This window comes from Nansenia antarctica (genome assembly GCF_963989245.1).
Source record: "Nansenia antarctica genome assembly, chromosome: 18".
In the NCBI taxonomy this organism is placed as follows: Eukaryota; Metazoa; Chordata; class Actinopteri; order Argentiniformes; family Microstomatidae; genus Nansenia; species Nansenia antarctica.
Window position 1 is genome coordinate 20590713 of NC_137691.1, and position 72089 is coordinate 20662801.

The 72089-nt window shown below is 44.5% G+C and overlaps 5 protein-coding genes across 5 annotated transcripts in view; 4 read left to right on the plus strand and 1 right to left on the minus strand.

The window, feature by feature from the left end:
* Positions 1-1308: 1308 nt before the first annotated feature.
* tkta (transketolase a) lies at positions 1309-10953 on the plus strand (the record flags this gene model as incomplete). The annotated part of the gene is made up of 14 exons (XM_080548126.1): positions 1309-1415; positions 2940-3057; positions 3252-3365; positions 3512-3609; positions 4515-4706; positions 5011-5129; positions 5307-5503; positions 5889-6053; positions 7479-7635; positions 8184-8314; positions 8420-8503; positions 8846-8939; positions 9841-9963; positions 10766-10953. 14 exons carry the CDS (start codon positions 1309-1311, stop codon positions 10951-10953), a joined length of 1887 nt encoding a protein of 628 aa, XP_080404252.1.
* An 8229-nt stretch (positions 10954-19182) lies between these two features.
* On the plus strand, positions 19183-35901 carry LOC308173147 (bicaudal D homolog 2). Its single transcript, XM_080548125.1, has 8 exons — positions 19183-19656; positions 26480-26692; positions 27254-27406; positions 27511-27978; positions 30563-31561; positions 31724-31875; positions 33471-33717; positions 35457-35901. Exons 1-8 carry the CDS (start codon positions 19417-19419, stop codon positions 35457-35459), a joined length of 2475 nt encoding a protein of 824 aa, XP_080404251.1. The 5' UTR covers positions 19183-19416; the 3' UTR covers positions 35460-35901.
* Positions 35902-38801: 2900 nt separating this feature from the next.
* card19 (caspase recruitment domain family, member 19) lies at positions 38802-43399 on the plus strand. Its single transcript, XM_080548135.1, has 6 exons — positions 38802-38832; positions 40183-40322; positions 40563-40719; positions 40933-40998; positions 41110-41175; positions 42008-43399. The coding sequence occupies exons 1-6, from the start codon at positions 38826-38828 to the stop codon at positions 42115-42117; spliced, it is 546 nt and encodes a 181-aa protein (XP_080404261.1). The 5' UTR covers positions 38802-38825; the 3' UTR covers positions 42118-43399.
* A 2970-nt stretch (positions 43400-46369) lies between these two features.
* On the minus strand, positions 46370-48169 carry LOC308173154 (ninjurin-1-like). Its single transcript, XM_080548136.1, has 3 exons — positions 48001-48169; positions 46753-46914; positions 46370-46535 (listed from the first exon to the last, which is right to left on the minus strand). Exons 1-2 carry the CDS (start codon positions 48152-48154, stop codon positions 46772-46774), a joined length of 297 nt encoding a protein of 98 aa, XP_080404262.1. The 5' UTR covers positions 48155-48169; the 3' UTR covers positions 46370-46535; positions 46753-46771.
* Positions 48170-63382: 15213 nt separating this feature from the next.
* wnk2 (WNK lysine deficient protein kinase 2) overlaps positions 63383-72089 on the plus strand; it is a gene marked incomplete at both ends in the record, with an annotated part of 31222 nt that continues 22515 nt past the window's right edge. Inside the window, 2 exons of the mRNA XM_080548047.1 lie at positions 63383-63814; positions 65241-65624. Of these exons, the coding sequence (XP_080404173.1) occupies positions 63383-63814; positions 65241-65624 (816 nt within the window). The remainder of the gene's footprint in view (positions 63815-65240; positions 65625-72089) is intronic.

Genomic DNA, 72089 nt, shown 5'->3' on the forward strand with positions numbered 1-72089 from the left:
ACCACTATCCTGTCCCTATCTGTCCCTCACCTGCCCTCCCAGAGGAGAGGAGTCTACAGTATATGTCCTTTAAACAGAGAAACGCTTTCTCTCTCCTCTTTCTCTCTCCTCTTTCTCTCTCCTCTTTCTCTCTCCTCTTTCTCTCTCCTCTTTCTCTCTCCTTCTTTCTCTCTCCTTCTTTCTCTCTCCTCTTTCTCTCTCCTCTTTCTCTCTCCTTCTCTCTCTCTCTCCTTCTTTCTCTCTCCTTCTTTCTCTCTCCTTCTCTCTCTCTCCTTCTTTCTCTCTCCTCTTTCTCTCTTCTTCTCTCTCTCTCCTTCTTTCTCTCTCCTCTTTCTCTCTCCTTCTCTCTCTCTCCTTCTTTCTCTCTCCTTCTTTCTCTCTCCTCTTTCTCTCTCCTCTTTCTCTCTCCTTCTCTCTCTCTCCTTCTTTCTCTCTCCTCTTTCTCTCTCCTTCTCTCTCTCTCCTTCTTTCTCTCTCCTTCTTTCTCTCTCCTTCTCTCCAGCACATGCTTGCCCTCCATCCCTCTCAGAAAGCCTTTGTAGGGCTCACATCAAATAAATGAAACCTTTAAACCTTTAAACCTTTGCGCACCACTTACATTCGGTCATTTACTCTCAAACACACACACACACACACACACAACCACACAACTTTCTCTCTTCCACAAACTCTAATTGATAAACGTATTAACTAACCCCCCCTCCTAAATGTCGTTGTTTGGTACCTGTACTGTATTAATGACAATAAAGACCATCCATTCATTCATTCATTCATTCATTCAAACAAATGACTATAAGCACACAAAACAAAGCCACGCTCACACACAAATCCAACCGCTGTTGACGAGAGGAACAAAGGACAAGAGTCACACATCCACAGTGGGGTAATGTGTTAGAGCCCCCCGCCCCCAACACCCCCCACCCCCCGGCCTGCTTTCCGTTTGTCTCTCTCTCCATCTATCCCCCCCCCCGACCCCCTCCTCTCACACGCACGCACACAGACGTGCACGCTCTCCCTGTCCTAACCAGCATAGAGTGCCACTCGACCTGGCCGTCAGACCCAGCCCACGTCGCTTGGCTCATCCTCCTTCTGTGTGTGAGTGCGTGCGACAGGATAAATTCTGCCTCTCCTCCTTTCTCCTCCTCTCTCTCTGCCACTCACACACACAAGCAGAGCACTCTCTGCTAGATCTCACTCTCTCTCTCTCTCTCTCTCTCTCACACACACACACACACACACACTACTCTGTGCAGAACCATTCAGTCAGTCCTGTTTTCTGAGACTGTGGTGCTTTGACATATCGCCTTCATGGAGGACTACCACAAACCCGACCAGCAGACAGTGCAGGCTCTCAGGAACATCGCCAACCGTCTCCGAATCAACTCCATCAAGGCAACTACTGCAGCAGGCAGCGGGTAAGTCCCTTCTACTCACTCATAGAAACACACACACACACACACACACACAAACACACAAACACACGCACACACAAACACAAACACACACTTATATGCACTTATAGAGTGTATAAAGACTGTCAATCACACATGTGGATGCACAATATGCAAACACACACAAATACAGACACACACACACACACACCAAATCTCTTACGCACACGCACACGCACACGCACACACACACACACACACACACACACACACACCCACACACACACACACACGCACACGCAGACACATGAAAAGAAAAAGGAACACCATGTTCTCCCTTTGTTCTCATATGCATCAGTGGGAATGAATGAATGAACCTAATCCTCCTTCTGTGTGTGAGTGCAGAGAGATGTGATGGAGATGTGATGGAGATCAAAATGACCAAGTGACCATGATACCGTGACTGTAAAAGTACTTATTTTTATATTGTAGACTACCGTGCAAATGTACAGTGCGGCCTACAATTTGATACATTTTTGGCTTTTGTAAAAAAAAAAAAAATGTTTAGATACTATTTTTACTTTAAACATAGGCCTAATGGAAACACTCAGTGATTCATCACAATAATGGTAAAGACGTCCAAACACCTTTTAGGCTCATAAATGATATGATCAAACACGGTCTTAATTACGTACTGTATCAGAAATTCTAGGACATAAGCACAGAAATGTAAATAAATGGAATGCTGTTTAGAATGTATTGAGGTAAGTATATATGTAGCTATTTGAGTTGCTATCAGTGGATACTGTGAGTCAGGTCTCAATTCGACTGCATTACTGCCGCTCCATCTTTGCCCAGACATGAACTATGAATAAGTTGCTGAAGTATAACGGCCATGCATACTGAGCCAAGGAATGTTTAATCGTTTTCATTTCGTTACAAAAGAAAGTAATTGCTTGGAAAATTCCCAGCATTTTCTGAGTTGTGTGTTTCAGAGAGCATCTGTTCGGTCAACGGATGATTTTAACGGGTTAGGTTACGTAAGTCTCCAGATGGAGATGGGAGGAATAGAGGTAATCCTGACTCTGTCCTGACTCCACGTCGGAGCCAAAATGGTCCTTCTCCACTGCCGTTAGTCTGGTCAGGGCAGGGATTGGTCTGTGTTGTGACCTCTCCGATTACGTCACTGTAATTGGGATGAATTAAGAGCCAATGGAGCTCGGTTGGAACATGGCCCGCATAACAATTTTGAGGCGCTATTTCAGACTTTCATAGTATTAGTCTATCCATCTTTCCTTTTTGGGCTGCATCGGCACGATCAGACAGTGGTTCGTTATACAGTTAGTCTCTGAGTAGACGCTGTGAGTGACTTAATGTGAGATGGTTCGTCTTGAACTTTCTCTGTCTCTTTTCCCCTCTCTCTGTGTCTCTCTCTTGCGTGTCTGTGTGCACACAACTCTGTGTCTCTCTGTCTGTCTGTCTGTCTGACTGTATGTATTTGCTGTTATCCGTGTGTGATGTGAACACCTCCCTCTCTTTATCTCTCAGATACCCTACATCATGTTGCAGTGTGGCAGAGATCATGTCTGTGCTCTTCTTCAATACCATGAAGTATCGCCCAGAGGACCCCAAGAACTCCAACAACGACCGCTTCATCCTGTCTAAGGTGAGGCACTCACCCGGGTTTATGGTTTATGGTTTATGGTTTATGGTTTATGGTTGGACTGTGGCTTGCAGCTGTCAAAAGGTTGGGAAACAATTGCTAAATGGTTAAATGGCAGGTGGCTGCACCACAGTGTGTTAGTGATGTCACAGTGTTCTAGTGTGATGTTGTTGCTACATGCCTGTGTCTGTCCTCAGGGCCACGCTGCTCCAGCCCTGTACTCCATGTGGACAGAGACGGGCTTCCTAAAGGAGAGCGAGCTGCTCAGTCTGTGCCAGGTGGACTCCACCCTGGAGGGACACCCTACACCTGTGAGTGCCCCCCCCCCCTGCTCACGTAGAATCCGCTAACTGTTGACGTCAGCCGTCAATCAGGGACTCCTCACTCTTGATAGAAGTGCTCTCTGTGAGGGGTCGCTAACGCGGAGGCTGCTGGGTGTGTTTGTGTTTGTGTGCAGAAGCAGCAGTTTGTGGACGTGGCCACTGGCTCTCTGGGACAGGGCCTGGGCGTGGCGTGTGGGATGGCCTACACTGGGAAGTACTTTGACAAGTCCAGGTAAGAGTTGAAACACACACACACACACACACATTTTGGGGGGTTGTGTAATGTATAGGTTTTTAGGGGCTCTGTAATGCCATAGTGAAGTAATGCCATTTGAAGGCTTGTAGTGGATATTTCTTTTTTTTGTTGAATGGTTCTGTGGGTGCTGTATGGCTGCACACTCTGCTCTTCTGATTCTTCTGCTCTAATAACCACAGCCCCGGCAGCCTTCACTTGGTTATTTTTAACATCCAGACAGATTCCTCTCTCAGAATCAGATTCACTGTGCTAAACCATGTTTACATTTGAACTCAATTTGAACTCAATCTATTGTTCAGAATCATTTTCACCATTTTCTCCAAATTCCCCAGATAATTTCAAATTGAGGTTAGATTGTGTCAGAAAGAGGACACTCATACTGTGCTCAGTTTACATATTTTTTCTCTCTCACAAATGTGCTCTAAAAAATGGTAGAGGAGGGATGATTGTAAAGAGGATGGATTTTTTTGTAGAGAAGGGATTTGAAGCGGGTGGTGGTTGAAACTGATGACAGGAGCAGATTAACAGTCCATTTGATCAAAAGATTAGTGTTTGCTCTGTTCAAAGGAGGGTGTGAGGCTAAAAGCCACAATGTAGATGTTTGGGGACACAATAAAGTAGCTGTGAGAGAGGAAGGTGTGAAGGTCACTATCTACTCCCCTAGAAATAGGCAGCGGTCAAGCTTTCTAGATTCCCAGTTGGCTACTCGCCCATCCATTCCCTCACGTTAAAGGAAATGGACCCGTTCAACTGGAAAGGTGTCAGGGAGCATTATCTGTGGGTTAGAATGATCATTTCATTGTGCCACCTCTTGCCTACACACACACACACACACACACACACACACACATTGTCTGACCCCACCCACTTCTCTTCCTCAGTTACCGTGTGTACTGCTTGCTGGGGGATGGGGAGTTGTCTGAGGGGGCAGTATGGGAGGCTATGTCCTTTGCCTCCCACTACCAGCTGGACAACCTGGTGGCCATCTTGGATATCAACCGCCTGGGCCAGAGCGACCCAGCACCCCTGCAGCACCACGTGGAGAAGTACCAGAAGCGCTGCGAGGCCTTCGGGTAAGAGTGTGTGTGGCAGAGTGTGTGTGTGTGTGTGTGTGAGAGCGGGAGAAGGAGAGAGAGTGAGATAGAGAGAGAGAGAGTCTCTGAATGTGTGAAAGCATATGTAAATATTAGTAGGCATACAGTACCAGTCAAAGGTTTGGACACATTTCCTCATTCAATTGAATGGGGAAGTGTGTCCAAACCTTTGACTGGTACTGTATGTCGAATCTATCGTGTTTTGTGTGTATGTGTTTCCATGTACCCTTTGTTCATATGAAATGTATGATCAATGCCCTGATGTGTGTGTTGCTGTCTGTAGTTGGCACGCCATCATTGTGGATGGGCACAGTGTGGAGGAGCTGTGTAAGGCTCTGAGCCAGCCCCGTCACCAGCCCACCGCCATCATCGCCAAAACCACCAAGGGCAAGGGCATCCCAGGTACTGTCATGCACTCATGGCTACATCCTATTTCTCATACTCATAGACGCTGTCGAGGACAATGCTCTCCATCATCAGCATGTGTGTGTGTGTGTGTGTGTGTGAAGAATACGTGTAAATTAGTATCATGTTGTGTGTATGCGTCTATTTATTGGATGTTATGGTTGTCTGTGCCAGCTATGGAGGATAAGCTGGGCTGGCATGCCAAACCTCTGCCCAAGGACCTGGCAGAGGGGGTTCTGAAGGAGCTGCAAGGCCGTATCATGAACAGCAGCAAGCGCCTGTTCCCGGCTGCGCCCACGGAGGACTCACCGCCAGTCAGCCTGCGCAACGTCAGGATGCCCAGCGCGCCCACCTACAAACTGGGAGAGAAGGTACAGTACCATACACACTCTCAACTACACATACACATGGGTCCTCTATCACCCTAGGAACCACACACACACACACACACACACACACACACACACACACACACACACACATCGACATTAGAAGGTATGCTCTCACTCCAGTCACAAGGATCTGACACTTGGGCCACCCTCAGTCCAGAGTCACAAGCCCCAATATATGTCTTATAAGAGGTTGTACGCTCTCAATGTACATAAACCAGTCACACTGTCACAGAAATTGTGATATAATGACAAATACATGAATGGAAAGACAGACACATTTATTTACTGATTGGTTCATGACTGATTGGGCCATTGATTGATTGATTGATTGATTCAATGACTGACTGGGTGACTTTCTCTTCAGATTGCCACACGGAAGGCTTATGGGATGGCTCTGGCCAAACTGGGTCGCTACAATGAGCGTGTTGTGGCCCTGGACGCCGACACCAACAACTTCACCTACTCAGAGATCTTCAAGAACGAGCACCCCGACCGCTTCGTGGAGTGCTACATCGCTCAGCAGAACATGGTATGCTGATGGAACCTCTACCCAGGCAAACATTGTGTACCCCGACCGAGCTTAAATAAGATGACCTGGGTTTACAAAACTGTAGCCATTCTAGAATACTAATCCAGAAACGCAGAGTACTCAGATTAAAAGAGAAAAAAAAAGAAGAAAAAAAAGAAACGTGGCAGCATTTGGTCGCTTAGCCGTCCTGTCTCCCTCTGTTGCTGACTCACACGCCCTCTTCCAAAGTCCTCGGATGCTGATTCGCTGTATTAAATGCCTCACTCACTCTGTGTCCAATGCTGACTGAATTCCCTCTCTCTCTGGTTTGATTGGCCGAATAAACCCTTGTCTGTGTTTCTGAGGCTGGTCTACTGAATAATACATGGGGCGGTCCATCCATAATGTAGCGCTGGGGTAAGACATGACCCACTTACGCCTCACCATGCTCTGCTCTGCGCTGCTGCTGCTGCCTACTGCCACCCCCCACCCCCTCCCCCCCATCTCTCTGCCTCTGCTTTTATTCCTACAATATCTGCCCTTAGATTAACATTTTGGGAGAGCCAATCCAGTTTTTATTCCTGCCGTTTGGCTGGTTCCAGCAGCAGCCAGTTCAAATGTAGGTCATGCGTGTGTCTGATGAGTAGCGTGTATGACAGGCATGCTGAGAGGTGAAATATTAATCAGGGCTGAGGGCGGGGCCGTCTGGCTGACTGCTTGACAATAGTCATCAAGTCGATTGTGCAGATCAGCGTGAAAGTGGCAAACTCAAATTAAAGACACAGATTTTTCGGGCGTCGTTAATATTGAACGCTTGAGAAAAGAGGCAGCTGTGAAATGTTGAATGCGTATTTGGGTTAATTTGGTAGGAATTATTCCACTTCCAACGTTATATTAAAATGTTGTTATACTGTTTAGTGCATTAGTAATGTACAGTGTTACCTTAGATAGAAGAGGAAGATTTTAAATTGATAACAGACGAACAACAGCCCTTGCCATACTGTACCATCTGGTGCCAATATGACATTGAAATGAGTGCATCTTTTCTTTCTTGTCCTTTTGGCACCCCTGAGGTTTCAACTCAGTGAGGTTTCTGTAGACAGGAAACAGGAAATAGAAATGTGCGAGTGAGGCATGCTGCTTATTCTTCTCATATGGACCTTAAGCTCATGCACTTAGGGAGAGAACGGCTGCTCGCTTACTTTTACGTAACATGGGCTACTGGGCTTGGGCCTGGGGAGGAGTGACCACTCCCTCTGGTTATGATTGGTTCAGCAGCCATTCCTTTGGGGAAGATCTAACCCCTGTTGTTCCTCTCACTTTCAGAAGAAGGTGATTTAAGCTGCATGACTGTTACAGTACAGGTACACACTGTTCAACAGGGACTAGCCCTGCTCGACATGTTATGTTCTTTATAACGACCCCTTCCCATTCCTCCCTCCCCAGGTCAGTGTTGCTATGGGCTGTGCTGCACGTGAGAGGAACATAGTATTCGCCAGCACCCTGGCCTCCTTCTTCACCCGCGCCTATGACCAGCTTCGCATGGCGGCCATCTCAGAGAGTAACATCAACTTGTGTGGCTCCCACTGTGGCCTGTCCATCGGTGAGTCCACCTGTGCCCTATCCAAAGCTGGGGCACCCCCCACCCCCCCCCCCCACCCCTACCCACACACACCCACCCACCCACACACCATAACCTCCGTGCACTACAGCCTGCCACCTCACAACCCCACCCACTCTCTGCTGACCCCCACCCTCTCACACAATGCTCCCTGTCTATTGACCCCCCAGAACACACTCAAATGGTACGAAAATAAAAAAATAACAAAGTGACTCCCCCGTGTTTGGTTGACCCAGTTCCTTTCTCTCTTTCTCTAATGCTGTGTTTTCCTCACCCTTCACCCTCTGAAGTCCTGCTCTTAGCCCTCAGCCCCTCCCTCTCTCACCCTCCCTGTCTGTCCTGGAGGCTGCCACCGGGGGGCCAGGTATCCCTCTTTTAGTGCAGGTACACTGCATGCCACTCTCTCAGTCAATGTGATGTGTCTGTACACCTGCATGTCTGTCAGTCCTCACCTAGCCTTTCCTGAATGTCACCCCGGCTTGTAGCTTGATCTGATTGTGTCAGTATGCCTTCCTGTCTGCGTCTTCCAGGAGAAGACGGCCCCTCTCAGATGGGTCTTGAGGATATGGCCATGTTTAGGTCCATCCCCACTGCAACCATCTTCTATCCCAGTGACGGTGTGTCCACTGAGAAGGCAGTGGAGCTGGCTGCCAGCACAAAGGTACTAGCCGTAACATGATTACCTGACCCTCCATTTTACTGTGGTTTTTTATGTTATGTTAATGGGTTATTTGTGTTGATGTACTATATGTTTTTTTCTTCCTAGGGTGTTTCCTACATCAGAACCAGCCGCCCAGAGAATACCATCATCTACAACAGCAACGAGGATTTCCATGTCGGCCAGGCTAAGGTGAGCATCATCACTCTCTGGGCTGTGTAACAGCAGTTATTGCATGTAATAGTGTGGAGGTGTACACCGCTGCCGACCGAAAGGGTCTCCTCAATCTAACCATGGCTTTGACTAAACCACGTTGGTGTCCACCTTCCTCTTCACCTTCTTCACCTTCTTCACCTTTCAAGATGATGACTTCAATCGATGGTTTAATGCCTGCTTTCACTGTGGTATTCTAGGACCATCGACTGGTGTGATGATAGACAGGACCTCTCTCATCTAGTCTTGGGTACTATGAGATGTGTGTGACATATGCTGGAGCCTATTGGCCCGTTGTTGACCTTTCTCTGTCCATGCCAGGTGGTGTGCCAGAGCAAGGAGGACCAGGTGACTGTGGTCGCAGCTGGAGTGACTCTGCATGAAGCCCTGGCTGCAGCTGAACAGCTCAAGAAAGGTACAGTATAGATATTCAGTATAGTACAGTGAAATATCTACTGTAACTATATGGTGGATAGGAGGATTGGGAAGCTGTGACAGAACGGTTTGTGCCTGGGTTCGTTTCCTGGCAGGGGAAGCACATGCCATTCTTGGCTGCCCTCCGATTGGCTAGATTGAGTCAGCTCATTAGTGCTGGTCACAGATCATCTCATGTTCTTATCAGCAGTTCCAGTTTATTCAGATGATATGTTCTTATCACTCTTTAGCTGTCTGTTTATCCCAACAGTCGCATTAACGTTAGCTCTGATCTCTAAAACATTACCTTTGGTAACATTTGAACTTTGTGCCAGGACGACATGTAGCTACTCGCACACTACTGGATGACTTGTACACTACTTGACTACTTAACTACTTGTACTGTATTATATTGCATTTAATCTCATTTGTACTTTGCACAGCATTTTGCACTATTGAGGCCACTGTAGTACCATCACTTTATGACTTTAGTATTACTTATTTTACTACAATGCCAACATTGTGGAACCAAAGCAAAATAACTTTTACTAACATTCGAATCATCTTATATTAGTCTATTTTGTGTAGAGGCCTTGCATGCAAGGCAAACAATATGAGATCAGTTAAACAGAAATATTAGCACTGATCAATACATTAATCTGATATACTTTATTTGGACATTTGTTCTTTATGATAATTCATTGACTAAAGCCGTCAGTACCTAAATTGACCTAAGTGAGTCACTCAAAACGAGGTCAGCACCAAATTATGATTTAACAATGCAATGATTCAACACTGTATTTCAAATATAGCTCATAGAGTTCAATGTATTAATTTGATTCAGTATTCTTCTCTGTGGAGCTGCACCCTGTACCTCCACTGAAACACTGTTGATTTGACAGAGAGGATCTACATCAGGGTGATTGATCCCTTCACCATCAAACCTTTGGATGCCAAAACCATCATCGACCACACCCGGACCACCAGGGGCCGCATCATCACTGTGGAAGATCACTACTACGAAGGTATGTTAAAATGGCATATTGTAGAGTTTATACACATTCTATATTCCTTACAACCTGGCATAATGGCATTTTAGCATTATATATTTATTGAGATTGAGATTGAGATTGAGATAACGTTTATTGCCACTATGCGTTACACATATAGGAATTTGCTTCGTCACCACAGCAAGTGAGGCTGGTGTCCTCTCATTGGTCCAGACAGTGGAGTGTGTTGTAGTGGCATGTTCCTATTGGATCAGTGGGAGAGACGTGATGTGGTGGCATTTTCTCATTGGTCAGGGTTCCGCAGTGTGTTGGCCGCTGTCATTGTAGCCAAGGTATTCTGCGGAATTCTGTTTGCTGGGGAGGGAGAGTGTGTTAGGGCCAGAGAGGCAGAGTGCTGTCAGATTTCCTTAGTTGAGCATGTGCCCATGGGGCTTTCTGTGACCTAGATAACACAGACTGTCATGCCCAGCCCAGCCTGCATTTGTGTGTGTTAGGAGGAGGGTGGGGGTGGGTAGAGAGGACAGACTGGACCAAAGATGTGTGGCATCCAAAATCAGTCTGATTTCGAGCATCCCCCCTCTGACTAATCCCTGAGGCCAGGAGAGACCAGGGCTAGCAGAACAGAGGAGGGGGTGAGAGGAATAGGAAGAGGAGGGGACAGAGATAGGGCAACAATATAGAAGGGGGAGATACAATGAGGGTCTTTGAGGAGGAAGGTGATCGTGGATTGGTAAGGGGTCATTCCTCTCCACCGCCACGCCCCCCAACCCTCTCCCAATCCTTCCCCCCTCTCATGTGCTGTGTTGCTGTTCTGCAGGTGGCCTGGGGGAGGCGGTGTGCTCCGCGGTGGTGAACGAGTCTGGGTTCAATCTGCAGCGTCTGGCGGTGGCCCACGTTCCCCGCAGCGGCAAGCCCAGTGAGCTGCTGAAGATCTACGGCATCGACCGTGACGCCATCGCCCAGGCCGTCAGGAAGATGCTCAGCAACTCCGCCAACGCAAAGTAGCTCTGTCCTGCCACCCCGCCCTGCCCCGCCCCGCCCCAACCACATACCCACCCCTCAGATCAACAGAGACTATGTGTTCCATGTCACATTACACCCGCTCAGTAAAGCCCCCTCACTGTGAAAGCCCTTATGTGTACTGAAGTAATGTGAGTCTGTGCTGTACATTTTAAAGTAACTGTCACTTATTTCACCTTTTTCTTTTCCACACACAAACACACACACACACACACACACACACACACACACACACACGCACAAACATACGCACACACACACAAACATTCCTTCTTCCAATTTCTGGTTACCATGGGTCATAACATAATCATATTCAGAATTTAAAGTGAGAGGTTTTTTACTAACCCTCAAACCTGGGTGGTAGTTTTACTCACAATACAATACAATACAATACAATACAATACAATACAATACAATACAATACAATACAATACAATACAATACAATACAATACAATACAATACAATACAATACAATACAATACATGTTGTGACTCAACGTGAGTACTATGTGATGCTCATTGTGTTTTTAAACTGTTCATTGATATTTTCAATCCAAAACAATTTGCAGCAGTCTATTTTACTACTTTTATATTGTTCTGATGTAGCTCTAAAGCCCGGGTGGGAATTGTGTGGTTGTGAATTGTAGCTGTCGTCGTCAAGACAACCGTCTTCGAAAGAATCTCATTGATGTTTGTAGAAGTTAGTCCAGAAATAAGAAAAAAATGATCAAATAGAAATGTAAGTGGGCCAGAAAGATCTGTGAAGCAGAGGTCCATACAGTTTGATGTATGTCTCTCAATACCACAATTCAGATCACCAGCCAACTTGTACTGGACAGTTTGTGTTAGCACACATTTAGGTTAACCTTCTCCCTCTACAGATGTATTAGACTTTTCTTTTAACAGTGCATACACCTCTCACTTGAAAAAGCAAACCCATAGTTTTGTGTTAACCCTGCTGTCCGAACATTCCAGTAGTATTGCTATAGCCTAAATGTGTAGACTATAGTATAGAGTTTGACCTGGAGGTACGCAGAGGGATACAGGGCCAGCTGAGACTGAGGGCGAGTCTATAATGTACTTGTAGCCATGATGATGTTGGGAGCATGCTGTTACATCTGAACTGTGAACCTGAGAACAAACACCTCCTTTGTTATTTGATCTTTTGTATGTACCTTACTTTCAACTATTAAAGCCCTCTGCATTTGAGAGTTCAAAAGTGCACAGTCTGCTGCTTCCCCAGTGTGGCTGAGTGTCTGTGTCTGTGAGTGTGCGTGTGCGTGTGCGTGTGCATGTGCGTCTGCGTGTGCGTGTGCGTGTGTGTGTGTGTGTGTGTGTGTGTGTGTGCACACGCATGCTTGTGTGCGCATGTGTGAAATGAGTGTGCATGCGCGCATGTGTGGTGGGTGACCATGCATGTGTTTTGTATTTGTATTTTCTCACTGAAAAGACAAATAAAAATGAGGATGACCTATTAGATAAGTTAGTATAATTTACTACAGATGGATGAATGCTTGGCATAATGCGAATTCAAAGCACATTATAAAAGCATAACCCTGAGAATAACATATGTAGTGTCAAGATAGAGGTTCAAAAGATAAAATAATACAGTACATTGTAAATGTAATGTCTTCATTGTGCAAAACATTTGAACAGACAATGTTCTATTTTATAAAAATAATACTCGACAAAGATGTCTGAATTTGATCATGATAGATTCTGACAGATCCATCTGTCTCCATGGTTACACTATGATCCTATCAGAAGATATCAGCTTGAATATTTCAGGTCCAGAGTTCATTCCACTAATTGCCACTCCCCTATGTGACCTTGTCCATATCACATGAAATGTCACTGCCCATTTCACTTCCTCCTCTTCAGCTGAAAACTCCCTCTTCCACCTGGGTCATAGCCTCTCTCTTATTTCCCTGGTCAAAAATAGAGAAAAGCATATTAAGTTCAGCTAGTTCATCTTAAATAGCTGCATTTAAACCACATCCAGTACACAAAGAAACACTTTTAACCGCTTTCTATCACACCACAACATCTGGGTTTGTGTCAGCTCTGAGAGCTATGATTCTGCACCACAGAAATATGATGTTATGTGTCTGTGTTTATATGTTTCTGTCATGAGTCACCTACCATAAAGAGCTGTATTTGCGTTTCATTCCTCTAAGTGCAAACACCATGATCCCACATCCATAAGACAGGGTATAGACTGGGAAAAAGAACGATGCACCTTCTTTATTATTATCTTTTTCTTTTAATGATTCAAACACTTGACTCATAATATAATATCACATATGACAATGACTAAACATACCGTGATATGAGTGGAGGTTTATTGCAGCAACAAACAGAGCAAAAGACAATCCCCAGCAAATATCTAAGGAGATACAGAATATTGAGTAAGTGTAAGCTGTAAGGAAGTATACATTTTCGTTTTCTTGACGGTTTTGTGTACAGTAGGTGAGGATGAGTGAGGTGGGTGCAGAGCTGTAGTTAGGTGTGGTGGGTGGGAGTGGATATGCAGTTTGTTACATACCATGTTTATGATAGGGAGGGCCTTTACAGCTCCTCGTGTGGGCAGGCAGATCTGAGATCAAACATACTGTACCTGTATTACTGTTATTCCACATTATTAGTAATGTGCTACATACTTAAAACGTCTAACCCTAACCCTAACACCTACAAATGCATACACACAGAACTCACATTAAAGAGATCATGTGCATACCATTAACTTACCAGATACAATGCCCACAATTTCCAACATAATGGTGGAAACCCCAGCTGCAATTAATGGCATCATAAGAGCTGGAAATAAAATAAAATGTTTGTAGACACATATCAACCCATCTTGAGTGAGGAGACACAACTCTTGGCAAGGGTATAACAACTGTCAACTGTTCACTTGTGTACATTCCCTGATCTGTTCACTTGTGTACATTCCCTGATCCTGAATGAGGGCAGTGACATAACATACTGCATCCATACAGGCTAGCGCACATATTGACTAGGAACACTGGTAACAGAGCTATCACAGAGCTATCACACAGAGCTATCACAGAGCACGGCTGCTCCACAACTTAACCAAACATTCAGAAATCTACAGTATCTGCATTATTCTAACAACAAATAGAAATTATTTCTAAAAACGACTTAAATCATTAATGATGTCTACTTACAATAATATGGTCTATAGAGGGCCAGTCCACAACCCAGTCCAAAGCAGATACAGAAGAAATGATGAAATTTGTCTTCAAGAGAAAGAAAACATGTTGATAAATACATGTATGGATGAATGTGCATTCATTTTCTTGTTTCACTTTCACTTGAGGGAAATATCTGTATACAAACTTACAGTGGTAGTATAAGATATACATGTCTTGTCCATGGTCCTGAAAAAATATACATTCACACAATCAATTGATAACATCAATATACAATATACATCAACATACAAAGAAGAGAGGGTGAGCGAGAGTATACGAGAAGGTGTGTGTGTGTGTGTGTGTGTATATGTGTGTGAGTGTGTGAGAGAGAGAGAGAGAGAGCGAGAGAGAGAGAGAGAGAGAGACAGAGAGAGAGAGAGAGAGAGAGAGAGACAGAGAGAGAGACAGAGAGAGAGAGAGCGAGAGAGAGGGTGAGAGAGAGAGAGAGAGAGAGAGAGAGAGAGAGAGAGAGAGAGAGAGAGAGAGAGAGAGAGGGGGAGAGAGAGGGGGAGAGAGAGAGAATGCATAGCCATGGTTATAGGGACCCATTACTTGATGCTAACCCAGGGAGTACAGAGGAACAAACCATTCGGGTCCAGCAGGCTGCAGCGTGTGGGTTAGGGTTAGGCAGAGTCGTGGCAGGTGGCAGAGTCGTGGCAGGTGCAGCAGATGTCTCCAGGCAATGAGGCAGTAAGAACTCCCAGAGCCAGTCAGACTGCTCTGGCACGATCACCAGGGGGAGGAACAGGTGGAAAGTCCCAGACACTTTCACTTTCACACTTCTTTAAATCAAACAAATAGGTTTTGTTTATGGCATGTCATAAAGTCAGATCAGTTGTTTATTTTAAAAAAAACTGATCTGACTTTATGACATGCCATACAGTTAAATGGGTTATTATGAATGTAATGCTATCCTATGGGTCACTGAGAGAGATGGGTGTGTAAACATCAGTGAAGGCTGATGGAGGTGTTTGATACCATTCCTCATTCCATTCCATGCATTACAAATAAGCCCATTCCATTGAGTTCCTCTGACTGGAAACATCCACAGTCTGAGAGCTCCTCCATTCACACTTCAACGCCAATAACACACAGACATCCCTGCTCACTCACACACAGACATCCCTGCTCACTCACACACAGACATCCCTGCTAACTCACACCCCCTGCTGGCACAAACGTACACAGGCACGCACACATGAATGAATGAATGAATGAATGGTCTTTATTGTCATTGATATAGTACAGGTACCAAACAACGACATTTGGGAGGGGGGGCTCCCCTGGTGCTAGGAGAAAAGAAAAAAAAAAGAAGGGAAAAGAGCTGGTTTACATAAATAAAGGCTATGTACACTATCCACTATACTATACTATACAAATAAAACACTGTGCTGTACTCTATGCTATGCTATACCTATTCTAACATTTCCTATTCTCTGAACCTTATGTACCCTAGGGTTGTCATATTGCACATAGTGTTATTGCACATTCATTTAAAGTGTCGCAGTTTGCAGGTTTGAAATGTACACAGTTGTGTTTCAGTATTACACTTGATTTCAATCTAGTAGCTGCCATCAATTTGTCTAGATTGTCCAGGGCCTAGAACCTAGGTCTTTGCTGTGTTCAGGGCCTGAATGGCCCTGGGGTAGAAGCTGAGCTTCAGTCTGTTTGTCCTTGCGAACATGGTCCTGAACCGCCTGTTCGAGGGCAGCCGAGCAAAGTGTTCGTACCCAGGGTGGGATGGGTCTCTGGAGATCTTGGAGGCCTTCCTGAGGCAGCGTGTGTTGTACAGCTCTTCCAGAGAGGGGAGGGGAGCGCCGGTGATCTTCTGGGCCGATCTCACGACTCTCTGTAGCGCATTCCTCTCTGCGGCTGTGCAGCTGGAGAACCAGATGCAGATGCAGTAGGTGAGGATGCTCTCCACTGCGCAGTGGTAGAAGGTCACCAGCATCTCTTGTCCGATGTGGTCTTTCCTGAGGACTCTCAGGAAGAAGAGCCGCTGTTGTGCCTTCTTGATGATGGCTGCTGTGTTGATCTTCCAGGACAGGTCATCCTGTATGTGCACCCCCAGGAATCGGAGGGTTGAGACTCTCTCCACGCTCCCTCCCTCGACGAGCAGGGGCTGGACCTCAGATTTTTTCCTCCTGAAGTCCACGATGATTTCCTGGGTCTTTGACTGGTTCAGCAGCAGGTTGTTAACCTTGCACAGCTTGCTCAGCTGCTCTACCTCATCCCTGTACGCCGCCTCGTCCCCCCCCCGAGATGCAGCCCACCACGGTGGTGTCGTCTGCAAACTTTACGATGGAGTTGCTGGGGTGGACGGGGGTGAAGTCATAGGTGTAGAGGTTGTAGAGGATGGGGCTTAGCACGCAGCCCTGGGGGGACCCAGTGCTGAGTCTGAGGGCTGTGGAGGTGTGGGAGCCCACCCGCACCCTCTGGGGGCGGTCGGACAGGAAGTCCTTGATCCATGCACATATAGAGTGTGATAGTCCCAGGTCTAGTAGTTTGGTCACTAGCCTGTCTGGAAGGATGGTGTTGAAGGCAGAGCTGAAGTCCACAAAGAGCAGTCTCGCGTAGCTGTTTCCCCTCTCCAGGTGGGATAGAGTGGAGTGGAGAGTCGTCGCGATGGCGTCCTCTGTGGACCTGTGGGCTCTGTAGGCGAACTGGTATGGATCCAGGTTGGGCGGGAGGCGTGTGACTATGTGGGCCCGGACTAGTTTCTCGAAGCACTTCATGATGATTGGTGTGAGTGCCACCGGGCGGTAGTCGTTTAGGCAGCTCACCGTGCTTTTCTTCGGGACTGGGATGATAGTTGAGGTTTTCAGGCAGGGTGGGATGGTGGCCTGGGACAGGGACTGGTTGAAGATGTTGGTGAAAACCCCGGCCAGCTGGTCGGCGCAGTCCCTCAGCACCCGTCCCAGGACGCCATCCGGCCCTGAGGCTTTCCTGGGGTCCACCGCCTTCAGCACGCGTCTCACTTCATGCTCTGTGAGAGTGAGGCTGCTGAGAGCTGGAGAGAGTGGTGTTTGTGTTGTGGTTACCTCCGTTCGCCCCTCGTCGAACCGGGCGTAGAAGGAGTGGTCTAGTGGATAGTGAGTTGGACTTGTGATCGGAAGGTTGTGAGTTCAAATCCCGCCTGAAACCACACCACTACTAGTGTGCCCTTGAGTAAGGCACTTAGCACTCAGTTACTCCAGGGGGAATGTCCCTGTAATTCGTAATTGTAAGTCGCTTTGGATTAAAAGCGTCTGCTAATGGCAAAATTAAAATTTATTATTATTAGTTCAGCTTCTTGTGTAGCGGACACTACTGAGGGACATTGTATAATTATTATACATAATTCACCTGTGTGTTTTGTATGTGGGGAATTGAGTGTGAGCACTTTAAGGCTGGTCACAAGGCTGTGACGTATGGGGATGTACGTAGCATTTAAGGAAGTGTTGTGGGTTGCTTTGGATATGCTACTTGTAAACAGTGAATAAAATGCCAACACTGTGTGTATTCACCGGTACCAAAGTCTCCGTTTCCTTTGTCCTCTCCAACTCCCACACTTGCACATAACACTCCCTATAACCCTATAGTCGCACACACACATACAGGCACATGCACACACACACACACACACGCACGCACGCACGCACGCACGCACACACACACACACACACAGACACACACACACACACACACACACACACACACACACAGACACACATACACACACACATACAGGCACATGCACACACACGCACACACACACAGACACACACACACACACACACACACACACACACACACACACACACACACACAAACACATCATATATTGGAGTCATCCTCCACTCTAGGGGTACTAATCTGTGCAGTGAGCTGGGAATTACAGGATTTTTTTAGAGGAGTAATGCACATTAATAAAGCATTATTCCAACATTCTTAGTAGCAGAAAATGAGAGATGGGCAAGAATAGTATTAGAGAGAGGCAGATGGAGCGAAGGAGCTTAAGGGACTGAGATATAGAGGAGGAGAGGGAAAGCATGCACTGTGCCATCCATGTTGTGCATGCTGTCATCATGCTGATCCCTCAGTACCAAGTAGCACAACAGAGATACACAACTGATTACATTTCATCATTGGTGCAATTCATGATGTGTAAACTCTCACATGTTTGACTTTGAAAGCATTGCAACATGGTGGGTGTCTGTCAGGTAGATGCTTTCACCTGTGCAGGAAGCAACTTTTGGTAATTGTGAAGTATGTGTACAGCAGAGAGTATTTAGATTCAAATGGGTTCATTATTTGACCTGGGAGATAGTGTCTGCACACTTAGTAACTGCAGAGCACACACACTACAACTACGCTAAAGAGCACAAACACATATCAGACAACTGGATTCACATGCCTCAACAAAGAAAGTACGGAAATTATAGCTTCTCGTTTGAAAATAACTCAGGATATTGTGACGATGGATACAAATAGTATCTGGAGTTGTGCGGTGTATGAGGCCCAGATATGATTTGTGAACTTGATTCCTTGTCTCTTGAGTCAACTTCTTTCCACAATCCCTACAATATATATTTTTTCACCCTACAGATCTGATCAAAATACTACTTCATAGCCATAGATAAATGACCTGTAATCAAGACAAGTTGTATCTGCATTGTAGTACCACTGTCAAACCCCTAGATGGCAGCCGCGATCAAAACTCCAGTACGCTTCCATGGACAGGCTCCCAGCAGTCGACCTCCAGAGAGTTCCCTTTGCTTCCAACAGGCGCAGAAATCAAACCACTGACTCCCAAAGCACCATGGTAGTTGAAGTCAATTTCTAACACAACGTACGTAGTCTATAACCCGCCTATACTGTACTCAAAACTACATTTCCCACCCTTAAACTTCCCATGTTGACTTGAAACTCACCGTATTCCAAATCGATGATCTCAGTTGAGTTTCCTCTCTCGTCCCATGAAGTAGGTGGGGGGAGGGAGACAGGAACCGCTGCTATGGAGCGAGACGAGATTATTATTATGTTATAACGGTAATGTCTGAATGACACCAGAAACACTGGTGCATATTAAAAAAGCGGTGCACCCGTTTGTGAGAGCAGGAGACACAGACATGGAGTTTAAACACAGAATACACTGATCGCTTCTTTCGGAGTACAGTTTTCTGTCATTCTTCCAGGGCTGGGTCCATTGTGGTTGTAAGTTGGGGAAGTCAAGCCAGCCGGCTGGCCGAGATGTCTGGGACAGACCGGGAGTACCCCGAGGCCACCCTGGTGACAGAGGCCGGGCCCCAGTGGCTCCGGGTGGAGGTGGCCCGCCTGTCCCGGGAGCTGGGTGAGACGACCCGGGAGAAGATCCAGGCGGCGGAGTACGGGCTGGCGGTGCTGGAGGAGAAGAGGGAGCTCAAACAGAGGCTCGATGACCTGGAGACCGAACATGAGACTGTCCGCCGGGACAGAGACCAGCTGAAGGAGGTGGGATGAAAACACTTCACATGATCAAAGTAGCTGTATTATATTGTAGCGAACGGGAACTGGTAGTGTAACTCGCCCCATGCGGGAGTCGAACCCCGATCTCCGGCCGGCGGTTATGCGGGAGGTCGGGGTTCGACTCCCGCATGGGGCGAGTTACACTACCAGTTCCCGTTCGCTACAATATAATTGGACACAGCATAAGACAAGTTATTTTATGTACATCAATCTTGCATATCGCCAACATGTCATGACAACCCGGTGTATTTGTTTTATTTGTTTTACAATGCCAAGATCAGGGAATCATCTGTACCTTGTTTTGAGTGTCCAGACAACTTAATTGACCTTATCTAGCACACATATTTGGGAAGTGTCACTCATCAACATGAATGTGTCTTATGCTAAATATGTCCCGCCCAGGCCAATATATCCATAATCATCTGGACACTCTAGATCTGTTATACATGGATCAGTTGTACTGTCTAAGCGCGCCCAGTTCACTGTGGTACTGTAGCCCCCCTAATTCACTGTGGTACTGTAGCCCCCCTAATTCACTGTGGTACTGTAGCCCCCCTAATTCACTGTGGTACTGTAGCCCCCCTAATTCACTGTGGTACTGTAGCCCCCCTAATTCACTGTGGTACTGTAGCCCCCCTAATTCACTGTGGTACTGTAGCCCCCCTAATTCACGGTGGTACTGTAGCCCCCTAATTCACGGTGGTACTGTAGCCCCCCTAATTCACGGTGGTACTGTAGCCCCCCCTAACACATTTGGTCCTGTAGCCCCCCTAACACATTTGGTCCTGTAGCCCCCCTAACACATTTCGACATGATAATTGTTTCAAACACAGAACGAAGCAGAACGGACTCGACCTCATTCTGTTTTCTCATGTTACTTTGCTTGAAGATTTCAATCCAATTTAACTCATTCACCGTCTACTGTAACATATACATAATGATTCGATAGGCCTTGTTTCAGAAGAGGGTCAGTGTGATCACTTTAGCTTGTGTTGACTGAAGGGTGATGGGACACCATCAAGTGAGCAACTGTGCAAAAAGAGAATGCTCTCAAAACGGATCATTCTTGATCATTGTATTAAGATTGTACGACGTGTTAAAGATGAGGCACGACAGTAGGAAGATATTCATGTCATTATTATATTATAGATTGCACAACAATTATAGGGAGTTGGTAGAGAATAGTTGTGATGGAACAAGAACACGTGACATGTTTAGGGCGATGATGCCACACAGACACACTGTGTCCAATCAATGTTTCTGTCTGAATCCTCTTAACACAGTTAGCATGTTTGTCAGCATCCATGATGACATGTTGGTGACTTGACATGATGATTCGATTTTGGCATTAAACTGTGCAAACTGTTGGCTAAAGGCAGTGAGCGTTAGCCTTGTATGGGGGCTGTCAGACCCCTAGCCTCTTAAAAAAGGTTTCCCTGTCCCAGGCAGCCAATGATTGAGAGAGAATTAGCAAATGGTGTGTTTTGAGCAGGCGATGAGTAGGTTATGCTCTGAGTTCCCACTATAGGATATACTGAACTCAATTGAGTCACTGTCTCTCCAGTGAATGAAGAGGCCTGGAGATCCCCATCTCATCTCATGGCATTTGAGTTAACGCTGAAGCAGCTGGATCATTAACACAATGCCTTTCAGTGTCCTGGATGTCAACAGTCACACAGGATGTCTAGAGCTGAAGATTCTAGCAGCAGTTGCACTAAGCTCAGTCCCATGTCAGCATGACAGTTTTGCGATGACTCTATTGGTTATGTCTTATGTGTGTTACTGTAGCATATTTCTGTGTTCTAATTTTCTCTTTTTGTTATTGTTTCATGTGGACAATTATTGCCTAACCAATTATGTGAGTGACTGAGTGGATATGGAAGGGACAGCATGCCCTCCCCTTGAAAAATTATGTACATACATTTATGATGAATAATTAATGTACAATATAATCATAATTAATTTCTTAGAACATGTGTACACTATAGCTACACTTTGGGATGCTATCCATGTAAAACCACATAAAATACTTTTTTTAATTGTTTACAACAATGGTTACAGGCGGTGACACTTTACATAAAGTTGCACAGATTTCTTGTAGTTACATGGAAATTAGATTTATTTGTTTAAATAGGACTAGGCCTACATGTTACTACATGGTAACCATACCTATAGATAATCTGAAACAAATTTGATGTGTTCCATTTCTATTCAATTGTTCCAATCATGGTTCCATGTCCAAACTATTCAGAGTATCTATACAACAACAACAACACATTGTCCAGTAATCTCCCCTACACACACACACACACACACACACACACACACACACACACACACACACACACACACACACACACACACACACACACACACACACACACACACACACACACACACGCACACTCAGATTTACATAGAGCCACATAGCACCTACAGCTGATGCTCTTACTCACAGAAACACTTGTTTTCATTGTTTGGGGTTTAAGCTTTTCAACTGTGCTCTCTGTACAGCTCTAATCGTTTCTAAACAGTACTAGATAAAGGCCTAAATCCCCCACTGGGCCTAAGAGGATGTGTCCCTATCTCAGTGAAAAAGGTTTCTGGCCTGGTAGCATGCCCGGCACAGGGGGCGGCACAGGGGGCGGGAGCAGAGGGATGTCTCTTAGAGCAAAGGTTTGTGGGACTTGTAGTGTCAGTATGGAACATATATTGATTGCTCACATCTCACACACAGGATACACTCATGTAGTGCATCCCTTGGCTGAACTCCACATCGTACATCAGCATGGCTGTTCAAGTGAATTGGCTGTTCAAGTGAATTGTTGCCAACTGGAGATGGATGTATGCTCAGACACAGGCTCAGACACCGATAACACTGTAAGCTCACAATGCCTCAGACATATCCTCCTGCCTCGCCTATACACACCCTTACCTCCCTGTACAACCCAACACACACACCAGAAAACCCTGGATATGATTCTGACCCTGTTCTAACTTTAGATTCACTATGTTAGCACCAGCATGGTCAGGGTGCATTAGTGCAGTGCCTGCCGACGGCTCTGTCATAGATTCTGTTTCAGTGGCTGAAATGTTGAATGACACTCCATGCACATGATCACACACCTGTACATGGCCACAGGTCATGCACATGATCACCCACCTGTACATGGCCACAGGTCAGAGGTCATGGGCACTGACAGGCTCAGTGAGCAGAGACACTGACAGGCTTGAAAGCAGAGATTGGTTGACTTGAAAAGTCAGGGGAGGTTGGTGACTAAAACTCTCAAGTCAGGGTTTGTATCATGACAAACAGGTGTTATTGACAAGCGCATTCGACGTCTACTCTGCTGCTTTGCCGCAGTATAGGCAAGGGTTCTGATATGCGTAACGGTAAATGTTTTCAACATTTGCAAGATCATCTAACCAGATTCTTCTGATAACTGCATGGTCAGGCGTGTCCTGACCCCTCTGTAGACTAGCCCTTCAGGAAAAGCCCCTGTATGTCTGTACATGGATTTACGTTTGTGGACTGTGAACGATGTGACCTTATGTGAGCGTGTTTCCAAACCTGACATCTCTTTGTACATACATGTCTACAGTGTGTGTAGTATGTGTCTGTACTACCCCCCCCCCCCCCACACACACACACACACACACACACACACAAACACACATGCACACATTATGTGACCCTTTTGTATCAACTCAAAGAAAATGTCTTTAACTGGTGCACGAACAAGGATGCCTCTGATCAGTCTTTCCTGCTCAGCCTCCCTTCCTCCAGCCCTGCCCAGTGAGCAGCATCTCCAGCTGGCCGGACATAGAGGGGAGAGGGTAGAGCTGTGTCCGTGTGGCTGCTAGCCACACAGGTTCACAAGGTGCTATGGCTAATAAGACGACCCAGCTGGACAGTAGCAGCAGCTGGACCTGTGTCACTTGGACCACCACCAGTCCACCCTGGCTAGGTACTGTGTAGGTCAGACAAGCCATTCATTCTCTGCCCATAGCTCGTACAGCAGGTGTTCAGGTAGCTATCTATCCACCTTAGTGAATGACTGCATTCTGTGGACTGCTCTCAGTGGCTCCTCTCTGACTGACTGTACATCCATGTTGAAGTGATTCATTATCAGTTGTCTATTGATGGTGAGTGTGCTCAACTGTGTTAGAACATCTCCCTCTGCCTGACTCACTGTTCTTAGCTCCCTCCACTTTCTGACTGACTCATCAGTCCACATCTCATGGTTCTGAGTTGGTTTCTTCCCCTGAGTGACTCAGTAGTCAGTTACTTCCTCTTGCTATGCCCAGACCTCTATTTTGCATTGTGAAAGTGTAGCAAGGGCCACAATGCCTCAGTGTCCAACCTGCTCAAATTCTGGGGGCCACTGAAGCTAGATTGAAATGCCAATGTTGTTGTGTAGCACAGAGGTTAGGAGAAGGAGAGGGTAGTGTCCAGTGAGGAGTGCCCTGGCTCTGTACTGTGCTGGGGGTTCCAGGACCAAGTCTGTTACATAACCAGTTGGCACAGAGAGTCCCAGTGATGCAGTCTGAATGTTCTGGGGGTCAACTGTCTGTGGGAATCTGATCTGAATATACAGTGATGCTTGAAAGTATGTGAACCCCTAGTGCAACTATAGATTATTTTAGTTTTTACCATGAAATCTTTGTTTAATCAGAACCAGTATTTTTTATCTGACATAACATGTTTAGATTGATCAATTCCATATGTTGGTTTAGAGGGAATCATGCATGTAGTAGGAAAACTAAATTATTTAAGCAATATCACACGAGAGGGAGTGTGTTATACTGAATATCAGCACGGCTGTGATTCGGTCGTAGGTACGAGGCCGCAAGCCGAGTACCGAAGTATACAGTATAAGAGCACAACCTCGAGTGTGATATTGCTTTTATACAAGAGTTCTACAGCGCGATTTATTAGTTAACAGTATTAAGCGACAACAGATTGTGATTTGTTTGTTTATTTAATCATAAAAATAAAATAAAAATAGTTCCACAACTGAACTTCAAATGGACTGTTGCCTAGTAACCTGAACACAAACAATGTAGTCTAATTAACGGTCATTTAGTAGAACATCTGTGCGGCGGAGTGATACATATAGTTAAAAGTCCCAGTGCTGTTATACTGTATATCAGCACTCATGGAATGTCTCTTGTCCAATCAAATTACTTGGTCGGAACTAACTGTTGTATAAAAAGAAATTAGTCCAGGTGCAAAAATAAGTGAACCTTTTCAGTCAATAGCTTGTGACACCTCCATTAGCAGCAATAACTAGGAGTAGGCTAAATGTCTCCTATATCCACTAATCAGTCTCTGACCTGATCTGTTTTGAGATATTTTGCCCACAAACTGCCCGCTTCAGGTCCTGCCACAGCATCTCAGCATCTCTTGGATTTAGGTCAGAATTTGACTTGACCAATCCAAAACACAAATCTTCTTTATCCTGAGCCATTCTTTGGTAGATTTGTTTGAATGCTTTGGGTCGTTGTCTTGTTGAAAGACCCATTTCCAGCCCAGCTTTAGCTCCTTGACTGATGTTTCTGTTCAAAATCTCCTGGTATACCTCAAAATTCATGGTTCCCTTAATGATGTGGAGTCGGCCATGTCCAGAGGAGGAAAAGCAGCCCCAGATCATGACATTCCCACTACCATGCTTGACTGTTGGAATAAGGTTCTTTTGGTGGTAGGCAGTGTTGGGTTTTCGGCAAACGTTGTGGATTAGATTGTGACCAGAAAGGTCAATTTTGTACTCGTCTGTCCAGAGAATGGACTTCCAGAAACCTTCAGGCATGTCCAGATGGTCTCCGGCAAAGTTAAGAAGGGCAGTTTGGTTATTTTTTGACAGCAGAGGCTTCTTCCTAGCAACCCTCCCACGAATGCCATTTTGATTCAGTGTTCTTCTTATTGTTGAAGCATGCACAGTTACATGAGATGCAGCAAGGGAGGTCTGCAAATCTCTAAATATTATGTTTGGGTTGGTTTTTACCTGATTTGTTATTTTTCTTGTGGCTCTTTGGGATATTTTGGAAGGGTGTCCACTTCTAGACAGAGTTACTCTCATGTTAAATGCTATCCATTTGTAAATGATTTGCCTCACAGTGAACTAATGGAGTTCAAATCTTATATAGCCTTCTGCAGACTGATGTGCTCTTTCTAACCTCTTCCTGATGTCCTCTGAGATCTCCTTTCCTCTCGGCATGGTGTGTTTTGCATTCACCTGTATGGATAACACAAAACTGACCAGGTTTCTTATCTCTATTTATCAGAGTCCCACCCAAACTCTTTCCTAAAGATCTCTCCTTCACCTGGTTCATTTGATACCCAATTATTTACCTACCTGATTCTACTTACCTACTTGATTGAACTTTATTTTCTACTACACGCATGATTCCCTCTAAACCAATATATGGAATTGGTAAATATAAACCTGTTAAGTCCGATAAAAAAGACTGGTTCGGATTAAATAAAGATTTCATGGTAAAAACAAAAAGAAATCACATACTGACATCTGTCAGGCCATTTAATCTGTAGTTTTGTTGACCTCACAGACCAATAACATCTTTTGATCATGCGGATCATGGGTTGGTCTGATCCCTTCACCCAGTAATTATCCACATGTATTTAATGTGTAATAGCCTAATAATGAGGATGCTCACAATGTTGTAGTCATTCACACGGGTCCTGCTCATTCCCTCCATCCCTCTGTTCCTCCCTCCATCCCTTCCTCCCTCCCCTGTTTGCTCAATTTGAATGTCAGTCATAATTCTGATATGTGTTCCTCTCCTCCAGGCCTTTGGTCAGGCCTACTCTACCCATAGGAAGGTGGCTGCAGACGGGGAGATTAGGGAGGAGTCACTGATCCTGGAGTCAGCCAGTAAGGAGGCCCATTACCAGCAGAGGCTCCTGGAGCTGCAGAACGAGCTACGCCTGGCCAGAACGGCCCTCACAAACTCCACTGCAGAGAACGATCGGCTGGTCTCTGTCACCTTGGAGATGAGAGAGGTGAGCCCTTCGAAAAAAAATCAAGACACAGGTATTGATTAGAATGTATTGCCAGCTGTGATCTTGGGCTAAAAATGGCACAGGGGAAGTAGGCACACCATCTTGAAGTCTGAGAGAGGAAGACAGGTTTATATAGTCTGAGAGAGGAAGACAGGTTTATAAAGCTATTTGTCTGTGCTGCTTTTCTCTCTCCCTCTTGACTCTCTGGAAAAGGTTCATATTATTTCCATTCTTTTGTATTCCATTGTATCAAACTTCAGTGGGTATCTCACTAGCCTGATGAGGAGGACCACAACATAGAGAGCTATACTTGGATTTGTAGAGATATGTAGATAGTATGGTGGTGAATGTATACCGGTAGTAAAAAAGAGTGAGTTAATCTGTCTGTAGTGGAGGGCTGGTCATCTGGCACAGGAGAGAGATGACGTAATCACCCTCTGTGAGTGACACAAAGGATGTCCTCAGCCAGTCTGGCCTGATTTACTAACTGAAACGTGTTCCTCTACTTTCCTCCTCTCTCTCTCTTTCTTTCTCTCGCTCTCTCTCTGTGCTGGGCTACAGAGTTCAGAGCTGGTGGAGCTGCAGCGCAGTCAGTTGCGTGATGACGTCAGAGAGTACAAGGTCCGGGAGGCGCGTTCGCTGCAGGACTACACTGAGCTGGAGGATGAGAACATCTCCCTGCAGAAACAAGTCTCCCTATTGCGACAGAACCAGGTGAGAGAACGGGGCTATGAAAGATAATTCATTTGCCTCACATTTGTATTTCTGGTCCTTCTGGTTAGTTTGTATTTGTAATGCTCTGTGTCCCCTCTCTGTAGGTGGAGTTTGAAGGGCTGAAACATGAGATCCAGCGTCTGGAGGAGGACTCTCAGTGCCTACACAGTCAGCTGGAGGAGGCTATGCGCCTGCGGGAGATCGCTGAGCGCCAGCTGACCGAGGCCCTGGAAACCATCAAGACTGAGCGTGAGCAAAAGGGTGCTCTGCGCAAGGAACTCTCCCACTACATGACTATCGGAGACTCCTTCTACAACAGCCCCTTCAACAATTCCTTTGATGGCCTCAAACTCAGTGAGGATCCCAGTGCTGCCACCGGCGAACCCAACAACGATGACCCTCTACGAGGCTATGAGAATGGGCTCGCCAAGATGGCCGATGGGGATGAGGACTATAGAGCTGGGATGGCCAAGAGGGGAGATGCTTTCCAGCCAGCCCCCAGCCTAGTGGACGACCTGCTGAGTGAGCTCAACATATCAGAGATCCAGAAACTCAAGCAGCAGCTCATGCAGGTAAGGAGCACGCTGTTGACAGATTACAAATCAACCAAGATACCTGGGTATTACTTACCTGGGTGTACAAATTAAATTACATTTTTTTTTAAATTGAAAAACAAGAAATTCACAGAATTAAGTTCATGAAGTTCACACGAGTAAAGGCCTCTACATGCTTCTGTGTCACTTGTGCGACTATTACACGGTTATAATTCATACCGTAGATTCAAAAGCACTCATTGTTTAGGCTTTTGTTAACTTACTAAATTGAAATTGCAAGGTGAAATTATTGACGTCACTTTTCCACATCACATCAAACTAAATGTTTACCATTTCCAACCAACCTGGTGAAGTAAACATTCATAGATGAAAAGAAACATGGGCTGTACAATAGATGGATGCACATAATAAGCTAGATGTTTTAGCTTGGTGTTGTGGTGGTAACTATGGACTGGACACATCGCCCCTGTAGCTGAACAGAGTTTAATTTAATTTAATTTAATTTAGCCATTTAGCAGACGCTTTTATCCTGTAGCTGAACAGAGTTCTCTGCCTCATGGCCGAACTGGCCATTAGGCTTTATGAAATGGTGTTAATCGACTTAGTGAAATTGATTACCTCCAGTATATGACCTAATCAAAGACCCATTAATGTAGTTGCAGTATCCCATCATTTGACGGAAATGTGCTGGTCTCTGGCTCAGTTTTAGATTGGTTTAGGTCTTGTCTGTGTGGCAGAGACTATTTTGTCTGTATTGGTGACCACACCTCAGCTAACACTGGTGAAACATATGGGGTTCATCAAGGCTCCATTCTGGGACCTCTGTTGTTCAGTCTCTATATGCTGCCACTAGGAAATATCATCAGAGAAGACAGGATTAATTTTCATAGCTATTCCGATGATACACAACTGTACATCTGTTTATCACCCAATGACATCAGCCCTATTGATAAACTGATTGAATGCATTGATCATATCAATTTGTGGATGTCACACAATTTCTTTAAATTGAGCAAAAGCCTCAGAGAGAGATACAGTGTACTACCTAATAATCTGACACAAAACGCCAACCCCCTAATTTTGAATGTCACATCAGTAATCTCACTAAAACCGCCTTTTATCACCATAGACATATTGCTAGTCTAACAATGTCCCTCCCAGGCAGATACTGAGAGACGTATGCTTTTATCACCAGCAGGCTTGATTACTGTAATGCTCTCCTTTCTATTGTCTACCTAATCAAATTAAATGCAGCAGCAGCACACATGCTGACCCAGACCAGAAGGAGAGCACACATACTGACCCAGACCAGAAGGAGAGCACACATACTGACCCAGACCAGAAGGAGAGCACACATACTGACCCAGACCAGAAGGAGAGCACACATACTGACCCAGACCAGAAGGAGAGCACACATACTGACCCAGACCAGGAGGAGAGCACACATACTGACCCAGACCAGAAGGAGAGCACACATACTGACCCAGACCAGAAGGAGAGCACACATACTGACCCAGACCAGAAGGAGAGCACACATACTGACCCAGACCAGAAGGAGAGCACACATACTGACCCAGACCAGAAGGAGAGCACACATACTGACCCAGACCAGAAGGAGAGCACACATACTGACCCAGACCAGGAGGAGAGCACACATACTGACCCAGACCAGGAGGAGAGCACACATACTGACCCAGACCAGAAGGAGAGCACACATACTGACCCAGACCAGAAGGAGAGCACACATACTGACCCAGACCAGGAGGAGAGCACACATACTGACCCAGACCAGAAGGAGAGCACACATACTGACCCAGACCAGAAGGAGAGCACACATACTGACCAAGACCAGGAGGAGAGCACACATACTGACCCAGACCAGAAGGAGAGCACACATACTGACCCAGACCAGAAGGAGAGCACACATACTGACCAAGACCAGGAGGAGAGCACACATCGCACCTGCCTTAAAGTCCCTTCATTGGTTGCCTGTCAGTTTTAGAATAGACTTTAAGATCCTTTTATTGGTGTTAAAATCACTAAATGGCCTCGTACCTGAATATTTGTCCAACATGCTTTTAAAGTGTGCTCCCTCTAGATCCCTCATGTCCTCTGGCACTGGCCTCTTGTTCCCTGGGTGAGGACAAAGAACTACAGGGAGGCGGCATTTAGTCTCTATGGTCCTCACCTCTGGAACAGCCAGCCAGGGGAGCTGAGAGTGTCACAATCTGTAAACACCTTTAAAAGACGTCTTAAAACATACCTTTTTAGCTTAGCATTCTTTACGTTTAATTTTATTGTATTGCTGTATTTAATTGTATTGTTGTTTATTTTTGCTGCACAATTGTATTGTCGTATTTTCATTTCACTGTTAAGCACCTTGTATTGCATTTTTACACGAAAGGTGCCATATAAATAACGTTTTGATAGATTGTTTTGATTATAGGATACTTTTATATTCTATACAAACCATATAGCCTACAGTACATTTCTGTAGCCTATTTGTGAGATGTATATTATTTTGTTCGTCATATCCCATATGAAATGTCAGCTAAAATAGATAAAGCATTGCTGAGTACAGCTTTGTGTATTTGCTCCCAAGGTGGAGAGAGACAAGGGGGCCCTCCTGTCCTCGCTGCAGGACTCCCAGAAGCAGCTGGAGCAGGCCCATGGGGCTCTCTCTGAACAGCAGGAGGCCAACAGCCGGCTCACTGAGAACCTCACCGCCATGAGGAAACTCCAGGCCAGCAAGGAGCGCCAGTCAGCCTTCGACAGCGAGAAGGAGCGGGATAGCCGTGAGGATGGAGATGGAGACTACTACGAGCTGGACATCAACGGGCCTGAGATCCTGCAGTGCAAGTACACGGTGGCCGTGTCGGAGGCAGGCGAGCTCAGGCAGGAGCTGAAGACCCTGAGGGCTGAGTACCAGGAGTGCCGGGCTCAGTATGAGGAGGAGCGTACCCGTCTGGAGAGGGACGTGCAGGGGCTGAGTGAGAAGCTGGCCTCCCTGGAGAAGAGCAGCCGTGTGGATCAGGAGGAGGTGGCGCGGCTGGAGAAGGAGCTACGTCTGGTCAGTGAGGTGGCCGGCGAGGCACAAGGCAGCCTGAATGTGGCTCAGGATGAACTGGTGGCCTTCAGTGAAGAGCTAGCCAACCTCTATAACCATGTTTGCATATGCAACAATGAGACGCCCAACCGTGTCATGCTTGATTTCTACAAGGAGGGCAAGGCCAGTGTGGGACGTGGCCGAGAGGGTAAGGGTCGTCGCTCATCGCCTGTTATGCTCACCAACGGACTAGTCCCAGAGACTGACCCTGACAAGGCAGAAGCCAGTGAGACTCCGGCCCCAGAGCCCCGCCCAGAGCCCATGAACATCTATAACCTGGTGGCCATCATCCGGGACCAGATCCGCCACCTGCAGCGGGCAGTGGACCGCACTACAGAGCTGAGCCAGCAGAGGCTGGCCTCTCTAGAGCTGGGTACCGTGGCTGATAAGGACAAGGAGGCCTGCATGGCGGAGATCCTCAAACTCAAGTCTTTGCTGAGCACCAAGAGAGAACAGATCGCCACTCTGAGGACTGTGCTCAAGGCCAACAAAAATGTGAGTCAGTGGGAAAGATAATTTGTATGGTCCTGTGTTTGTTTGAGCAGTGTGCTCTTACTGCCAAAACATGTAGGAGATTCAATTGTTTTTGAAAGTATAGTTTTTTTTTAAGATGTATACGTGTAAGGTCATGATAACCATGGAAGTCCTCCCCTGCAGACGGCTGAGGTGGCGCTGGCCAACCTAAAGAGTAAATATACAAGTGAAAAGTCCATGGTGAAGGAGACCATTATGAAGCTCCGCAATGAACTGAAGTCCCTGAAGGAAGACGCTGCCACCTTCTCCTCACTCCGGGCCATGTTTGCTACACGGTAAGACATAGTAGACATCTACCAGAGCAGTAATTGATGTACCTTTGCTCTTAATGATACTATACAGAACTCTTTGAAATTCTGAGAATTTCAGCCACTGGTTCTCAAATTCACGCTCAAGCCAAAAACGGGTCCCTTAAATATTGTCGAAGAATTACCTGATTGGACACACCTCCCCACATTCATGAGCAAAAGCTTATTTTGCAAAAGTCTGTTGGCCTTAAACTGAGGACTGTGTGAGCTGATGGGATGATAAATAAATACATTAATATAATATCATGAACTATACAATCAACACCAGAGCCATGTAAAGAATAAGAAACAAAAGTTCTGTAATCTCTAATCTTTAATACACATAGACATTAACACTGTGCTACACAAAGCTCATCAAGTCCATATCTGTGCTAAGGGGTAGATCTACAAAGGTTTGTACAAATTAAATATATTTAAAATACATGTAATACATAATTTATCCATTACCAACATCCCTCACATCTAAGTGAGTGAATAAGATCAGTAGAGATTGGACTCTTTTAGCTCGATGGGCTGCACCAATGAACTTCTAGGTTGTTGAGAGGTAGGGGGCTGTGCTTCTGGCTGATCCTGCATGTGTGAGAGAAACAGAGCATTGTGGGAGCTGTCTGATGTAATACTGGAGTGATTCAGAGACTGCTGGCAGGGTCCTCGCCACAGCATCTGGAAAATGTGCGCCTCAGAATGGAGAAAACATGCAGCCGTCTGAAGCAGCAGTAACAGTGAATTTGCCCCACCTGCTGGAGATTTAGCAGGTTATCATTTCATCATCATTTATGAGTTATCTGTTTGACTATCTTTCAGTCTTTCCTCTCTTTCTGTTTGTCTCCCTCTCCTCCCTCTCTCAGGTGTGATGAGTACGTGACCCAGCTGGATGACATGTCCTGTTTCTCTCCCTCTCTGACCCTCTCTCAGGTGTGATGAGTACGTGACCCAGCTGGATGACATGTCCTGTTACCCTCCCTCTCCCCCCTCTCTCAGGTGTGATGAGTACGTGACCCAGCTGGATGACATGTCCTGTTTCTCTCCCTCTCCTCCCTCTCTCAGGTGTGATGAGTACGTGACCCAGCTGGATGACATGTCCTGTTTCTCTCCCTCTCCTCCCTCTCTCAGGTGTGAGGAGTACGTGACCCAGCTGGATGACATGTCCTGTTTCTCTCCCTCTCCCCCCTCTCTCAGGTGTGATGAGTACGTGACCCAGCTGGATGACATGTTCCTCTCCCTCTCCTCCCTCTCTCAGGTGTGATGAGTACGTGACCCAGCTGGATGACATGTCCTGTTTCTCTCCCTCTCCTCCCTCTCTCAGGTGTGATGAGTACGTGACCCAGCTGGATGACATGTCCTGTTTCTCTCCCTCTCTGACCCTCTCTCAGGTGTGATGAGTACGTGACCCAGCTGGATGACATGTTCCTCTCCCTCTCCTCCCTCTCTCAGGTGTGATGAGTATGTGACCCAGCTGGATGACATGTCCTGTTTCTCTCCCTCTCTGACCCTCTCTCAGGTGTGATGAGTACGTGACCCAGCTGGATGACATGTTTCTCTCCCTCTCCTCCCTCTCTCAGGTGTGATGAGTACGTGACCCAGCTGGATGACATGCAAAGGCAGCTGGGTGCAGCAGAGGATGAGAAGAAGACCCTGAACTCCCTCCTGCGCATGGCCATCCAGCAGAAGCTGGCCCTGACCCAGCGCCTGGAGGACCTGGAGTTTGACCACGAGCAGGCGCGCCGCGGTGGGGGCACAGGAGCAGGGGCAGTCGGGCGAGGCAAAGCCCCCTCAACACGGGGCAAAGGGACCTCGGCCAACCGCCATGTAAGTCAGAGACGCACATGCAGGACCCTCCCGCGGGCCCCAGAGCTACATGGGAGGCCCTGTGGTCCTCTGCAGTGAGAAGTACCAGATCAACTGTGATGTTTGAACTCTAACCTCTGTCACCTCTCACCTCTCACGCTTGGCACGGCAGACCTTGGCTGTGTTCGAAATGGTATACTAGCATACTGCATACTAGTATACTCAATGAGTATATACTGCATACTGCCTACTAAATTCATAATAAATATGCGAAAACCAGCCGACCGTTTACACACTATGCATACTGCCTCACAGAATGCATTTCGCACCGGCCGGGAGCAGGGAATTCAAATTCCTCCATTTTAAACCTCCATTGGCTAAAAGCTGTAATTTTGTAAGTGTTAACATGTCATTTTATGAAGTTTTAATGTTTTCAGGCGAGAAAGTAACCACATGTATATTCCCAAAATGTGTCCAGTTTATCAAAATAACCCATTTATATATCTGATCTGACAGGTTTTTTTCGTCTTCTGTTCGCTACCTACATTACGGCTGCGTTCGTAAATTCTCCCTGGAAATCTGATCAGCACTCATGGAATGCCTCTTGTCCAATCAAATTACCTGGTCCCTTTATGACGTTGAACCCAGTGTGCGCAATGCATTTGGGGGATTCAGTACCCCAGTAGTGTCCAGTCGTATCGTACTTAAATAATTCAGAAAATATAGTATACATACTAAATTTATCGCATACTCAAATCTCGCATACTGTACAGTGTGAATGCTCTTGCCTACTCAAATCTACATCATATCTAGTATGAATAGTATGCTAGTATGCCATTCTGAACACAGCCCTTCACTAGCATAGTGCTGTCAGGCCTGTTGCTGTAACCATGCCAACAGTGGTAAATGCTGTTGCATGTGCACTGTAAACAGTCTGTGTTGATGTCCTGCATGGCAACCTGTTGGGCTAGTAGAGGACTAACGTGTGTTCACTTCAGTAGCAGCTCCCATGTTGTTGAGTGTGTGGAGGTTACTGCTCTGCACAGACAGACATGACAAGACAAGACAAGACATGGCCTCAGATCAGGAGTATGGAATGATCAGGCAGGCAGACGGGCAACAGTAGAGACTGCAGACAGCCAGGGGGGGGGGACTGCAGCGAGGGGGGACTGCTCTGTCTCTGTCAGAGGCTCACTAACCTCAACCATTCAGGGATGAACAGTACATATGTCAGTTTAAGGTTACTGTAGCTGCTAGCCAAATGGGTACTGTGAGTTATGGCAGTTAAGTACTTTTCTTTAAGAGCAGAAGGGGAAAGTGTATTGTGTCCTTGGGTGGCACTTTGAGGTAGAAAGGTAGAGCAAAGTTTGTTACTCATAGAAAAAAAACGGTATCAGACCATTGTGGGTAGTCAGGGTGACGTACAGGAAAGGTGTTCAGGGTTTTGTGTAGCTCGACTCTAAATTTGGTTTGGGAAATGTTTTCAGGTCAACGTTTTTGTTTGACGAGTCCACTCTGTGCTACTTCCATCTGCTCTGTCATGAATCTCATCCATCCTGCACATTAACTCATTATGACTCCTCAAACCCGCATGAACATAACATAATAACATACCTGCAGCACGGCCATGTGCACCACTAACCTTCCTAACCCTACCACACCCATCACCCTACTAACAGAAATAACCACTGATATCAAATGAAAACTGACCAATTGAAACCTTCAGATTTTAATGTGATTTTTATCTCTCCATTTTGCAGTAATTTAATCAAGCTGAGACCTTTTGGGTGTCCTTCAAAGTGTCCGTGACAGGTTACCAGTCACCTTGCCGATGATCACTTCAGTATCCGCCTATGGTGTGAGACCCATGCAACTGACTGTACAGAAACACACACTCACACACACCTGGCCTTAAAGACATGGGTTTAGACACACAGGGTTGAGTCCGTCATTGCAGGAAGCAAGGCTCATGCGTATGACTTTTTCATTGTGGTCCACTCACTCCTCTGACGTTGTCTACCACTATAATTATTCTGCCTTTTCTCCTCGATGACTGTGCACTTTTACAGCATTTTATTTACCTTTTTTACTTTGCAATTTACACCTCAGTGAACTTCATGAGAGATTTTCTCAAGCTTTTTACCGTTGTCATGTTTTATTGGGACATTAATTATTAATTTAATTGTTTTTGTTTTGTCATTATTTGCATGTGTAATTGCCAGATTCATAACAGAACTTCCATGGAGAGCAAACCTTCTGTTCACTCTTATTTATATAGGGAAAGGTCAGAGGCAGCAAGGTCATAGGAATTAAAGTGACTTGCTCCAGTTTTCTCTGGGGTCAATATACAGACAGACAAGCACATCTATGAAATTCCATATAGGAATGAGTCTTTTCTCTCTGTATTTATCTTGCCACACTATGATAATGTGTTTAAAAAACGGAGAGCAAGAAGTTCATGAAGGCATTTTGGGATTATCTTTTGGCCTTAGTTTAGACTAGTAGTGCCTTTCTGTCCACAAAAGAGAATTTTATTTTATATGTTTTGTATGTCCTGGAGAAGGAATTACAGCTAGAGGTTCGGTCCTTACTCAGATTGATTGAGGGAAATAATATCAAATGTGGTGAAGTCTGATCCTGTGTGCAAGAACTACAAATTCAGGGTCTTTAGATAAACATTATTTTTTAAATCAAGTTTTGCATACCAAAACTGATAACTTTTGCTGCCTATAGTTGTTGATTGTGGCTAAAGGAGAGTACTAATACAAACTATTATTTATACTCTAGCTTTGTATGGTAAAGATCAGGTGATGTCAATACTATTGATCATTATGGTGGAGAGTTTCTAATTTAATTCTGTTTTAAATGTTTAAAATTAAATCTAATTTTATATTTCTGAAAACTTGGTATGTCCTCAAAAAGGTTTTTCAGCGAACAAAGGTGCAAAAGTGCAATTTTTAACACATTACCAGATGGAATATATGAAACATTCTCTGTTTGCTGATGGTATTGCTATACAACATGTTACACATATTCTTACACAGAATCTTCTTGATTATCTTGACTCTATCTTGATTCTAATTGAGTTTTTCATCTTTGTACTAAATAACTTCACCTGTATTTATTTAAAACAATGTCATCCTGTTGATAATGTGGATTATGATTAGTGGCATATTGATTTGATACCATCATCTTCAAAGGATTTGAAGCACTGTCTTGGTGCATGATAGTTACATGATCTCTGCCTTTAAAGATGTGCCACGTAGCCAAATAAACGTAACTTCAGTCTTGCTGTGGTGTGATTCTTTTTTATGATCCAGTCGTCTTTTCATTCCCCTCATTGAATGGTTAGACTTAGACGTATTTACCCCTCTACAATGTTAGCTATTTAAACTTTCTATTATGCCTCTATAGGCCTACCTATATTTCTAGAAACTACACTGAACAAAAATATAAACGCAACACTTTTGTTTTTGCTCCAATTTTTCACAAGTTGAAATCAAAGACCCAATACTTTTTCTATGTACACAAAAGGCCTATTTCTCTCAAATTGTGTTCTCAAATTTGTTTAAATCTGTGTTAGTGAGCACTTCTCCTTTGCCTAGATAATCCATCCACCTGACAGGTGTGGCACATACAGATGCTGATTAGACAGCATGATTATTGTACAGATGTGACTTAGGTTGGTTACAATAAAAGTTACACTCTAAAATGTGCGGTTTTAGGGAGCGTGCAATTGAATTGCTGGTGAATTGAACGTTAATTTCTCTACCATAAGCCGTTTCCAAAGGCGTTAAGGAGAATTGGAACCCAATTCACGGCCAACAGCTCTGGTGGACATGCCAGCCTAAGGCACATCTGTGCAATAAGCATGCTGTCTAATCAGCATCTGGACATGCCACACCTGTGAAAGATCGGAGCAAAACCAAAAGTGTTTGTAGCGTTTATTATAGTTTGAAGCGTTTCTATGTTTGTTCAGTGTAGATTCCGCTCATCTCAGATTCAAACAACGACACGTGACAGGATGAGACCTTCCCGTTGCTGTACAGCAGGGTTCAGCAATATGAATATATATATATATATATATATATATATATGTACAGCAGGGTTCAGCAATATGAATATATATATATATATGTACAGCAGGGTTCAGCAATATATATATATATATATATATGTACAGCTGGGTTCAGCAATATGAATATACACGCTGTCTCAGGAAGGCCTCCAAGATCTCCAGGGACCCAACCCACCCTGGGTACGAACACTTTACCCGGCTGCCCTCGAAAAGGCGGTTCAGGACCATGGCCGCAAGGACAAACAGACTGAAGCTCAGCTTCTACCCCAGGGCCATCCAGGCCCTGAACACAGCAAAGACCTAGGTTCTGGGCCCTGGAAAGTCTGGACGGATTGATGGCAGCTTCTGGACTGAAAAAATCAGGTGTAGTGCTGAGGCACAAATGTGTACATTTCAAGCCTGCAAACTGCGACACTTTAAATAAATGTGCAATAACACTATGTGCAATATGACAACCCTAGTCGTCTATCTGTATAGTATAGTGGATAGTGTACATAGCCTTTATTTATGTAAACCAGCTCCTTCCCTTCTTGTGTTTTTTTTTAAGTTTTTTTTTTCTTTTTTCCTAACAGCAGGGGAGCCACCCCTCCTAAATGTCGTTGTTTGGTACCTGTACTGTAGCAATGACAATAAAGACCATTCATTCATTCATATATATATGTACAGCAGGGTTCAGCAATATGAATATGAATATATATGTACAGCTGCAGCAGGGTTCAGCAATATGAAGGAGAGATTTGATCTGGATCTTAGGCTGTGTTCGGAATGGCATACTAGATATGACGTAGATGTTGAGTATGCAGTGCGTTCACACTGTAGAGTATGTGAAATTTGAGTATGCAAGAAATGTATACTAGATTTTCGGTCGGCTGGTTTTGGCATACTTATTATGAATTTAGTAAGCAATATGCAGTATATACTAATTGAGTATGCAGTATGCTAGTATGCCATTTCGAACACAGCCATAGATTTCCGGGGAAACTTAACGCCACCCCCTGCAGATGACTGTGAGGGGAGTGGCCAGACAAAGGACAGCAGGGACCAGTCTACAATGGGAGGTTTGTTGCTTACTTGTTTTTACTGAGTTTGTCTATTTGTCGCAGATCATATTTAATCATTCACACCCACGTGGTCTGTGATCACGCGCTTTGAACAGTAAAGAAGTCCTGCGCTGCTAGAATGTGCTCATAAGGGAATGCCTCCTTGTCTTTGCAACGGCACTGCCAATGTGAACTTCTTATGTTAGTTATGGTGCTTACAATGCTCGTAACCTAACCTAACCTGTAAACTGCAGTGTTCCACTAGTGAGTCTGTGTCTATTTGCAGCTGGTCACAGGACCTATGGAGGACCTACATTCTCTCCCATGTCAAACTCTTGGCGCGACTCTCCAATGTTCCGTCTCTCAAGTTACTGTAGTAGGGTGTTAGGTCACGTGACAGAATGTGGACGCTAGGAATAATTCTACAAAAATAACATGAACTACAAAATATCAAATGCACTTTTGTGGCAATTATATGACAATATATTGTTACATTTCAACATTAAAATATACCTCTATATGTTTTTTTAAGTGTTGTATTATTTCGTCAACATCCGTTTTTAATAATCATAAGTTATGAGATGATGTTTACAGCGACAGACCCGTAGAACGCTGGGTTTCGTGAGATTTCACTTTTTAGTCTGTCGCGTTCCCACATGTCAACACATCCATATAAGCCAACAACACTGGGAGTTTCTGTAGAAATATGGGCTCAACTGTACTTGTTTCAAAGTCTACAGCTGGTTTTGGTGTGGGCTATTTCTTTCAACTGCTTGTTTATGTTTTTTAATGCCCTACGGCTCAATCTTAAGCCGTATTTCTGCCAGGTTTCTTGACATGTCCCTATCATCAGAAAGAGAACTGTTCCTTATCCTGCTGCCCCTCGTTGAAGCGGTTGTTTAAACAGGGTATCCGCGGTGTCTTGAAAAGTATTAAAAGTTGATAAATCCATTTTGGGAAAATCAAGACCCTTAATAAGTATTAAAAAGTCTTAATATCACGATTTTATGAGGTCTTGAATTTTGTAGGTGTTTTTCTGAATTAGACTCTGTCCAAAGAGTTTGAGTCCTAAAAACGTTAAAAGTTAAAAGTTCGTGAATTTATTTAGTTTTATTAGAAAACAAAGATGAACCGGAAATGGTGTTGTATGATAGTGGTTTAGTCTATTGCAAACTAAAACTGTTAAGTTAAAGGTGTCACTGATGTCAATGGTTACAGCTCCAAGTGGCGGTGAGGTCTGGAAAAATATTGACAAGGTCTTTTAAAAAGTCTTAGAAAGGTATTGAAATTAACCTCAAGATTCCTGTATATACCCTGTTAAAGCTCTCCCTCACTTCCCCATTTCATGCTGAAACATGTGATTGACAGAAACCTTCCATGAGCAGCTCCTGGAGGACAGCCGGTTCCTCAGAGCCGACCGCAGACTGGACACTGAACTAGTGGACAAGCTCATCCTGCAGCTCAACAGGATCTACCCCCAGATCCTCACAGACAAGGAGGCCACTAAAGTGAGTCTGTCCCCCGTTATAGTAGTCCCTTGTCTGTCTTAAATAGTATGAGTGATCCCCCAGTAATGTAGTGATTGCAATGCATGTTTTATTGCGAGATTTTGAAGGACAAATATACTTTGCCCTCATGTAAACACTTGAACATGCAGGTGGTGGTCTCAGAATCTATAGTTATTCACTTGAACATGCAGGCTATGTCTGTACAGATTTGTTTGTCTCTCCTCATATGACATAATCCAGTTTAGAGACCTGGATGTGCCCACCTGTGTCCGGTTGGCAGAGCTCTTAGCTCACCTGCAGGGGAAAGGTGAGGAGGCGTGTCGGGAGTTCTACCGGGCTCTCCATCTGCATGTGGAGGAGGTTTACTTCAGCCTCCCCACACGCCTACGCCTCCGAGGTGTGTCCTCTAGATCTCACTTACTGGAGCCCTCGGCTTGCTTTGTCTATTTCAATGGAATCAATATTTGTCTAAAATATGGAAAAAAATGTTTTATTATTATTTTATTTTTTTATATATGGACTCTTTCACCTGATTGTTCTGAGTTATGTGGGTGGCTGTGTAAGGGAGTTTGTTGTGTACAATGTAGCAGTTGATCAATCTCATCCCCAGGTTCTGTAGACCTGTTCGCTATTCCAGGCATCCCCACCCACCAGAGATATCTGGTTAATGACAGAAGTAAGCCGTACACACAAAACAGTGGACACAACGACACACACACACACACACGCACACACACACACACACACACAGTTTTAATCTAAACTCTCTGTTCACCTCCCTCTCCAGGTCCCGTGTTCTTCCTGAGTTGCTTCAGTGCTGCAGTAGGGATGGCCCTACTCTATTACTATGGAGGTGAGAGTACCTCCTGTCCTACTCTATTACTATGGAGGTGAGAGTACCTCCTGTCCTACTCTATTACTATGGAGGTGAGAGTACCTCCCTACTCTATTACTATGGAGGTGAGAGTACCTCCTGTCCTACTCTATTACTATGGAGGTGAGAGTACCTCCTGTCCTACTCTATTACTATGGAGGAGAGAGTACCTCCTGTCCTACTCTATTACTATGGAGGTGAGAGTACCTCCTGTCCTACTCTATTACTATGGAGGTGAGAGTACCTCCTGTCCTACTCTATTACTATGGAGGAGAGAGTACCTCCTGTCCTACTCTATTACTATGGAGGTGAGAGTACCTCCTGTCCTACTCTATTACTATGGAGGAGAGAGTACCTCCTGTCCTACTCTATTACTATGGAGGTGAGAGTACCTCCTGTCCTACTCTATTACTATGGAGGTGAGAGTACCTCCTTCCCTACTCTATTACTATGGAGGAGAGAGTACCTCCTGTCCTACTCTATTACTATGGAGGTGAGAGTACCTCCTTCCCTACTCTATTACTATGGAGGTGAGAGTACCTCCTGTCCTACTCTATTACTATGGAGGAGAGAGTACCTCCTGTCCTACTCTATTACTATGGAGGTGAGAGTACCTCCTGTCCTTTTCTGTCCCTCAGAAAAACAGACCAGCAGGAAATATCATTGTGTATTACAACTCGCTTTGTGCTCAATGTAATCATGACATTGCGTCGTAGTATTGTTATACTTGTTGAAGCATGTTTTCAAGCTTTGGTAGGAGAGAACCCTGTACCATGAGACTTCTAACCCGTCTTACCCTATTATCCTGCAGAGTCCAGAGTCGCAGGTGGCAGCAGGGCCCTCGGTATGGCTGCTCTCGGCTTGAGCCGCCGGGCCAGAGAGGTCCTCATATGGTACACCGAAGATGGGATCAGTAAATAGTGTCTCACCACAACACCTACTCCAGGCATACTATATTCTTCAGGACCTCCAGACCACACTACACACATGCAGGGGTTTATTACAACTCTGTACATACTGTATATGTCTTTCGACTGTTTTAAAATAAGAAAAGTATTTTGTATGGAATTATTGGGCATCCATGCCTCTTCCCTGCTGAATTGGGACTAAAACACTAAAGCCTAAGTTACTGAGTTCCAATAGAGAACCTCTCTAGTGTCCATGGTTGATCAGGAGCCTAGGATCAATATACCCAAGTCCGTTATTGGTCTCAGTCGTCCTGAGTGTGGAAACTGTGGGCAAAATGCAAGGGTTTGTACAGAAGAAGTACTGTTACTTTAGACAGAGCATCATTTAGACAGAGCATCATTTTCAAATAATTGTTTAAAATACTGTATCCTCAGGAGTTTAAAAAAAACAAATAACAAAGGGTATTTATACGACGTTTTTATGTTACAATGTTTATTTTGTTTGAGGAAAGGAATCAAGTTCTACATTTATAGCAATTACGCCTAGACCTAGAGGGATATGGTCTAGAAAGGGAAACATGTAAGTGTGAGGACATAATGTTGCTGTTATTTCAGCGTTTGTATTTGGTTAATATCCATCACATAATGCCTTCTGAATTGATGAACCCAGGTCCAGTGTGATTATAGCTAGGCACTACATGGGTGACCCATACAAGATCTTTGTATTCACTAGAATTGTGCACACTAAGGGGTTAACATATCTTGGTGCTTAAAGCTTGGTCTTGGAATAATGTACAGTTGATAGTACTCTTTGAAAACGTTTGTTGTTCTGAACGTCCACTGAAGGTTAGAAGTCAGTGAAAACATGTCAGTGTTCTTCCCCCTCCTAATCCAATGCTGTCACCTCTTGTTCCAAATGTTATTAAGCACTTCCAAAGCTTTATTTAACACAGGTACCATGTTTTCTCATATGTATCATATTATCTCTGACATGTGTAAGTGTAATGCCTTTCTAATTTGCCTTAAACAATGCTTTGCTTCACAGGGAAACTATTAATGGTGTGGGGAGTGGAGTGTGATAATTATAGAGCTTCATACTTCATAGTACAGAACCTTCTCTTATATATGTACCCCACTGTATACATATGTAATGTAGATATTATGGAGTGAGACTGTCTGAGTCACAGCTCATCTACTCTATACAATGATGTCTGTCTGTTAATACTGTTTACACTGCCGTCGCTTAAAAGTGCCATCATGATTTATACAACTGTGTGACTTTTCACTATATACTGTCTTTCTATGCATGAGCAATACAAATAGTAACAGGAGACTTTTGTATATTTTATTTCTTTAAAAACTTCATTTTAGAATTGCATGTTTTCTACTGTGCATGAAATAAGAACAATTTACAATATGGTAAAAAAACGTTCTTCATTAAAAAATGTAAGAATAAAAAAAGGGAGAAGAGAAACTAAGACAAAATCAGGGCTTAGGTCTAAACAAGGTATGAAACACTTAACACAATATAAAACACATTTACTGTATCTTGCATAGATCTGAGATATGTATATATTCAGGGTTCGAGTTATAAGCTGATCTCTGTGGGGGTCTCCAAAATAACAGTGCGAAATGTTCTCATGCACGCGCGAATCATGCCCACACAGCGATGGGACTTACAAGTTTTAATTAGCTATAGGCAGTAGCGGATTAAGGTGGTCAGTGGCCCTAGGCTACTCCTTTGTGTGAGGACCCCCCGCCCCCATACACAAGCCTCCCCCCTCCCCAAAATATACAACTCACGAGCACCCTGCACACACACCACTCATAATGCTTTACCATAAAACACTTAAACACTTTAATACCACAATAACACAACAGTGTTAATAATGCAAAGAATAAAAAAAAAACGTTCAGTGCATTCAGTTCTGTCTCTATTGCTCTCCTCTCCCGTTGTCTCTCTGTTACTGTCCTGTTGTCCGTCTCTCTGTTGCTCCCCTCAGCTCTAAATGACAGAAATGAATTAGCTAATTAGTTGGCATGTAAACATATAGTTAGGGTTGGGTACAGTTTGGGTTTTATTCGATACCGGTGACAAATCGATACTTTAAAAACGGTACCGGTACCGAAACATCATCCTCATCCTCATCCTCCTCCTCAAATACCAACATATCCTGACGCTACAGCTGCAGGCTAATCATTTCACCACATCAACAGCCCCACATGAAACAACAGCTATAAAAGCGATAGTCACACATGTATCTCGGCCAATAATTGTGTTATTTTTGCTATACAGAAGGAGCGAAAAATACATGTACACTAGGTTAGTAAAAAGTAAAAGCCACCTTACCTTTACGGAGACAAGATAGACCTGTTTGGTCTGTTTTCAGTAGGCTGCGGTCGCGGTCCTGGAACCCATGATGCTGACGTCCGATGTCCTTTCTTTATCCAAGATTGGATGAACGGGAGAGGGTAAAAAAATGGCCTTTTTTTGGGCGGCATGGTAGCTACTGTATGTATATACTCCTGTATAGCTAATGAATGAATGTTTGCTTCTCAATAATAGGCTAGGTGCACGATCTCACTACTTCCTGAAAGGCAACTGGTATATGAACATATCCTGTCTCACTCTATTGGTTTAATTGATTAATCAGCTGTGCACTGTGTGTTCCAACGGTTTACCGCACAGCTGATTAATCAACCTTTTGCTGTTGCACAATATTCTACTGCGCCCCATGGTGTCTTGGTGGTGAAGTGCAGGCAGTCAAAGGCCTACTGTCATTCACAGGAGATTAATGGTGCGCGTAGCTCTTTTGGAAAACGTGTTTATTTTACAATATTTATAATATAAATTGAATAATATTCATTACATTGACATTTTGATCAAATAATAGTTGTGGTAATGTATTATTAGCGACCCCCACAGATTTTTGATTTTACTGCCTTCATGGGAGCTCAGAGAGTCTCAGACCATCTCTATGGGAGCTCAGCTCCCATTGGCTCCCACATAACTCGAACCCTGTATATATTACATGTAAGGCAACATGCAAATTCAAGTCTTGACACAGAGGGTGGTAGTTTGGTAACCGTAAACTGTACAGCTATTTACTGACCACTAGAGACCACTGCAGTACTGCCTGGATAAAGCTAGGGCCTGCGGCATAATGAATAGTGTGACTGTGACTACAACAATAGGAGCTGTGTGGACCCAGAATCTAAAACACATGGACACATTTCATTCCAAAACATGAGCAGGCCTCTACTGCATTAATGAAGGCAGTTGAGAAGAGGGTGATTTGGGCTTCAGCTATAAGAGACTACAGGAGTCACATCTGCCAGTGTGTATGGTACAGAGCAAAGAAACACACACACACACACACACACACACACACACACACACAGAGAAGCAGGGTCTATACGGGCTGAGTATTTCTAGAACTACATGTCTCTGTAAACTGAGCGACATAATACCTGATGTAGTAGATTACATTTGAAAAGGCAATCAATTAATGTCATTGGTCATAGCAGTGACACCAGTAAAATGACCAGAAGATGTCTGTCTGGATGCCAAATATTTCCACAAACATATTGTGGATCTGTAACCTACAGAACATTGTTAACCTAGAATGCACCAATAATAATAATAATAATAATAATAATAATAATAATAAAATAATTGTCCAACCTGTATATTGTAACTGAATGTAATTTCTCTGTTGCCACTCCCTCCCCTGTCCTGTTCACCATTATGAATGTGATTCGTAACCCTAACCCATAAAAATATGATTCTTTCATATTCTGGACTTGTTCAGTATGGAGAAATTCTGGGGATTTCAACAGGGACTCAACAGCTGGATATTTGTGGGAAATGAAAGTGTTGCGTGCTTCTTTATTCTATCGTGTGTACGTGTGTGTGTGTGTGTGTGTGTGTGTGTGTGTGTGTGTGTGCTAGTGTATGTAGGAGGTATACAGGACATACGGTGACACTGAACATATAGCCAACAAGTAAAGAGAAATAATCTGTACTGTTAAGTATAAGTGGGTTCTAACAATGAAGTGTAACTTGTGTATTAACAACATACACACACACACACACACACACACACACACAACACACAGAGAAGCGGGGTCTATAAAGGCAACACCTGATGTCGTAGATTACATTTGAAAAGGCAATCATTTCATGTCATTGGTCATTGAGCAATCTAATGCTCTCACAACAAGTATTATAACAAGACATAGTAGTAACACCCTGACATGAGTTAAAATGACCAGAAGATGTCAATGCCAGACTGGGAGACTTCCTTACTGACTGGCTGTGGATATGAAGAGTCTGTGCAAACTGTAGAGTTGATCCTGTCTGTCTTTGGGGACACAGAGAAGTTGACAGCTTAAGGCTTATGGAAGACTGGAATCCTGATGTTCACTGGCCTGTAAGGGAACATGAACACAGCTTTAGTACAGCTCAAATATTCCTGTATGAGACAGTGAGCATATATTTCAGGTACATACAATGCTCATAAAAACCTGGTAATATGAGTACATGTACAATAATCAAGAACTTCTAAATGATCAACATTAGTACATGGTCCATAGCTATATATACACAAACACGATGCCCTTATATACCTGTGTAATAGCAGGTTACCTTGGGTCAGGGAGAACTGTTAGGCGCTTGCTTTGGGCCGCTGGACGCCAAAGGCTGTGACAAAGATGTTGACGACGACGATGATGAAGACAAATGCTGTGGCAATGTTCTCCATAATGTTCAGCTTGAAGTGCATGTTTTCATCATTAAGGTTCCACTTCACTGTAGAACAAGACAAACATCAAAGCACGGTGCATTAACTTAGTCACTCCAACATCCTCAAGTCTTCAAAGCAGAGAGGGTTCTACATCAGTAGAGTTTCTACATATATGTTTTGAAGACTGGCGTCAAAACAATCATTTCAGTCTTGTCAAATGATGTATGGTATCACACTAATTGTCAAGCAAGGTCAGGTGAACAAACAGCTTGTGACATTTGCTGCCCTCAGGTGAATCATTATCTATTAAGTAAATGTCGTTCATTTTATAGTTGACTGCCTCAGTCACTGGAGAGGAGGGAAGTCCTATGTTGTGATGGTAGAGAGGACGCAGGTTTGCATTTTTCACACGCTGACTCAGTACAAACACACCTCCCTATAACGAAAGTCATTCACCCTCAGGTCTTTTTATTGAGTTCTTCTAATTGGAAACAGATTACATTAGAGAGAACACAAATGTGACCGCAGCTGGTGAAACCGGGAACAAGTCAGCAACCAATCAAATTGTTCTAACTTTTATTCTGAAAAATGTATTTCAACGTTGTTGAAAATCAATGACACACTCGTTAGTCAAGTCAAAATATTGCAATGCAATGGATTCGTTGAGTAATCCCCACTGCTACCTAGTTAACTTTAACAATACTTAACATTGTTAGCAGGCTCACAAAACAAGCTGTGTTAGTTGACTAGCGAGTGTGTCAGTGATTTTCAACAACATCGACATTTACTTAAATTTTTCAGAATAAAAGTCTGAACATTTGATCGGCTGCCGGTTTCACCAGCTCCTGTCACAAATGCACAAAACATTCATTCTCTAACTCCCACACACACAAATGGAGCCACTGGCAGGGAGACATAAGAACAGGTTGGGGTGTTAGAGTTGTTTCAGCAGAGCCATTCCCAGGCAGCTCTAGAGGCAGACAACGCTTGCCAGAATCAATTCACTTCATTCATAAACTAGGCTCAGTTCCTTGGGGTTTGAATCTAGTCCCAGAGTTGGGGAGGAAGATCAATACTTAAGACAAATTCTGTTTTAATGCCTTATCAGCGCGGAGGAGGAGGAGGAGCATAACGGTAAGACAGAGACCTACCGATGAAGATGAGCATAATGCCCACAAGGACCTGCAGGCTGATGGAAATGCTTATGAGGGTGATAAGGGGGGTGTAGAAGGTGAAGTCGGGGCCCTGCTCCATCACAGCCTTCAGCTGGGAGGCGTTGGCCATGAGCAGAGCCACATCCAGCATGCTCTCTGCTGCACTCTTCTTGTTGGCGTAGTGGTTCATGTTTAGAGGCCGTCTCCGCCTTGGCAAGTCATCTTGGAGCGGATCCTGAACACAAACATTGACATCATCAGTACGACACGTATACATACAGATCTAACAAAGACACATTACCATTGGGACATAGTGGACATACAAGCTATTATAGCTGTTGTATTATAAAACTACCATAACTATTTCCACAAACATATTGTGGATCTGTACCCTACAGAACATACTTAACCTAACCACCAATAATAATCAATAAAAAAAGAATTGTATTGATTATTGTCCAACCTGTATATTGTAACTGAATGTAATTTGTCTGTTGCTACTCCCTCCCCTGTCCTGTTCACCATACTTGTTCAGTATGGAGAAATTCTGGGGATTTCAACAGGGACTCAACAGCTGGATATTCGTGGGAAGTTAAAGTGTTGCGTGCTTCTTTATTCTAACAGGAACTGATGTGTATGAACCACAGAGAGGAAGAGAGGTCAAAACTTTTTATTTGTTTATTTCCTTCTGCTTCCTCCAAACCAGGATATACATACTGAAGGACAAGAGGAAGGTTGCTGTGTGTGTGTGTGTGTGTGTGTGTGTGTGTGTGTGTGTGTGTGTATGTAGGTATACAGGACATACAGCGGCACTGAACATATAGCCAACTAAAGTAAAGAGAAATAATCAGGATTGTTAAGTATAAGTGGGTTCTAACAGTGAAGTGTAACTTGTGTATTAACAACAGAATGATAGAGATAACTGATATAATATGGCATTGGCACCGTAATCAAGAAAGTAGCTCTTGTCCAACAACACCGTGCCCTCCATAAGCATTGGAAAGAGGAAGCACAGAACTATCTCCTTGACCCCCACCAATCCGGCTTTAAGGCTGGGCACTCTACTGAGACTGCTTTCCTTGCTGTCACAGAGGCTCTCCACTCTGCTCAAGCTTCCTCACTCTCCTCTGTTCTCATCCTCCTGGAGCTGTCTGCTGCCTTCGACACAGTCAACCACCTGATCCTTCTCTCCACCCTCTCAGAACTGGGCATCTCTAGCTCTGCACTCTCCTGGTTTGATTCCTACCTGGCTGATCGCTCCTACCAGGTAACTTGGAGAGGATCACTGTCCTCTCCACAAGCCCTCACCACTGGGGTCCCCCAGGGCTCTGTCCTAGGGCCCATACTGTTCTCCCTGTATACCAAGTCTCTTCGCTCTATAATTTCTTCAGATGGGTTCTCCTACCACAGCTACGCAGACGACACTCAACTTTTCCCCCCTCTGACCTACAGGTGGCAACACATGTCACTGTGTATCTTGCAGACATCTCTGCATGGATGTCGGCCCACCACCTCAAGCTCAACCTTAACAAGACTGAGCTACTCTTCCTCCCCGGGAAAGCCTGCCCTCTCCAAGACTTCTCCATCACCGTGGAGAACTCTACTGTAACCCCCTCCCAAACAGCAAAGAACCTTGGAGTGATCCTTGACAACCACTTATTCTTATCCTTAGCAAACATTGCAGCGACAGCACGCTCCTGCAGATTCTTCCTCTACAACATCAGAAGGATACGACCATTCCTCACCAAAGAAGCAGCTCAACTCTTGGTCCAGTCACTGGTCATCTCCCGCCTTGACTACTGCAATGTTACTCCTGGCCGGCTCATCCAGAATGTTGCCGCCCGTCTGGTGTTCAATCTCCCTAAATTCTGTCATGTTACCCTCCTCTTTCATACCCTTCACCCCTCCCGAAAGCAGCTCGCATCAGATTCAAGACCCTGGTGCTCACCTACTGGGCGGCAAAAGGGACAGCTCCTGCCTACCTGCAAGCAATGGGAACGAGCTTCCCACGGCTGTCAGAACTGCAGAATCACTCTCTGTTTTTCATCTGAGACTGAAGACCTATCTCTTCAGGCTACACCTTAACTGTCCCTCCTGAGAGATCTACACCCTGCACTGTTTCTCCTGAGACACCTGCTTCCCCTCTGTACTGTTTCTCCTGAGACATCTACTATCTATGTACTGTTTCTCCTGTGTCTTTAAAATGAAAAAAATTAAATATATATTGAATTCTTCCTTCTTGTAGCACGACGACTGCCAATGGCCCCAGGCCTGAGCATAGATTCCTTTTTCCTGCTATGACTAGTTGACAGTTGATTCACATATTGATTGTAAGTCACTTTGGAATAAGGCGTCTGCTAAATGTCAAAAATGTAAATGTAAAGGAAGCATTTTGTCTTCTTTCAGCTCTATACTCCATCATGTGAGCAGGCATAAGAAAGCTGTCTAGTCAAGTATTTATATACTATAAGTTATAGTAAGTAGTATATATATATAAGTTACCGCCCGGTGGCACTCACACCAATCATCATGAAGTGCTTCGAGAAACTAGTCCGGGCCCACATACTCACACGCCTCCCGCCCAACCTGGATCCATACCAGTTCGCCTACAGAGCCCACAGGTCCACAGAGGACGCCATCGCGACGACTCTCCACGCCACTCTATCCCACCTGGAGAGGGGAAACAGCTACGCGAGACTGCTCTTCGTGGACTTCAGCTCCGCCTTCAACACCATCCTTCCAGACAGGCTAGTGACCAAACTACTAGACCTGGGTCTATCACACTCTATATGTGCGTGGATCAAGGACTTCCTGACCGACCGCCCCCAGAGGGTGCGGGTGGGCCCCCACACCTCCACAGCCCTCAGCCTCAGCACTGGGTCCCCCCAGGGCTGCGTGCTAAGCCCCATCCTCTACAACCTCTACACCCACGACTTCACCCCCGTCCACCCCAGCAACTACATCGTAAAGTTTGCAGATGACACCACCGTGGTGGGATGTATCTCGGGGGGGGGGGAGGCGGCGTACAGGGATGAGGTAGAGCAACTGAGCAAGCTGTGCAAGGTTAACAACCTGCTGCTGAACAAGTCAAAGACCCAGGAATTCATCGTAGACTTCAGGAGGAAAAAGTCCAAGATCCAGCCCCTGCTCATCGACGGAGAGAGCGTGGAGAGAGTCTCAACCCTCCGATTCCTGGGACATCACATGCGGGATGACCTGACCTGGAAGGACAACACAAAAGGCACCATCAAGAGGGCACAACAGCGGCTATACACCCTGAGATGCCTCAGGAAGGAACACAACAAGCAGGAGATACTGGTGGCCTTCTACCGCGGCGCAGTGGAGAGCATCCTCACCTACGGCATCTGCAACTGGTTCTCCAGCTGCACAACAGCGGAGAGAAATGCGCTACAGAGAGTAGTGAGAACAGCACAGAAGATCACCGGCGCCCCCCTCCCCTCTCTGGAAGAGCTGTACAACACACGCTGTCTCAGGAAGGCCTCAAAGATCTCCAGGGACCCGACCCACCCTGGGCACGTACACTTTACCAGGCTGCCCTCGAAAAGGAGGTACAGGACCCCGGCCGCTAAGACAAACAGACTGAAGAACTGCTTCTACCACAGGGCCGTCCAGGCCCTGAACACAGCAAAGACCTAAGTTCTGGGCCCTGGACAGTCTGGACGGATTGTATGGCAGCTGCTGGACTGAAAAAATCAGGTGTAGTGCTGAGGCACAAACATGTACATTTCAAGCCTGCAAACTGTGACACTTTAAATAACGTGAAAAAATACTATTGTGCAATATGACAACCCTAGTTGACTATCTGTGCAGTATAGTACAGTGGATTGTGTACATAGCCTTTATTTATGTAAACCAGCTCCTTACCTTCTTGTGATTTTTTTCTTTTTCTAAATTTTTTTTTATTTTTTTTTCCTAACACCAGGGGAGCCACCCCTCCTAAATTTCGTTGTTTGGTACCTGTACTGTAGCAATGACAATAAAGTCCATTCATTCATTCATTCATTCATTCATAAGTATAATCTAGTCTAGTATTGATTTGATTAATTGCCTTTGATATTGATGTCTGTCAACATGAGGACCAAAGAGATGTCAATGAACATCAAGGGAGCTATTGTTAAAATCAGAAACATAGCACACCATTAAAAAGAAGAAAATCACTGGTGAACGGGCTGGTAGGCCAAGGAAGACTTGTACAGTGGATGACCAAAGAATGTTCACCATAATTAAGAAAACCCTCAAAACAACTGTCCCACAGATCAGGGACACTCTCTGAGAGGTAGGCGTGAATGTGTCACTACCATCCTCAGAATAGTCTCTTCACAACTCTGGCTCCCCGCTGGTGGAATGAGCTCCCCACGGCTGTCAGAACGGCAGAGTCACTACCCATCTTCCGTCGTAGACTGAAGACCCATCTCTTCAGGTTACACCTTAACTGCTCCTCCTGAGACATCTTCTGCCCCTCACCACTACGTCTCCTAAAGACGTCCGCTTTCCCCTCTACTGTGTCCCTAAGAACTTCTATCGCCCCCTTTGCACTGTTTCTCTGTTCCTCCAGTATTAAAAAAATACCTGAGCTAATGCCTGAGCTAGATTACTCTTCCTGCCACGAATGGTGGACTGATGATTCACATGCTTAGCATTCAAATGTATTGATTGTAAGTCGCTCTGGAATAAGGCGTCTGCTAAATGCCAAAAATGTAAATGTAAATGAATACATTGCCACCCAAACTACAGAGGCTGCACTGCAAGGTGCAAACCACTAGAGTAGATATCCTCTAGGATGTTACAGTTGAGGTTACAGTTGGCAAAACACTGTCAGGAAAAAGATCTTGTGGATGGATAAGAAGAATATAATGTAAGGGAGTTGAAGGGAGTGTTATGGTTTGGTCATGTATAGCTGGCACTAGAACTGGCTAACTCTTAATTGATGATGTTACTGCTGATGGTAGCAGCAGAATGTATTCTAAAGTGTACAGAAACAGCTTGCCTGCTCGAGTACATGCAAATCCCTCCAAATTCATTGGATGGCACTCCATCATACAGTAAGACAATTAGCAACTAGGGAGTTTTTCAGGGTCAAAAAGTGGAAGGTTCTTGACTAGCCAAGTTGCGCAATTGAGCATGCATTTAATTTGCTGAAGCGGGAACTTAAGCCAAAAAGTCCTGAAAACAAACAACAAATGAAGATGTCTGCAGTACAGGCCTGGCAGAGCATCACCAGAGAACATACCCAGCATCTGGTGGGACAATGGGTTGCAGACTTTAGGCAAATACTGCATGCAAAGGACTGTCAACCAAATACTAAACATTAATACTTTTTTGGATATGATATGACATTTTGCAACACTTATGGAGCTCTACTTAATCTACTTTGACCCCATAGTAATTGTTTGATTTCAAATCCAAACTGTGGGAGTATATAAATAAAAGAAGACAAAATGCTTCCTCTTTCCAATACTTATGGAGGGCAATAGGCAGTAGGTGTTATTATGCTCTAAATGCTACCATAGCACTGACTGTGAGGAGAGGTGAGGAGAGCAGAAACACCCCTCCGGTGACACTCATTTGAAAACAGAGCAAACTCAGAAATACATTATAGCTAAACTCATGTCATGCCGCTAAAAATAAAATGTGATTTTATTTTGATTTGCCTATAGCAGTGGCCAGTACAACAGTGTGGCAGTTTTTCACTTGCATCTCCACTTGTTTCCAAATGTTCGCAACAGCTGTGTGTCAGGTAACTTGTCTTAACATTGACTCATATGGAGAAAAATATAGAGAAAGCATATTGATGATGGTAATATATTTGTTACATCACTGGAAACCAGGGCCCCGTAGCACAAACATTCCCCAGGTTTCTGTGCGAGTTTGAGCATGGAGTGTTTCTTTTGGGTGGAGTACAGTCTAATGGTCCAACAACCAGACCCTTGTGGCCAGGTTGGCAGCATAACACAGAGAAACCCACATACACATGCCTCTGAAAACACACAGAGCCCACAGATGGAAAAAGCTTTTTTTGTGGTAGAGGATGGCTGGATGAACAGGTATCTATGACAACTGTATTGTACTTGGCGTACAAAATCCCTCTCTCACCGTCCATCTGTCTGTCTCTCTGTTGCTCACTATCCCAAATAAATTATTGTTTATCTGTCTCCCTCTTTAACTGATAACAGGGACTAATAGACACAGGGCCGGTGTCACAGACAAGGCTTAAGCCTAATTGTAGACTAAAAAGCATCTTCAATGGAGATTTTACATTGAAAGTGTGATTTAGTCCAGGACTAGGCTCAAGCCTTGTCTGTGAAACCGGCCCACAGTGTGTTAACAGATGGGCTGAGATACATAGTACAAAGTACAAAGTATCTTTGATTATCATAACAGCTTAGTAATGGCTGAATAGAACAGTGTGTGTATGTGTGTGAAACACATTGCTGTTGATTAGTCAGTAATGTTTGGTCATGGGTGTACCTTTCACTTCTCCTGAACAAAAGTTCCACAGTGAAGTTGACATGTGCTCTCTTGACACACCGTCTACCTCCAGTTAGCCTGCAGTCCCCTCCTCCTCTCTCTCTCTCTCTCTCTCTCTCTCTCTCTCTCTCTCTGATTACAGGAGTGGAGTCAGGTGTGTGGGAGTCAGGTTACCGGCTGTTTGCCATTATGCTATCAGTAGCCCTGCCATAAATATCCGGTCCAGACTTCATTACTCGTAGCCACTGTTAGTCACACTTCTAGCCTGGGCTAAGATACTGTTCTGTCAAGTCTACTCTGTGTACTAACCCATGTTTCCCTGTGCCTGTAGTACTCCAGCCTGACTCCTGCCAGCCACTGACTCCTACCTGCTTGCCCCGTCTGCCTGCCTGCCCTCTTCTACTGACCTGCCTGTCCTGCCTGTCCTGCCTGCCTGCCGCCTGCTCTACCACTGGAGCTCTGCTCAGTCCCCTCGTTCCTTCAGTAAATACACCCATCCTTTTACCTGACTCCAACTCTGTATTCTGCAGTTGGGTTCACTAGCCTGACTGACCACTTTCATGCTGTTTTCCATTTACAGAATGGAAACTTAGGGTCAACTGTGAGTACATTGACCCTGTGTATAGAAGACACAGGTTTAGAATAACATCTGATGGGTAAAAATAACAAACACTATGGAGCTGGGAGACTAAACAGACGTTTTCCATTGTTGCTCCAACATGTTGCTCCCCGCCTCTGCCATCAGACCTCTGCAGCTCATCCAGAATGCTGCTGCCAGTTTGGTGTTCAATCTCCCCAAATGTTCTCATGTCACCCCCCTCCTTCGCACCCTGCACTGGCTCTCGATAGCAGCTCGCATCAGATTCAAGACCCTGGTGCTTGCCTACCAGGCAGCAAAACAGACAGCCCCTGCCTACCTGCAGACAATGGTCACCCCCCAAACATCAGCCCGTTCACTCCACCTCTGCTGGCCGACTGGCCCCACCACCTCTATGCCAACACGGCAGTCACGCCGCCTGCTGGTGGAATGAGCTTCCCACGGCTGTCAGAACTGCAGAGTCACTCCCCATCTTCCGCCGGAGACTGAAAACCTCTTGAAAATCTCTTCAGGTTACACCTTAACTCCCGAGACACCTGCTTCCCCCTATACTGTATCTCCTAAGAGTTCTACTTCCACTCCTTGTACTGTTTCTACTGTGTTAAAAAAATAAATAATAATCTTTCTTTCTTCTTCTACCAGGATGACTGGCCTGAGCTAGATTACTCTTCCTGCTATGACTGGTGGATTGATGATTCACTTGCTTAGTCAAATGTATCGATTGTAAGTCGCTTTGAAATAAGGTGTCTGCTAAATGCCAAAAACATTTTTTTATGTATTATATAAGGTGAGGTGAGACATGGATCACATTTGGGGCAAAATGAACAATTGTTCTCTGGAGAAAACCCCCCAAAACCTGTTGCTTCATACAGATGTTGACAGAACGGAGGAAGGCTATACTTTTAATCGAACCCTGCTTGGTGGGAAGGGTGTTTACCATGATGATAATAATAATAACAATAACAATAATAACAACAATAATAATACATGGATATAGTGCCTTTCAAGGGACCCAGGTTGCTTTATAGAGAGACAAGAAAATAACAAAAAACAAAAAACAAAAAACAAAAACAACAACTAAACTGAAGGCCTTGGCAAACAGGTGGGACTTGAGGGCTGTTTTAAAGATGTCCATGGTAGGGATGTTGTGGGTCAACGCAGGGAGAGAGTTCCAGAGGGCGGGGGGGGGGGGGCTGCCACACTGAAAGCTTTGTCCCCGAAGGTTGGCAGGTTGGTGCGGGGGGTGGCAAGAAGACCTGAGTCTGAAGAGCGCAGGGTCCGGGGAGGGGAGGGGCATGCGGGTAGAGGAGGTCAGATAAGTACTGGGGGGCGTGGGCATGGAGGGACTTGTAGGTGAGGAGGAGGATGTTGTAAGAGAAGCGGGACTTCGCCGGAAGACACCGGTGACACCTAGGAGGTGGGATAGGCGGTTGAGGAGGATGGTGAGGGAGACTGTATCAAAAGCTGCAGAGAGGTCAAGACAGGATGCTGATGCGGCCAGAGTCAGCAGCGATGAGGAGAGGCCATATTACACCAAATACCAACAACTTAAATAGCACAGTGATTTTAGCCTGGCTACTTCAATGGTCACTTATGGGCAAGTCCCTCTGGCTCTACAAAATGACATCATAGTCTTTTGTGCGGCATTACAGGTTCTGTTGAAAATTATTCTGGTGAAAAGGGGGGGGGGGGGGGGAGCGCTAACTGTCCACGCAATTGCAGTACAAAAAGCGCTGGTGATGGTGTCTAGGTCTTTAAGTGTTAAACAGATGAGAGCAGTCACTGCTGTTTTTTGTGGTCTTCTTTCACACACATCTTACCAAGTGTGCAAATTACACTTTGGGCACAAATTATACTTTGGGGGGCCCCCCAAAGTATTAACATGCTGTGGGAATCACTGAGTTTAGAAGCTACCCATGTAGGCTACTTGCTTAAATTCCAGTAAGTAGCTTACTTAATCCTATGAGTTCTGGGTCTAATTAGGGTCCGTATAATGCTTGGGACCGTTAACACTGCTACTAGGGTGAATTCGGGTAATCTGAGACATTGGGCACCAGTGTTTATTTCCTGTTCTAACTAAATCGAGTCACAGGATGTGACAGACATTTTTGTGGATTTTGTTAGAACATGAAACTGGAGTTTAGTGTCCCACATGACATTATTAGATTACGCTAATTCACCATAAACATTTTTACATGCCGGAGATATTTCGAAACCTAAAACCACATAATACCCTTTATCTAACTCCTTTTTCTATCAATGATATAAATAAAACAGCGTCCAGTCTATTCTGCACCAGTCAATAGGACATGGATGTGTTAGATGCATTTATTCAGACGGGCTAGGGTCCCATGATGCTGCAACACACACAGAGCCTGGACATAAGCTGTCAATCACATGAGTTTATGAGAACACAGTCAGGACCAGGACCCTATAGGGTTCTGATGAGAACATGTAGTTGGTTCTGTGTGCTATGGGGCTATGGCATTGGCTGGCAGACTCGAGTTTGAGATAATAATAATAGATCTTACCTCTCCTCCGTTATTACTGCTGGCATCTCCGTTCATTGGGACATTTTCTGTCGCCATGTTCGCCTTTTAGTCTAACTCTTCTGTACCTAAATGTGAAGTCAAACGGGTTTAATTCCAGATGAATGGTGTGGATCTATCGTTGTTGGTGTCGCTGCCTGGCCGCCCGGTTGGTCGCTCGGTACAGAGACGAGGAGAGAGCGGAGGGGAGTGACTACCGCCCCGGGTCACAGGGGGGGGGGCGCGTCACCAAGGGGGCGGGGGGCGGGGGGCGGGGGGCGGGGGGGGCTTGTCACCAGGGGGGGCGGGGGGCGGGGGGACCACTGTTGTGGTCAAGAGGGAAAGAAAGAACCGTTGCATGTGTTAGGGTTAGGGTGCATGTGTTTCCTGATAAGAAAAAGAGAAGGTCCACCCTGCTGGGGTTCCACCCAAAGAGTTGGCTATAGTAATGTACACAGTTGTACAATCTACACTCTATTTTAGCCACAGAATGATCATTGGCTCAATTTTCGTTGATGTTGTTATTTAGGCCTACTTAAAATTGCCATAAAAATACCATAGTTTAATAGGCTACTTTAGCACTTCCCTATAGTTTGTAGTTAGTAGTTCAGTTCAATGTAAAGCAACCCTATTCCAAGCTGACATACTGCCATCTTGTGTGTATATGTGGTATTGCAGTCATCAAGAGCAACTGCATTTTACATTTGTAATGATCCCCTCCCTGGCGTTTGTATTTATCAAACAATTAAAGCATTTTAAAAAGCATTAGAATACACAGATACAACCAGGCAGCTGCAGCACAAATACAACATGTGAGACAAACTTGCCCACAGAATGAAAGTCCCCAACAGTTTTTGTCAAAAGATGGAAATAATTACAGGTTTGGATCTGGGACTTTTTAAATTCTATGTTATTGCTCTTTCACTCTCTCACAAGATAACGGTCTGACCAACACAGTCAAAGGAAAACAAAACAAAAACCATGATATGGTGGAGCCCAAGAGGCAGCCAATAATCTGCCCAACCCCCCAAGTATGAGAGCTACAGAGCAAACTTTCATGATAGTCTATTGGAAGCCCCAGAAATAATGTTGATTCTTATGAACTTTTATGATTGAAATGTTATCTATAGGCCTAGTGGATGAAATTCAACTTCGTTGCTCAGAGTTGCATGATGGACAATATGAGTAATTAGCATATTATGCAAATTAACCAAAACAATTGAAATAGCTATCATTTTTTGCTTCTAGTTAACTTAAAAAGGTGATCTAAGAGTCTAGGTCCATGTTTGTGATGTCCAGAAAGTCATCTAGTACCATGGTGCAGTCATGCAACCTTTCCTCATTAGCATACTTTGCATAAATTATGTAATACTTAGGTCAAAATCAGGAAATATAGCTATATTCTTGGTTTTAGTCCATTTAGAAAGGTGATTTTGATCCATGTTATTTTTCATTATACTATTTATCCCCGGATTTTATGAGCAACAATGTGCAGTCCCAATGTGCAGTGCATGATTTAGTTATTGGCAAGATATTAATTTCTGGACAAACATAGCCTCTAAGATCACCTTTCTAAGTTCACTACAAGTGAAAATATAGCCATTTCCTGATTTTCACCTAATTTACACCTAATTTAAGCTAATGATGCTAATGAGGAAAGGTTGCATGACTGCACCATGGTACTAGATGACTTTCTGGATAACACAAACATGGACTTAGACTCTTAGATCACCTTTTTAAGTTAACTAGAAGCAAAATGATTGCCTTTTCCAGTTTTTAGAGATTAATTAGCATAATGTCCTAATTGCTCAAATTGCCCAACATGCAACTCTTAGCAACCAAGTTGAATTTCATCCACTAGGCCTATAGATGACATTTCAATCATAAACGTTCATAAGAATCACAATTTCTCGGTCCAAGAAATTTCCAGTGGACTATGAGGCTAAACATGCTCCAGTCAGACAAGACTGCATCACCTGTGGGTGTCGTAATTACATAATTCGAGTCAACTTGGTTAGCTGTGCTTGCAGTATTCATCCATTGCAAATAAGGTATAGCGTCAACATCTATTAGGGTGCACCTTATGAGCATTTGTAAGTGCAAAGCACCACTCATGTTTAAGCCAGATGAATTTGGCAAGCACCAAAAACAAATAACCACAGTATTTATTTAACTAAATTAATAGCCCTTAACGAACCCTTTATAGGTTATAGAGGTCAAATGCCTGTTGTAGGCTATTCTGACAATCTAAGAATTGTGATACAGGATATAAAGGAAATTAATAAAACATCAGACCCACACAATTCAGGAGTGGGCTATTTTATTTGCGCTGTGCACTTATGTAACTTTTCTGACTCGCATAGTGTATGATAACCTGCCAGCCATAGGCCTACAACACAACCATCCTATGCACGGGGGCCTGTAGCTATGGAAGCCTATAGCTGACTCAATTCAAATGCTAATGCGATATGAGATTGCAATTGCATGTTCCACTTTTGCATGCATTCTTTCAGACAATATTCAAATTCAAATGCAATTCTAATGATTAGCATTTTCATTTTCATGTACCTAATGCAAAGCCATTTGACAAGTCATGCGCTGCTTTGTAGCTGACAAAATTCAAAAGTTCATTCTAATGTGCAAATGACTTTGCAATCCCAAAATAGCATATTCATTTGCCACTTTTGCCTGCGTTATTTGAGTCAATATTCAAATTGTAATGCAATAATGTGATTCGCAATTGCATTTACATGTTCGAGTAAACACATCCGCTTTGTAGCTGACAAAATTCAAACTCTCTATGCAATTCGGTGATACGCAATTGCATTAACATGTTCTAGGAAACACATCCGCTTTAAAGCTGACAAAATTCAAACTCTCTATGCAATACGCATCCGGGTACTTTGCTCTCCCGTCATGTCCACGCCCCTTTTGGGTTTAATCCGATAAAATAAGAAAACCGTAGTGCTTTTTAGATATTAGGAGCCCAAATCCGATGGCCAGTTAGGCAAACTATTATATAGCGTCGTTGCCGATCAATGATCGGCGTCGTTAGCAGAGTCTTCTTCATATAGAAGATATGCTTTTAACCGTAAACTCAATGAACCGGGAGTTCACCCGCTGCTGCTGGGGTCATCCCTATGTTCCCCGGGTCCTATGTTCCCCCGGTCCTATGTTCCCCGGTTCCCCGCTTCCGAAAAAGGGTCCTATGTTCCCCGCTTCCGAAAAAGGGTCCTATGTTCCCCGGGTCCTATGTTCCCCGCTTCCGAAAAAGGGTCCTATGTTCCCCGGGTCCTATGTTCCCCGCTCCCTCCGTGGAGGGAGTTGGAGGCCCGTCTACTGAGGCTGAAAGAACAATATATTCAGGGTCTCAGACATCTGGCTTCGTACTGGAGGGCTGTCAGCCGTAGCGTCCTTATGGGCTAGATTGAAAGGGGTAGACTTTTGTTCCCTTGATTTTTGCATTTTTGCACCTTTATTTGAATAGCACTTTGGCCTATGTTGTTGTTATTATTATTATTATTGGCCTAATTTAATTAATATTGTTATTGTTATTATTGTTATTATTTAGGTTTACTGTTTGAAGTAAATTGAACCATATGCACAAACATAGTTTAATTAGTTGCAATAAAAGCCTATATTTTGGATTGATATCTCTACTGTATGTATTTGATTTCGTTTGACAAAAATATAGAAAAAATATTTAATAATAATACACTGTCACTGGTGTTCTTTTAGGAATATAAGATTTTCAATTACATCTCGAAAATGATCTATCTAGGGAGTTACACTCATCAACACGGAGCATTATGATGTCATGTTAACTCGCTGGAGCGGGGAACATAGGACCCTTTTGCGGGAGCGGGGAACATAGGACCCGGGGAACATAGGACCCGGGGAACATAGGACCCGGGGAACATAGGACCCTTTTTCGGAAGCGGGGAACATAGGACCCGGGGAACATAGGACCCTTTTTCGGAAGCGGGGAACATAGGACCCTTTTTCGGAAGCGGGGAACATAGAACCCTTTTTCGGAAGCGGAGCTAAGAAATCGGGGAACATAGGACCCGGGGAACATAGGACCCGGGGAACATAGGGATGACCCCAGCAGCAGCGGGTGAACTCCCGTTTCATTGAGTTTACGGTTAAAAGCATATCTTCTATATGAAGAGGACTCTGCTAACGACGCCGATCATTGATCGGCAACGACACTATATAATAGTTTGCCTAACTGGCCATCGGATTTGGGTTCCTAATATCTAAAAAGCACTACGGTTTTCTTATTTTATCGGATTAAACCCAAAAAGGGGCGTGGACATGACGGGAGAGCAAAGTACCCGGATGCGTATTGCATAGAGAGTTTGAATTTTGTCAGCTTTAAAGCGGATGTGTTTCCTAGAACATGTCAATGCAATTGCGTATCACCGAATTGCATAGAGAGTTTGAATTTTGTCAGCTACAAAGCGGATGTGTTTACTCGAACATGTAAATGCAATTGCGAATCACATTATTGCATTACAATTTGAATATTGACTCAAATAACGCAGGCAAAAGTGGCAAATGAATATGCTATTTTGGGATTGCAAAGTCATTTGCACATTAGAATGAACTTTTGAATTTTGTCAGCTACAAAGCAGCGCATGACTTGTCAAATGGCTTTGCGCATGACTTGTCAAATGGCTTTGCATTAGGTACATGAAAATGAAAATGCAAATCATTAGAATTGCATTTGAATTTGAATATTGTCTGAAAGAATGCATGCAAAAGTGGAACATGCAATTGCAATCTCATATCGCATTAGCATTTGAATTAGGTCAGCTATATGCTTCCATATGTAGCGGCACGCACGGGATGGGCGGGCACAGAAAGTGACGTGGTCCCTAACAACTCGTGTCGCGGAGGCTGGAGGTACCGCCTAAAACGTGCGCATTTATTGGGTACGTGTTGTTGCTAGGGGCGTGGGTCTCTGTCTTAAAATGGACCAGTTTTTTCATGGCTAGTAAAGTGAAATATGAGAGAGACAACACACACATCCGTCCGAACGATGAGATGCCTCGATGCCGGAGAACTGTGCCGCAGTGAGCAAATGATCTGACCAGGAGCATCTCCAACCTGGACAATCTGCATCTCCAACCTGGACACCGGTCAACACAGGAGGTTACAGGGACGATGCTGCGATGTGGAGGTCATACTTTCCTGAGTTAATTCTGATTTAAAATGGAAATATAGTCATGATGATTTCGCTATAACGAGCTACTGGATCGACTGCGATTACAGCAAGTCACCGCTGCGCACATGACCGTTTCATGATGGGTATTGTGAGGGATTAGTGAGAGGGGTGATATTCCACCCTGACAACAGTGCATATCTACAGTTATTCCAGCAGGCGTTCAACATTTCTCGGGGTATGCGCTATCCTATTTGCACTGAAACATATTTGAGTTGTCGAAGAAACAATGTTGCAACAAACTAATACTCGCAACTGCAATGACATTGTGATTGGATATTTAATGCAATTCACATGGCTGCCTGGATTTGCGATTATTTTAGCCGCATTGAATAATGCAGTGACATTTCGCTCGATTTTACGAGTTTGCCATTTTCTTTCAACTGTTGAAATATTCTCGATTTTTCAAATAATAAATACATTTACAGCAAAGTGTGCTCATGCGTGCTAACTGCGTCAGTGCGTGTGAACCGTGCAGGTGCGCGCTCTCCTGCCGCTTCTGAATGTCACCGATAAGTGTTTAAACATCCACCGGGGATGGATTCGGTAGACGAGTCCAGCTCAGACCCGCCACTGGGATCCACTTTCTCATCGGTGCCCAAAGACTCGGACACCAATGTGACCATCCGTGTTTATGAGAACGGAGGAGACCACCAGCATGTCAACCACACAGAGACCGCAGCGCTGCGGGGGGCCAGTGACCCGAGCGCATCAGACCCCTTATCGGACTACCGCGGGCTGGTCCGGCAGAGGTTCATTCGCCGAAACTTGTGGTTTTCCGACACGGAGGACCAGGCGGTGGACACGCCAGAATGCGTCACCAGCAGCAGTCCAGTGTTAGGAATCATCAACCTGCGCACGATCGTGGACCGAACCCGAACCCGGGAGCTCGGACCACGCGTGGGATTCCAGGAGAGTTCCAGCACAGAGAGTCAGGTCGGGCTGCAGAAGGACAGCGCTGCAGAAAGCGTGAGTGTATGGTGTGTGTGTGATGTTCTGTTCAGAGTGTATGGTGTGTGTGATGTTCTGTTCAGAGTGTATGGTGTGTGTGTGTGTGTGTGTGATGTTCTGTTCAGAGTGTATGGTGTGTGTATGTGATGTTCTGTTCAGAGTGTATGGTGTGTGTGTGTGATGTTCTGTTCAAAGTGTATGGTGTGTGTGAGGTTCTGTTCAGAGTGTATGGTGTGTGTGATGTTCTGTTCAGAGTGTATGGTGTGTGTGAGGTTCTGTTCAGAGTGTATGGTGTGTGTGTGAGGTTCTGTTCAGAGTGTATGGTGTGTGTGTGTGTGTGTGTGAGGTTCTGTTCAGAGTGTATGGTGTGTGTGTGATGTTCTGTTCAGAGTGTATGGTGTGTGTGATGTTCTGTTCAGAGTGTATGGTGTGTGTGTGATGTTCTGTTCAGAGTGTATGGTGTGTGTGTGATGTTCTGTTCAGAGTGTATGGTGTGTGTGAGGTTCTGTTCAGAGTGTATGGTGTGTGTGTGATGTTCTGTTCAGAGTGTATGGTGTGTGTGTGTGTGTGTGTGTGATGTTCTGTTCAGAGTGTATGGTGTGTGTGTGAGGTTCTGTTCAGAGTGTATGGTGTGTGTGAGGTTCTGTTCAGAGTGTATGGTGTGTGTGTGAGGTTCTGTTCAGAGTGTATGGTGTGTGTGTGAGGTTCTGTTCAGAGTGTATGGTGTGTGTGTGAGGTTCTGTTCAGAGTGTATGGTGTGTGTGAGGTTCTGTTCAGAGTGTATGGTGTGTGTGTGAGGTTCTGTTCAGAGTGTATGGTGTGTGTGTGTGAGGTTCTGTTCAGAGTGTATGGTGTGTGTGTGATGTTCTGTTCAGAGTGTATGGTGTGTGTGATGTTCTGTTCAGAGTGTATGGTGTGTATATGAGGTTCTGTTCAGAGTGTATGGTGTGTGTGATGTTCTGTTCAGAGTGTATGGTGTGTGTGAGGTTCTGTTCAGAGTGTATGGTGTGTGTGTGTGAGGTTCTGTTCAGAGTCTATGGTGTGTGTGATGTTCTGTACAGAGTGTATGGTGTGTGTGATGTTCTGTTCAGAGTGTATGGTGTGTGTGAGGTTCTGTTCAGAGTGTATGGTGTGTGTGTGTGTGTGTGTGAGGTTCTGTTCAGAGTGTATGGTGTGTGTGTGATGTTCTGTTCAGAGTGTATGGTGTGTGTGATGTTCTGTTCAGAGTGTATGGTGTGTGTGAGGTTCTGTTCAGAGTGTATGGTGTGTGTGTGATGTTCTGTTCAGAGTGTATGGTGTGTATATGAGGTTCTGTTCAGAGTGTATGGTGTGTGTGTGATGTTCTGTTCAGAGTGTATGGTGTGTGTGAGGTTCTGTTCAGAGTGTATGGTGTGTGTGAGGTTCTGTTCAGAGTGTATGGTGTATATGATGTTCTGTACAGGGGGTGAGTGCGGATGAGGAGAAAGAGAGGACCGAGGCCGAGCAAAAGCCAGATGTCACACTTTGGTCCGATCACACCGGGAGAGCGGGGAGCGATGAGAACACCGGGAGAGCGGGGAGCGATGAGAACACCGGGAGAGCGGGGAGCGATGAGAACACCGGGAGAGCGGGGAGCGATGAGAACACCGGGAGAGCGGGGAGTGATGATAACACCGGGAAAGCGGGGAGTGATGAGAACGAGGAAGAGGCCGGGGTGAAAGCCGTGTCCACCTCACCGGGCGGCCGCTTTCTCAAGTTCGATATAGAGCTCGGAAGAGGGTCCTTCAAAACGGTCTATAAGGGCCTTGACACCGACACATGGGTCGAAGTTGCATGGTGTGAACTCCAGGTAGGCTATACTCAACCACTAACAATGTGTACATCAAGCTGATTTACTTATTTGGTTGTATAGAACGTATTATGAAAATATAAACACACAAACACGTTTTTTGTTTTTTTGTTGTTGTTTTATGCCCATACATAGGCTGTTTTTAGGATGTGCTGAATTTCTGTCACATAAGCCTACTGAACCATTGTGCTGATGTGTGTTTTATGCATACACAAGCATACAACCACACTGGGTTTATTACTGCTGCACTGACAGATTAAGGTTAACTAGCTGAGCTACATTTGGCCTATACACTGCCTATCCCTATACACAGGAGCAAACAGACAGCCATGGACTCCTGCACTGGTATCACTGTATCTGGGCATCAGATTCCCTCTGTTTGACTGTGGGTTCAGTTGAGGACAATCACACATTTCTCAGTGATGGGTAACCAATCAGGTTCAGCTCATACATTGGCCAGAGAGTGTGCTAGCAAGGTAATCAAGAGAAAGGTCACAAACCAAGTTCCATTGCTCTGATGCCCATCCTTTACAGCACAGAAGGAGGTTTGCATGTTTGCATGCAAGATTTGCATCTCTCCCCTCTCTCTTCCCGCGTGTGTCACAGAACCAAATTACTTTCTCACTGCACAGTGCAAGTGAAGGATTCAAACGTTATTGTTGTCTTGTTGTACACGTGGTGTCTGTAGCTGCGTTTCCATACACCCTAGAATTTCGCAAAACCGACATATCGAAAAGAATTACTGGTAATGGAAACAGCACATTTTCGAAAAACCTCCCAATTATCGATAAAAAGTTTTCACGCTCTCAGGAGGTGGTATTTGAAACGTTTCGATATTGAAGTATTTCGGAAAAAAGTGTAATGGAAACGGTTTTTTCGCAACTTCGCGTCACCGGAAAGCTTGTAAAGGGCGATAGCCACTCGCTTTCGAGTAGGAACTGCCTCCCGGGGGCAGGGGCGCCGCTAAGGGGGTGGTAAGTTAGGACGATTCTAAGGGCCCAGCACTGACAGGGGCCCATGAGAATCTTTAAAATATATATATATTATATTTATAAATAATATTATTATTATTATTATCATCATAAGGACGTTAATGTAGCCGAATTCAAATTATAATTCTATGTATTAAAAAAAGTTACAAAAGAAACAAACTGGAGTTTTGTTTCTCTATGTTTAACAAAATTAAGCCTTATTATTTACCCCTCTATTTATTCACTGCATGGTTCAGTCCACCGCGCGCGAGCTGCTAGACTAAAGGAACGTTACCGCGAACATTCTGACAAGGTTTCCATGACCAACATGTCCTGCTGTAGTACGTGTGTGTGGGACAGATGGAGGACAGCCAGATTGGAAATGCATCAAATGTACGCGTGCGTGCGTGGACGATGTCGTGAAAGGCAAAGCCAAAGTCAGGGTCTCAAAAGAGAAAAGTAAAAAAATCACTAAAAACAGTGGTTTAGTGATCTAATCACTGCGTGGATGATCTAGTTAGCTCACTATCCGCTTGTTAAGTCGTGACGTGTTTCCGGGTCCCAACGTTGGCTGAGGCGCTGTCTTCGAAATGGAGAAATAATAATAATAATTAATGATATTTATATAGCGCTTTTCCGAGGCTCAAATACCCTGACAATATGGGGAAAACGGGAAAGTGCTGTGTCCCTTGTTGAATGAATAGATCTGAGTCTAAAAAACGATTAAACTGTCATTCCCGCTGTAGTTCAGAGGTATTCTGGTGCAGAGAATTTCTCGTTTGGACTCGGAAATAGTTAAACGTCACTTTTGACGTCAGACTTAACAAGCGGATAGCTAATTAACATTAACTTCAAGTATAGTTAACTTACAGTGCACTGTCAGTATAATTTCAGTTAAATGTATGAGATGAGTGCAATTTTGGTCCAAATATAGGTTATTAGAGCTCAGTGAATTTGTATCCAGCAGCTATGCACTCTTGCTATAGCTAGCTAGCTAACTAGTATAATGTTACATGCTAATCACGTCATGCACAGATGCTTCAGGATCAGGACTCCTTCCCTCAACCCACCTCCCAGTTGAAGGAGAAGGAGGTGAGCAGTAGGATTTTGGGGTTAGCATTAAGATTTTGAATATTTTAATGTATGCTGCATTACCATGCAAGCTTTGAATACAACTTTAGCTAATATTCATATTTAGTTAATAGTTCTTCCAGTAATTGCAATAACATTGACCACTGGCATCTTAATAATATTGTTAGCTAGCTAGATAACATTTAAGTTAGCTAATCTGGTGTAATGTATGTATTATTATGTTAATACTATTATAGGACATATTATGAATTATGTACCTATGGATACTCCATGCCAGGGCCCTCTTCAAGCAAGGCAGCCAGAGAGGAGAGCAGAGGTGGTGGGGTAGTGGTGGTCTAGTAGTGGATAGTGAGTTGGACTTGTGATCGGAAGGTTGTGAGTTCAAATCCCGCCTGAAACCACACCACTACTAGTGTGCCCTTGAGTAAGGCACTTAGCCTTCAGTTACTCCAGGGGGAATGTCCCTGTAATTCGTAATTGTTTGGATTAAAAGTGTCTGCTAAATGGCTAAATTAAATACAATTTAAAAAATTAAGAGGTAAAAAGGCAGAAGAAGAAGAGCAAGAAGTAACAAAGGACAATGACAGCAGCACAGCAAGTTGGCTTCATCACTAGATTTCAAGGATCTTATTAAAGATTTTGCTACTAAGAAGGCCCAGCGTTTAGCTTTGATTTGATTTGATCTCTTTACTCCTATCTTGAATCGTTGTGCATTAGGCTAGATATAGTTGTTAGCTCTCCAGGTATACTATTCCACAGTACTGCCGCAGTGTAAAAATAAAAATCTTCCCATTTCACATTCAATTTTGCTGGCATAATGTCTGTGTTGCTCCCTCTTGTATAAGACACGTTTGTCTTTGTGTGAAACAAGCAATGCTGAGTCAGTAAATATCTCTCTGCTGTAATTCTTCATTGATCTAATCCTGACAGTTTTATGGCCAACTGATCTTTACAAGATCTACATTTATTTAGACACAATACCACCCCATTAAAATTATATTTTTTACTTTTTGTGTGATTTATACTTTTATAATTGGGTTCCAATCTTCATTTAATTATACTTTTGTCCTTGTGTTGTTCATGTCTTAATTTAATAAGTTAAAGAATGTTGAGATTTCTTTGCTGAATTGTTGATTCCTGTATTAACTGTAATTTTAAATTACATTTACAAAAGATGTCCATCATTGGATTGCTTGCAGTGCATCAATAGTTCATCAACTTCAACGGGGTTTAGGTTGATGGGTGGTTTAGGTGGGGGGGCCCAAAATGATATTCTGTCATGGGGCCCAGAATCTCTAGCGGCGCCCCTGCCCGGGGGCATAACGGGTCTGGGGCCACAAGGTCTTCAATAGAATCACACAGCACATTGAACGTTTCCCGGTTCATCCTGAAATTCTGAATCCACAATGCCTCTGTGAATTCCTCTAAAACAATTCTCTCCCAGAAATCCTTCAAACGTGCTCGTTCCCACACATACGGACTCTGCCGTTCGTGGTGGATCACCCGCTGCCTTCGTCTTCTGTTGTTGACAACCACAACAGCAGCAGCTGTGGCCATCAAAACAACAGTTCCAGCTCGCAACATGTTTGGAATATCCATCTTTTGCTCTTCCTTCTTCCGCAAAATTGAATTTCGCGGGAGATAGCAGCGTATTACCCTCGCGAGACGAGGATGCGTGACTCATGAGAAGCGAAATACATTTGAATGGAAACGGCTGCATTATCGTAATTGTACTTTTTCGAAATGTTAGAAATATCGCATTTATTTTTCGAAAAACTCTAATGGAAACACACCTTGTGATGCTGGTGTGTTTATTATCCCTGGGCTATCGAGGGATGGCCTTGCCCTTTACAGAGAGGACTGTGGAGATGGTGGCAGGTGGGACGTTCAGCGCTCAGTGATCCAGCAGTGCCTTGGGCATTTGTTGGGCCAACACTCCTTGGCTTGTGTTGAGTGGGAGGGTAGGGGATAGGAGCCGCATCAGCAGGGCAGTTTGGAAAGGAGGATGGGACTGTTCTGTGTCCTATATTACCAAAGAGAGTAGTTTCATCCCCAACTCCATGGATTTGATTTGGCTGCTCTGAGTCGCCATACAGCTAGTATAAGTTACTACAAGGCTATAGCTGGAGGGGCTCAGACTGCAGTCTTTCTTACAGTTGCTTTGTCTGGCCAAACTTGGTATTAAATACTATGTTCCACTCAGCCTCAGCCCCTGTGGTAAACTGAGGTTCTTCTCTGTCTTCTCAAGTGCTTTTAAATGACAGTGCCATTGTGATCTGTGAAAGTGCATTCAATACCTCTCTTCTCTCTTCTGCACAATTTCAGCAGACTTGAAAATGGCCTCAAAGTTGCCTGTGGATCAGATCTGGATTCGGTCCATTTGCGGTCAATCAGAGGTTTCAGTACTGCGGCATACGGCATTTTGGGGTGTGGACAAAGGAGCTGAGAGAGAATGTTAATGTCAGAGGAGAGGGAGGTGGAGAGGAAAGACTGCTTGTTCACACGCATCCGTTTAGGACAGCAGCTTAGACGTTCCTCTAATCTCTGTATGGATGGTAATCTAACCGTGTCGTGAACCCGTTCATGTGAGATGCAGATTAGCGTAGCCTGTATGCGCAGTCTGCCCTTCTGTTAATGCCTGTCAGTGAAACATGTGTTACTGAGCAGTGAGGCACAGGTGAATGTGGGATGTGGGTCCAGGTCACAGAGACACCAGGAGGGAGATGTTCTGTAGTTTCAGACAGAGGGGTAAGGGGGTTTTCGCATCGATGGAGCTGAGACAGCGTTATGAATACTCAAGGAGGCTGAGAGGGTGTTTTTAGGAGCAGTCTTCTTCCGGAGCCTTCTGACTGTTATGTTTACCCCCTGGGGAGACATTCTCCACTGCAGACTGGGTCAGGTGGTCTGCTCGGCTACGCTCAGAGAGGAGATCAGAGTATCTCATTATCCTTTGAGTGGCAGATGAATGGAGCAAGCAGACTGGTGAAGGTGACTCTGGGGAAGAAATACAAACGTTTGTGTATGAGAGAGAGGGATGGAAGCTTTTTGCAAAGATTTCTTTCAAGCTTGTGATTTTGCTTTGTGCGTAGTAATACCATGAACGGAGAGGTTGCTTTTTTGAATGGTTCGATGTGTTAGTTTGGTGTCTTTGTCTCAGTGGCTCTGGGTCAGACAGAGTGATGATTCAGCGCTCCTGTACCTGTGTGCAGTGATACAGAGCATCAAAAGGGTGTGTGTGTGTGTGTGTATGTGTGTGTGTGTGTGTGTGTGTAAGAGGGAGAGAGAGAGAGAAAGAGAGAGAGAGAGGGTGAGAGAGTTGTTTCATTAATAAAATAAATAAACGTGTCTTAGACATTAACGGTAGATATCCTTGTCCTTAATTAACCCTTATCATCTGGCTCCTTTCCCCTGTCTCATGATCTGGATTATTAGATGTTAGATCAGCGGTCGATGCAACATGATTCAGGATAGGGCTAAATAATGCTATAGTGTTATAGTGTCTGACCAGTAATAATGCTCTAGTGTCTGAGCAGCTCAGGATTCATATCATCTGGGGGTTGATGGGCTGATAGTACAGAATACTAAATGAGCGTCTAGCCCCCTGTGGGTTTACTGTGCAGATCTATCTAGAGAGTAAAACCTGCTGATGTAAGTGCTCCCCTCTGCAGCGAGAGAGAGAGAGAGAGAGAGAGAGAGAGAGAGAGAGAGAGAGAGAGAGAGAAAGAGAAAGAGAGAAAGAGAAAGAGAGAGAGAGAGAGAGAGAGAGAGAGAGAGAGAGAGAGAGAGAGAGAGAGAGAGAGAGAGAGAGAGGAAGGGAGAGACAGAACAACAATACTTGTTATGATTTATTGCTAATTGCAGAACTGGGTTTTGCCCATTCCATTAGAGGAATTATTATTTTTCACTGTGTCCCCTTCCCACACGAAAGCAGATCCCATACTGTAAGAGCCACACCCTGCCTGGAAGACCATCATAAGACAGGATCCTTAGTCAGCCTGTGCCAGTGTCCTCATATTACCTCTCATATTACCTCTCATATTACCTCTCATATTACCTCTCTGAATAGGATACAGAATAATTGGGAATAATCTTCTGTTTTGGAAATATGAGAAATCAGAGGTAGACTGGCGTCTGCCTAGCGATATGTTTGTAATCTAATATAAACACTGCATATTGTGCTGTTAGTCAGTATGGGCTTTCAATAAAATATGATGCTTTTTCCAATAATCTATGTTTGCAGATTGCACATTTTGCTTCATGTCTGTGTGTGGCCTTTGGTATTTTCTTGTTGGGTATTTCTTTAGTTATTTCTCTGTGTAACGTCTGCATGGTGCTCCTAAACTGCAGCCTCAGTGTTTGGTATTCATTGTCATCTATTTGTAGCTTGGTATACACACAATAC

Bases quoted from the DNA above. Each gene is read 5' to 3' on its own strand.
- LOC308173147 (XM_080548125.1), top strand. From the start codon at position 19,417: ATGTCTGGGACAGACCGGGAGTACCCCGAGGCCACCCTGGTGACAGAG. The intron at 19,657-26,479 runs GTGGGATGAAAA...CCTCTCCTCCAG, and splicing joins ACAGAGACCAGCTGAAGGAG to GCCTTTGGTCAGGCCTACTC. The intron at 27,407-27,510 runs GTGAGAGAACGG...CCCTCTCTGTAG, and splicing joins CCCTATTGCGACAGAACCAG to GTGGAGTTTGAAGGGCTGAA.
- card19 (XM_080548135.1), top strand. The intron at 40,323-40,562 runs GTGAGTCTGTCC...GACATAATCCAG, and splicing joins CAGACAAGGAGGCCACTAAA to TTTAGAGACCTGGATGTGCC. The intron at 40,720-40,932 runs GTGTGTCCTCTA...TCTCATCCCCAG, and splicing joins CACACGCCTACGCCTCCGAG to GTTCTGTAGACCTGTTCGCT.
- LOC308173154 (XM_080548136.1), bottom strand. From the start codon at position 48,154: ATGCTGGATGTGGCTCTGCTCATGGCCAACGCCTCCCAGCTGAAGGCT. The intron at 46,915-48,000 runs GTAGGTCTCTGT...CTTGTTCTACAG, and splicing joins CATTATGCTCATCTTCATCG to TGAAGTGGAACCTTAATGAT.